Source organism: Eurytemora carolleeae, unplaced genomic scaffold (assembly GCF_000591075.1).
Source record: "Eurytemora carolleeae unplaced genomic scaffold, Eaff_2.0 scaffold106, whole genome shotgun sequence".
Lineage (NCBI taxonomy): Eukaryota > Metazoa > Arthropoda > Copepoda > Calanoida > Temoridae > Eurytemora > Eurytemora carolleeae.
This window is the reverse complement of record NW_019396089.1, coordinates 384,075-446,785: the sequence shown is the minus strand read 5'-3', so window position 1 is coordinate 446,785 and position 62,711 is coordinate 384,075. Positions and strand designations below refer to the sequence as shown.

At 31.5% G+C, this 62,711-nt stretch overlaps 3 protein-coding genes across 4 annotated transcripts in view; 1 reads left to right on the top strand and 2 right to left on the bottom strand.

The window, feature by feature from the left end:
• Nucleotides 1–2,201: 2,201 nt before the first annotated feature.
• Nucleotides 2,202–25,763, bottom strand: LOC111718380 (protein msta). Of its 2 annotated transcripts, none has more exons than XM_023493954.1 (21): nucleotides 25,661–25,763; nucleotides 24,052–24,105; nucleotides 22,245–22,291; nucleotides 21,749–21,834; nucleotides 21,148–21,239; nucleotides 20,536–20,578; nucleotides 20,296–20,354; nucleotides 18,652–18,696; nucleotides 17,139–17,187; nucleotides 16,607–16,660; nucleotides 14,932–14,990; nucleotides 12,584–12,653; nucleotides 11,860–11,930; nucleotides 10,500–10,615; nucleotides 9,423–9,533; nucleotides 8,801–8,902; nucleotides 7,202–7,271; nucleotides 4,552–4,654; nucleotides 4,114–4,204; nucleotides 3,239–3,337; nucleotides 2,202–2,437 (listed from the first exon to the last, which is right to left on the bottom strand). In XM_023493954.1, the coding sequence occupies exons 1-21, from the start codon at nucleotides 25,733–25,735 to the stop codon at nucleotides 2,389–2,391; spliced, it is 1,545 nt and encodes a 514-aa protein (XP_023349722.1). In that variant the 5' UTR covers nucleotides 25,736–25,763; the 3' UTR covers nucleotides 2,202–2,388. The 2 variants fall into 2 exon arrangements, with proteins under 2 accessions (XP_023349722.1, XP_023349723.1); XM_023493955.1 differs by having other exon boundaries at nucleotides 25,666–25,742.
• A 6,460-nt stretch (nucleotides 25,764–32,223) lies between these two features.
• Nucleotides 32,224–46,460, top strand: LOC111718376 (deoxynucleoside kinase). The gene is made up of 11 exons (XM_023493949.1): nucleotides 32,224–32,375; nucleotides 32,749–32,809; nucleotides 34,947–35,106; nucleotides 36,243–36,351; nucleotides 36,913–36,980; nucleotides 39,825–39,942; nucleotides 40,242–40,315; nucleotides 40,570–40,669; nucleotides 41,343–41,398; nucleotides 42,565–42,604; nucleotides 45,698–46,460. The coding sequence occupies exons 1-10, from the start codon at nucleotides 32,361–32,363 to the stop codon at nucleotides 42,569–42,571; spliced, it is 768 nt and encodes a 255-aa protein (XP_023349717.1). The 5' UTR covers nucleotides 32,224–32,360; the 3' UTR covers nucleotides 42,572–42,604; nucleotides 45,698–46,460.
• Nucleotides 46,461–56,832: 10,372 nt separating this feature from the next.
• LOC111718378 (uncharacterized) overlaps nucleotides 56,833–62,711 on the bottom strand; it is a 20,861-nt gene continuing 14,982 nt past the window's right edge. The window contains exons 14-19 of the mRNA XM_023493952.1: nucleotides 62,376–62,439; nucleotides 59,450–59,527; nucleotides 58,764–58,800; nucleotides 58,633–58,683; nucleotides 58,140–58,174; nucleotides 56,833–57,023 (exon numbers count right to left, since the gene is read on the bottom strand). Of these exons, the coding sequence (XP_023349720.1) occupies nucleotides 56,858–57,023; nucleotides 58,140–58,174; nucleotides 58,633–58,683; nucleotides 58,764–58,800; nucleotides 59,450–59,527; nucleotides 62,376–62,439 (431 nt within the window). The 3' untranslated portion in view covers nucleotides 56,833–56,857. The remainder of the gene's footprint in view (nucleotides 57,024–58,139; nucleotides 58,175–58,632; nucleotides 58,684–58,763; nucleotides 58,801–59,449; nucleotides 59,528–62,375; nucleotides 62,440–62,711) is intronic.

Here is a 62,711-nt window from a genome sequence, read left to right as displayed (position 1 = left end):
CTCCCCCCCCCCTACTTCCACACCTTACACAATGGAGCATCTAAAAAATGCATTTTTAGTTAACAACATTTCTGAGGCCTAAAGATCATAATAATTACAAAGGATATTGGATTGAAGGTAATTGTTTCACTTTATTGTTTTGGTTCACTTTAACAAAATAATGTTATATCCGTAAATATTATATATATATATAGATATATCTTTCTAGTTTAGACTTTAGTGGCTCTATAAAATTAGCTCCCCTTCAATTTCTCTTCTGTAATGGGGTAAACGAATGTGATATTGGCTTATTTAGATAATCCTGCCCCAATTCCAAACCATCCCCCCAGCCCCCTTAATACACACCCTGATCCCTTTTCCCCCCTGTAACCTCAAGATATTATCCTCCAAGCTAGCTTTCTAACTCTCCTTACTCTGCTCTCCTAATCCAGTGTTGCTGATACGGATATTTTAAATAAAATTGATAACTCTTTTAAACGAATATAATATGATAAACAACAATGATACGGACAGGGCTGTTAATCGATTTTGAAAACGATCGTTAAACGATCGTTTTTTGTTTTGTTTTTTAATCGCTTTGAACTTTTAGAAAACGAATAACGATCGTTTTTGAAAACGATCGTTTTTTACAAACGATTTGTGACCGTTTTTTATACGATTGTTTTTTTAAAAAACGAACGTTTTCGAACAAATTTTTATTGACAATTATGTTAACGATCGTTAACGATGGGTTGTCGTTAACGATCGTTAACGAAACGACGAACTTTATGAAAAAAGTCGTTTTTGGAAAAACGATCATTTTTGAAAAAATAATTACATGCAACTTTATTGAATGTCGTCTTACATGAAGTTAAAAAGTTGTGGGGGAGCTAAAACATCTTGATATTTTCTTAAAAACTACTCAATGATAAGTACAGTTTCCCTTCAGGTCGGTATCCTCTCTTCGTTCACGATCGGTAACGAAGGGTCGTAGTTAACGATCGTAAATGAAACGACCATTTAAAAAAAACGACCATTTTTAAAAAACGAAACTTTTGAAAAAACGATCGTTTCGCTTTCGATTTTTCATCGTCGTTTTCATAACGAAACGATCGTTTATCATAAAAAAAATAAAAACGTTAACATTCCTAGATACGGATATCATATCTTCTCAGGTTAATTTAATTCCACTTTAATATGCTGTGATAGTCATACTATGCAGAGGTAACTTTAATTAGCATTTAATCAGCGTTGGTTCTCAAATTTAAAAGTGCCAACATTAATATCGAGATCAAGAGTTAAATTCAAGATTTACGATCGATAGGCAATCATATTATCAAAGTAAGTATTTATTTAAGACAAACGAGATCTTGAAAAAACAGAAAACGACGTTTTTCTCCACATTTTTGATCAGATTAAGGTTTCAATGGTACCGTGGTGAATCGGGCTTTGCAATTTTTGCATGGAGGGTGACGTGGAATTCTGCTTTCAGTCTCTTTTACTACAAAAAATATTCTTTTAAACTATTTTTTGAATGTATCTTTCGACACCCTACTGTGATAATCAGAAAACAATGGATTAGGAAGACGACATTATAGCAATACTTAAGCGTAATTTATGTTGTTACAAAGCAAAAAGTTTATTCATCACTTATTTGTTAAATTGGTCTGTTTCCACTGCACTATTGCTGTGTCTCATGCTCATTGAAATTTTGAAATCATAATTTGAAATCTAAAAGTTGTCTTTCTATTTCAGAGTTTTCTGGTTATCACTGTATAAAAGCCTATAAGGCTTCTTCCCCTTTATATATAAGTGTTCTGAATAATGCTTGTGTCAACTTGAATACCATAGATATACATCTCACAAGGTCTCAAGGGAACCTCAGTATTGGAGGGGGAGGGGGGGGGGGCTTAGCTTAAGGAGGTTTTTTTAAGATTATATCTTCAATGAAAAACTAGAAAATTCAACAAAATAATTTTAAAAATATTTTTATGTCATTCAAATTAAATTTGAATTAAATATCAAGTTTGGCAGGGTTTCGCATATTTATTTTCTTTCTTCAATTTTGGTGTAAACTATAAGATATGAATACGAATTTGCAAGTTCTAAGGGGGGAGAGGTACAGCCAAGTTTTCCCTTTCCCCGAGATTTTCATGATTTACACTTATATCACCATAAACAATGAATATTGAATAAGATCAATAGCAAGAATGATTCCAAAATAAAAACTTCAAATTTATTTGACATCAATCTAAACAAAGTACAAAACATTTCCTATAAAACTAGAAATAAAGTTTATACAGTAAATTTACATATTAGATAATAGATTGTCTTATTCAAGTATGTTAACAACAAAAAATGTAAAATTAACAAAAAGCAAATTTTTTCCAAGAGATTTTTTGTGGCAATTCACATCATTTTAACAGTCTGAATATACTCTCCGAGTTCAATACGATTCCTAAATTATAACAATCAAGATCTAGCATTATTTAAAAATTGAACATTGTATTATTTCAGTAATTAAACATTGCGAACAACCTTTAGCGTTTTTGGTGTTTCTGTACAACATACGGTGTCGAAGGGGAGGAATGCCAGTCACAACAATTTCTCGTCCGAGCCACATTCACCTAATTTTCTCTTCCGAGCCACCTCGGAATCCTCGTCCTTCGTTTATTATGTGTTTTAAAGTTTTCAGTTCTCGAAGAAAAAAGTTTTTTTAATCTTGCCATGTTAGGGCATAAAATATGGATTATTGGAATCTTCAAACCCATGAGAATAATGTCAAACTTTATTTAGGTAAAACTTAAATCTCTTCTGCCTCCGTAACAGCTAACCTTTGCGATATAAAATAAATAACAAAATATTTGGCATACCTCTGCCTATCATTTTCACCATGGAACCACAAGAAAAAGTTCTATGGTTTTCACTATAATTAACAAAAAAAATTCTAAAAAGTTCTATAAACTCGAAATTATTTGCGGCATTCTACACCAGGAATATCTGAAACATTAAACTTGAACACTTTAATTCAATTGAATTTTTTTATGTACAATAATTTAATATTTCATTTTTGCACTAACTTGGCCGGCTTCTTATTCTTAAAAAAAAATAATTTTATCTGGGAGAATCAAACACTTAAAAATAATAATATTTGAAGGACGAGGATTTTGAGGTGCCTCCGACGGGAAATTTTTGTGGTTGACTTTCTTCCCCTCCGATGACCCCCTCCCTTCTCCAAACAAGAATACAGTAAAACAACCTTGAAATTGTAGAGGATAGATGTCCGTAAGGAGAGGTTGGAGGCTCAAGTTTCATAATCGTATCTGCCTCCGCCAGATATTTTTCCGCCTCCAGTAATCTAGAAATATATTTTGAAAACAATTGTTTAGAAATTGGAGAGGTTTTTATCTTTTCTGCAAAACTACCCCATGCTGTTCAAAATCTTAAAGTATTTAAAAATTGGCCTCTGAAAAATTTGTCACCGCTTAAGTAAGATTTAAGAAACATCAATAAAACATCTTCCTCCGACAAACTTTTTTCTTTCTTTATTAATCCTTCAGTATATTATGATCTGAAAAAAGCAAAAAATCACATCAAATATAAAATTACTTTTTCGACGGAAATTACAAAATATCAATGGTTCCCCTGCTGTAAAAATTCTCTCTCATAGAGAAACTAAAATCTAAAATGATCAAGGATATCTGTTCGCTCAGGTAAATAGTTACTGTCAGGTTGTGAATAAGGCAAGTAACCCTTAATCTAATGGGAGATAATCTAAAATAGAAGTTACAACGACAGTCCCATTAATGACCCCATCCCTCAATTGATATATATATATATAATGCAAAAATCTTAGTTTAATTAGTTTATAATTTATGTACCTCAAACATTTATACCACAACCTGTGCGAAAAACGAGTATTTCTCAAATATTAAATAATGAATCCATGCAATTACTTTTCTATTAGCTTAATGATGTAAATCAACTAAAGCCAAAAGATGGATAGAGTATAGTATATGATTGATGTTATTCTTATCATATATCATTTTTCTGAAAAATTTAATGTCTCTACCAAATAAAGTTATTAAAGTTATTAAAAAGAATTAAAGATCCCATTTATATAAGGAGAGTAACCTGATAAGAAGCTGGTTTGGGTTTTGTTTCTTCTCAAACTCCAGGTTAGAGAGGATAACTAGAGTAGTGTGCAGCTCAAACAGAAGCAATCCTTAGATGGAAAGAAACTGAGTTCTGATTTTATAATCCCTATTTCTTTGCAGTTTCCTAAATGTCAACTTTTCCAAGCGGCAACTTCCCAAATGTGCAACTTCCCCAGCGGCAACTTCCCAAATGTGCACTTCTTCCCAAGCTGCAACTTTCCAAATCTGTCCTATAGCTGCAGTGGTCCGGGCCTTACCTGTTCTAGCCGTAACGCTCGGCCCATCCCCTCTTGCAGCCTGTGCCGCCTCAGAAGGACTAACTTTACTTTTGTGAAGTTTCCGCTTTGGGAAAATTGCACATTTGGGAAGTTGCTACATGGGAAATATGGAAAAACTGTAAATTTACAAAATATACCTCTGCCGAGACTTAGTCCCGGGTCCACAATATCAAGGGCTCCCAGGACCTCATGGACCAACCTCAGTTTAAGTTTATGGTCTGCCTCATTCATATCCTCTACCTAGTACAGTATATATATATAGGACCTCATGAACAAACCTTAGTTTAAGTTTATGGTCGGCCTCATTCATATCCTCTACCTAGTACAATATATATATAGGACCTCATGAACCAACCTCAGTTTAAGTTTATGGTCTACCTCATTCATATCCTCTACCTAGTACAGTATATATATATAGGACCTCATGAACCAACCTCAGTTTAAGTTTATGGTCGGCCTCATTCATATCCTCTACCTAGTATACAGTATATATATAGGACCTCATGAACCAACCTTAGTTTAAGTTTATGGTCGGCCTCATTCATATCCTCTATCTAGTATACAATATATATAGGACCTCATGAACCAACCTTAGTTTAAGTTTATGGTCGGCCTCATTCATATCCTCTACCTAGTATACAGTATATATATAGGACCTCATGAACCAACCTTAGTTTAAGTTTATGGTCGGCCTCATTCATATCCTCTATCTAGTATACAGTATATATAAGACCTCATGAACCAACCTTAGTTTAAGTTTATGGTCGGCCTCATTCATATCCTCATACCTAGTACAGTATATATATATAGAACCTCATGAACCAACCTTAGTTTAAGTTTATGGTCGGCCTCATTCATATCCTCTACCTAGTACAGTATATATATATAGGACCTCATGAACCAACCTCAGTTTAAGTTTATGGTCGGCCTCATTCATATCCTCTACCTAGTATACAGTATATATATATAGGACCTCATGAACCAACCTCAGTTTAAGTTTATGGTCGGCCTCATTCATATCCTCTACCTAGTACAGTATATATATACTAGCTGAAGTGCACGGCGTTGCCCGTAAAATTATCCCCGGGATACCCCAAGGTTTCTTTAAAAATTATCAGCCAATTCGGTCCAGCCGTTTACGAATGCCTTGTTTCATTATATAGAATATATTTAGAACCTCATAGACCAACCTCAGTTGAAAGGGAGTGACCGGCAATGTATGGTAGTTGAACTGAGAATGCAGTATTTTTAAGGATTCATTTGAGACATCTAAAACTTTTAATGGTGTATAATCATTTATTTACTGTAAAATTTGTGTAACATTTCTTTTGTCATCGTTATTTAATAATTCTTAAAAATCCATTCTCTAACGAAACACCCCAAATTAATGATTTTGAAAGTCGACTTTGCGCTCAAACTCAGTAATTATACATTATTAAAACGTTTTATATGTCTCAAAAGAATCCCAAAAACTTTCTCCCCAATACTACATTCTTAGTTCAACTATACCATACATTTCCGGTCACTCCCTTTAAGTTTATGGTCGGTCTCATTCATTTCCTCTACCTATAGTACAGTATAATATATACAGGGTTTATCATATAGGACGAAACTTCAGAATCGACTGTACCAAAGTTTTACTATCTGTTTCCTTATATTCATTATCCCCTCCAACTGTAAAATTGTTTTTTCTTTAAAAAATCATTAAGTAAACCATTAAGGTAGATGACTTAATTTAACCTTGGACTCGTTCTTTTTTAAGAGTTTTACGTCGTCTTTACAGAGTTATCCTTTGTTGGTAACCCTCTATAAAACCTCATGGACCAAGTAAAGTGGAGTAAAGCGGACTAAAAGGAGTTTTTTTCCATTATTTTTCAGAATGTAAAGATACAGATTTAAAATTGCTGATTATTTTATTTCGCTTTTTACGGATTATTGTTGTATTTAGATATTTTTTATTGCGACTCTTTTGTTAACAATATTAAAAGGTATTTCTTCCTAAATCTGATAAAGTAAGACGACATTCAAAATGTTTCCAATATTAAATTTATAACAATACTATACTAGAATTTATCATGGATCTAGTAAAACACCTTTTTAAATAGTTTTGAGAAAATGGTGACTGAGTCTCGGATATTGTACAATGACAGACTTGTTTAAAGGATATTTTTAGAGTTAAATACTTTATAAATCTAGAAAATTGTGGTTTTAATATAAAAGTAACTTTATTGCTACAGACACGCGGTGTAAATCGTTAGCAGATGAAGCCTAATGGTACTCTTGTGAATATAGCATAGCCCTCTTTTCTATGGAGGATTATTTTAAATTACAATGACTGTATTTTGAAGAAAATATTGTTACACATTTTTAAGGAAAGAGTCTGAAGCTGACTCATTAACTTTTATAACTGTACACTGTAAACTGTACACTGTACACAGTGCACTGTACACAGTGCACTGTACACTGTACACTGTACACTGTACACTGTACACTGTACACTCTACACTCTACATTGTACACTGTACTGTACCCTCTACACTGTAAACTGTACGCTGTACACTGTACGCTGTACACTGAACACTGTACGCTGTACACTGTACACTGTACTGTACCCTCTACACTGTAAACTGTACGCTGTACACTGTACACTGAACACTGTACGCTGTACACTGTACACTGTACTGTACCCTCTACACTGTAAACTGTACACTGTACACTGTACACTGTACGCTGTACACTGTACAGATAACACAATACACAAATAATACACATCACAGTTGATAGTACCTGAAATCCAGGAAGACGACCATACCCAGAGATTAGCATTTGCTTCAGGTCAGCTAATAAACCATTTTGCCTGAATATTTGTAAAACATATTTAAATATTATTAGAAACTAGCTGAAGTGTCTGGCGAAGCTCGTGGATTAAAAAAGTTATTTTCCCTTTGTAACCCCGGTTTACCCCTAGGTTCCCTAAACATATACGAATATCTTGTTTTATAATGCAAATCTACAAATCTACAAATCTACGTAGATCGATAGATCATCTCTTTAAACATGGAAAGAACGTGAACACTCTTAAAATTCACAAAGGTTTAATCATAATATTAATATTTATATTTCAAAACAATAAACAACATGTTAATTTAATTCCGGGATTTCTTAAATATTATCTGTGGTTCTTTGTAGCTCCCCAATCAAAATTTGAGCTTGGTTAAAAAATCTCAAGTTGCGCCTGGGATTGCTTAATTTATCAAGAAAATTTAATTTCCAGACAAAGCTGGGTTCCAACTTCCAAAGACTGAGTCTCATTATTATACTTTGATGTATGAGTAACCCTGGAGATTATAGTTACAGAGTCTAAAACTAAAGAACGAAAAGTTTTTACTTAAATTTTAAGTTTATGGTTAAATGCCACTTCTGACTTAATTTAAACCTGAACTTTAACCGTGAGGTTAAATATTTAACCCTGTGGTTAAATATTTAACTCGCCGAAATCGACGAGTTAAAATTTAAACACAGGGTTAAAATCTTGAAATCCTGCATTTTCCCTATTTGTCTATTATTCAATCATCATTCAGCTGAGAAAGTGGCATTCAACTTTACGGTATATTTGACAGTGAAAACCTTGTTAAAGAAATTTCACGTTTTAGATTAATTAATTTTTGCATGTAAACCCAAAATACGGTTGTAACTCAAAATATGTTTTGTTTTTGGTTACATAATCAGCTGATTAGCGATGGTTATGTAATATTCTCCGTAAATCCTTTTCTCTGATTGGTTCAGATTTTCCCGGGAAATTCAAATTTAAAATTGAGAAAGTTTAATATTCAAGTAGCCATTCTTTATTTTACAGAACTTTTAACCTCGAACTTAAAATTCGCGCATTCTTTAGTTTTAGACTCTGGACTGCAAATTAAGAAGACGACATTTAATTTGTTCTTATCCATCAACATTATTCCTACCAAACCTTGACGCTGTTTCATGTTACTCAAGTTACCTATGTAATTTAGATTAGTATTTATTGTTGACGTTGTTTCATGTTACTCAAGTTACCTATGTAATTTAGATTCGTATTTATTGTTGATGTTGTTTCATGTTACTCAAGTTACCTATTCAATTTAGATTCGTATTTATTGTTGACGTTGTTTCATGTTACTCAAGTTACCTATGTAATTTAGATTCGTATTTATTGTTGATGTTGTTTCATGTGTTACCTATGTAATTTAGATTCGTATTTATTGTTGACGTTGTTTCATGTTACTCAAGTTACCTATGTAATTTAGATTCGTATTTATTCTTTGACGTTGTTTCATGTTACTCAAGTTACCTATGTAATTTAGATTAGTATTTATTGTTGACGTTTTTTCATGTTACTCAAGTTACCTATGTAATTTAGATTCATATTTATTGATCAGTCTTTTCAAATCCTTCATATTATTCTTATCCAGGCTCTCAGTGTCCCGACTCAAACATTTCAGGGTCTTCCTATGGAAAACAGAAATACTGAATAAAATATTTATAGAAACTCTTTTTTGGCAATATTTAAAGGTTTCCATCAATAATATTCAATGACAATGCATGTACATTGTACACAACTTATCGGCAGCATCAAGTGTTCTTGATATTTTGACCTATTATTCTGCACATGGAACATACATTTCCTGACAATGCAAAGGGTTTCTGACCTGATATTCTAAACATGGAACTTACATTTCCTGACAATGCAAAGGGTTTTTGACCTGATATTCTAAACATGGAACTTACATTTCCTGACAATATAAAGGGTTCCTGACCTATTATTCTGAACATGGAACATACATTTCCTGACAATGCAAAGGGTTTCTGACCTGATATTCTAAACATGGAACTTACATTTCCTGACAATATAATGGGTTTTTGACCTGATATTCTGAACATGGAACTTATATTTCCTGACAATATAAAGGGTTCCTGACCTAATATTCCGAACAGGAACTATTTCCTGACAATGTAAAGGGTCTCTCACCTGATATTCTGAACAGGAACTATTTCTTGACACTTGTCACATTTCCAATCTGATTGTTTATTCAAGGGATCGGTTGGTATCACGGATCCTTCACATTCTTCTTTTAAACATCTAATTATATATAATTCATGCAGATAAAGGTTGTTTAAAACATTTCACAATTTTTTCTCTGAGAGGCTTAATTTATACCCGACCATAATGAGATTAATATCACAATGTCTCTAGGGTGTTAGGGCTATATGAAAAAAATATTGGATTTAATCAACCCTGCTGTGAATAAATGCTCTTTAAGTCTGTTGAGGATGGAACTGATTACCCTACATTGGAGAGCCTTATCCAACCTTACTATGCTTCAGTTGACAGAGATCTTTTTTCATTTCTTCCTTGCAATCTTCTTTTTCATTGTTTAACTTCATGAACATTTTCAGATGTAAACCAAACTTTGATTTAAACCATTGCTAACGACGGAAGAGGCTGGCATGCCAGCCTTTCATGCTGTTTACAAGTTTGTTTTGCAAGCTGAGCCCAAAAAGACCAGGTTAGAGTTGATTTACACCAGGAGAAGTTTTAGGATAAAGTAAGTACATTCCTTCTTGAAATAAAATATGGTCCTATCAGCTAACAGCTATTATTAATATTAATTTTATTATGATCGGGTAAAAACTAGACCTCTGACAGAAAAAAGTGTGAAATTGTCTTTTTAAAAACGCTCATTTCTTCTTAGAATATTGAAAATAAAAAGTATTGAAAAAAAGCAATATTATTAAAAAATCATGATGAAATTAGAATGTTAGGAATGCGAAGTCAAAAAGTTTTCGTATTCGGTCAATCCTGCTCTGAATGATGGCTCTTCATCTTTATGGACTTGGAAATGGTATCCATAACTGTAGAAATCGACAAATTAGGGAAGTGCGCGTTTGGGTTTTTCAACATTCTTTAAGATCATTATCATACAGTTTGATTTACTTTTAGTCAATCAGTTTAAACTCTAGAAAAAAATCATGCATAATATATCCATATTTGTTTTTTGAAGATTTTTTATCTAAAGATTTATAATTGGATTGATGTAATATTCACCTGTGACCGGAGACGTAGGATCCTAGCTCCGTTGGATCCAGACACCTTTCGCAGGCGCAAGAGAAATATTTATTCTCTAGGAGCTCCTGCTGTCTCAGCCAGGTAGAGTCTAGACCCTGATATATAATATATATATATATATCAGGTTCAGGAGATATATTTATGCCCTAGGAGCTCCTGCTGTCTTATACACATTAGAAAGTCAAGACAATTTGGTTGTTTAATAAGGTTACTTACTCTCGATGGTCTCCCGTACATTGGAGCCCTTCGAGAGTAAGAAACCTTATTATAGAACCTTGACCTATACCTTGATATATATATAGAAGACCTAGAGCAGGTTCAGGAGAAATAATTATTTTCTAGGTGCCCGATCCAATTCCCTTGAATTGGTCTTTACAGTTATAGTACTTAAAGAGACCTATATAATATATATAATCAAGGCCTACTCCTAGTATTCTAAACCAACTCCTGGTATTCAAAATATACTCCTAGTACTCTAAACCTACTCATGGTAATCAAGACCTACGCCTAGTACTCTAAACCTACTCCTGGTACTCTAGACCTAATCCTGGTACTCCAGAACTACTGCTGGTACTCAAAACCTATTCCTGAAACTCAAGACCTACTCCTGGTACTCAAGACCTACTCATAGTACTCCAGACCTACTCCTGGACATTAGACCTACTTCTGGTACTCTATACCTACCTCTGGTACTCAAGACCTACTCCTGGAACTCCAGACCTACACATAGTACTCTAGACTTACTCTTAGTACTCCAAACCTACTCCTGGTACTCAGACATACTCCTGGTACTCAAAACCTACTCCTGGAACTCCAGACCTATACCTGGTACTCAAGACCTTCTAATGGAACTCCAGACCTACTGGTGAAACTCCAGACCTACTCCTAGTACTCTAGACCTACTCCTTGTACTCATGGGCCTACTCCTACTTACCTACTCCAGGTACTTAAGACTTACTCCTAGTACTCAAGACCTACTCCTGGAATTCTAGACCTACTCCCAGTACTCTAGACCTACTCTTGTTACTCAAGACCACTTCCTGGTACTTAAGACATTGTCCTGGTAATCAAGTCATTGTCCTGGTACTTAAGACATTGTCCTGGTACTCAAGACATTGTCCTGGTACTCAAAACATTTTCCTGGTACTCAAAACATTGTCCTGGTACTCAAGACATTGTCCTGGTATTTCCAATTTTCTCCTATTTACTCCTAGTACTACCGGGAAATACTTTAGTTTACTAGAAACTAGTTATCAAATAATGTGTTAAAAAAATACCGAATATTTTCCTTTCCATCCGATCCTGTGAATATCAGAATAATACCAAAAATAAAACTGACCTTTACATAATTGAATTTAATTGGTTTATTCTTCTTGATTGGTACACTCGCAGTTACAGTCATTTTACCACCTAAATTCAAGGGATTTTTCAGATTTTTTTAATAAACACTACGATAAGAATTATTAATTAAATATCAATTGTAACTTTAACGTATCGTTTGAAGATGGTTAATTCTTTTGCTGCATTTTTTGGCAAAGCTATTATAATTAGCATTTTAATAAAAAACAATTCTCCAAAAAAGATTTCTGTGCAAATATATTCGAATAAAATATAATGTAATTACAAAATCAGCAGCTTTACATTTCTTACATACAAAACGACTGAATAATCGAAAGTTAATCGAATGTTTATTAAATTTAATTTTTCCTTCACTAAAATCTTCCATTTACTCCCACCCCCTTCCCTCCATTCCCCCCCCCCCCCCTCCTCATTGTAGGTTTTAAGTCAATATGTATTGTTTTCAAACAACCTCCATTAATCATCCTTCCCATTGCTACCTAAATAACGTCCGGAAAAAAATTCTAAAATCCTAGTTGCATCGCTCGGCCCCCTAACCAATCCTAACTCTGTGGTGTAGATATTGTCTTAATACAAATATATTATTTTTTCACAAGGGGGGAGGGGGTCTAGAGAATCTCAGCTATTAACATAAGTTTCTCCTAATCTCAAAGATTTTTCATTTCATTCATTTTCATCAATTTTCTCTCAAATCTTAAGCTCACCTTTATCCAGAATTATCCTCGTGTTCCCAATACAATGATGGTTCATGAAACTAGATTCATAAAAGATTCCCTGGAAAACAATATTAAAACAGGATACGGATATATGTGGTGGGTGTAAAATGTATATTATGTAAAGAAAACTATATTAAAACAGGATACGAATATATGTGGTGGGTGAATTATGACGACTGTCGATGTAATTTCAATTCCTTTCAATCTTTGTGTGATGTTAATATCTTTTTCTGTCTAAAATTTAATATATGTTTTTTTTGGTTTTTGGTTTTTGGCGTCTATAAAGAGAAAATGGTTAAATACGACTCCTACCGAACAGCGTAGCGTCCATACAACTTCAAAAAGTTGCAATATTCGACTCGGATTGTAAAAAAAACTTAATTTCAAACAAATCATTCAGATGTTACAACGTATAATCATCGATTTTTTCGTATATAGTTGATATTTAATAATATTTTTTTTTGATCCGAGAGTTACTTTTGAAAACACTCATTCCTGTTTCAATGATTTTTGATTTTCATATTTTCCAGCGCCAACCGTGAAAACAAGTTGTAAGTGAAATTATAGGTTGTAATATCTGAATGATTTGTTAGGATTTAAATTGATTTTTTACGATCCGAGTCAAATATTGAAATTTTCTGATTTCGTATGGACGCTACGTTCATTGTTATGAATCGTTTTTAACAATTTTCTCCTTACATAGCCGCATCAAAAAGAGTAAGATTAATACCAATCACCATCGAATATTCTTCGACGTAATCCTATAACCCCTTTCATTTTTCGCGAACACTCCCTTTAAACGTGTTTCTGAGCACTTTTATAGAAAATCCACAAGAACAACATCCATTTTTAGACAGAACAAAAAGATATTAACATCCCACAAAAATTGAAAGGACACCCTTTAAATATAAACATTTGTTAATCAAGCACCCCACCCTTTAAAAGGGTCACTTTAAAATACGTCTGTAGTCCATTGAAAAATGAAAAAAAACTGGCAGATATTTAGTTGTTTGGATATAGAGGAATTAGTTGACGACATAGACCCAAACTTTCTAGTATCATAGTTTAACAATAAAAACTACTAGGAATTTCCAAAATGTCGTCTACCATTGTAACATCTTCAAAATTGATATTGAGAAAATTGTCCAGATTCCATCTTATTAAAGAAAACGTACAATTGTTGAATATCCTTACATTTTGAAAAGCTCATTAATCGTATTTTGGAGAAAAAAGTACAATAGTAAACATCAGTCATAGATCATATTCATTATTAGAAAATATTTTATGGTATTTAATATTAATAATTCTGAAAATTGACGATATCAATTGGAGGACTGATCGTTTAAACTTCAAAAGGTAAAAAATATTAAAAAATATCCATCTTGAGATTAATTGGAGACTGGGAAACTACTCTTCATCTTTACATCTTTTAAATACTCTGCGTCACTTACAGGGTTACCCATAAAGAGTTAGACTGAAAAGACGCCCTGAAATACTTTAAATAAGCTTCTACTGCCTTGAATAAAGTCGTTTAATGGCTTATTTGATGATTTGGCAAATAAAGAAATAAGTATTGTAGTAGCCGGCCCGGGAATCATCAATATAAATGAACAGACAGTATACGTTCTGTTAAATCGTCTCTGAAGTCTCATCCTTTGTGAGTATCATTAGAAAAAGATTATCCTTTAAATTGACAAGGTCGGCGTTATCAGATATAAAAAATGTCACATGTTGATATTTGTCGAAATTCTTCTGACGTACTTTTGCTATTTTGCTAAAGCCTCCCTAGCACCCAAACCACTGAAGTTAGAGAACTAACTTTATAAAAATGAGATGACCTACAGTGAGAACCAGAAAACTATAGAAAAGGACTTTCAGACTCAAGTAAGACTGAACATGAGAAACACCAATTTTGCATTTACATAATAAGTGATTTAATAAGTTAATAATTCAGTTTTGTTAGGATTTGTAAGGATTTGTGGACGTTATTTCAAGTGACCCGACATTAAAAACTTCAATGTCCGTTTTAAACCTATTTCTGAACCATTTTTGTTTGTCACAAACTCTGATTTTCTAATCCCTATAATCTCTTCAATCCAATTTCGTAGAATTTAGGTATTTAAAACTAAAAATTTATCTAGATCAAATGATTAAGTTTTAAATATCAGGTGTCATCAGGTTGCTAAGATACGGGGATTAGAAAATTCGAATTTGTGGTAATTTTTTTTTACCAAATATCCATCCCACTTGTAAGATTCCTTAAATTCATATATTCTACAAAAGTTAGCTGTGGGGTCTTCATGTTAATCTATTTCCAGTTTGTACTCAGTACTCACAATAAGAAGAGCTGAGGGAAGAACCACTTCGAATGTGTTGGTCAGGATAATCCCTAAAAATAATTTGAAGATTAAAAACTTTTCATTTTGTTATGAAAGGGGCTTGTGTGGGCATTACATTTAAAAGAAATAATTGGAAAACAAAAATAATTTTATCATGGAGGATATATTTTATATTAGCGTGGAGGATATATTTTATATTAGCGTGGAGGATATATTTTATATTAGCGTGGAGGATATACTTTATATTAGCGTGGAGGATATATTTTATATTAGAGTGGAGGATATATTTTATGATGATTTTTTTTAATGGCTGAGTATGACTAAACTTACGTTATTTTTAAGTAAAGGAACTGATTTTTTGCCACAAAATAATTTTTTCTAATCCTTTATATCTTTGCAACCTAAAGATGTAAACCTTTGTTAGTTCAAACTTAGACTTTTATATACTGTAAAATTCATAACTTTAAATATCAAAGGTCTACGACATCGGATTCTAAAGATATAGAGTTAAGAACATCTGAGTTTGAGGCAAAAACTCTGTTCCTTTTGCTAGATTGAAATCTAGCGTGTTTTCAATTGCAGCTCTTTAATGAGGAGATATTGAGAGAAGCAAAGCTGATTTGAATTTCAATAGTATGTAACCAAATATATTTGCTTTTGTGTAGAATCAAAACTAGTGGAGCTCCGAGGTCACAAAGCTGGTCCAATAAAGTCGCAGGACTTCTCCATCTGTGAATTAATTTGTTTTGATTATTTCTCTTCTTTCTAAACTATCTAAGAATGCCGCGCACCACTCACATTTTTCGAAATCCGTTAAAAAAAAATATTATAAAATATAAACTATATACAAATGTCGCGAAAGATAATCGATGACTATAGGTTGTAATATCTGAATGATTTGTTTAAAATTAAATTGATTTTTTTACAGTCTAAGTTGTAAGTTGCAATTTTCTCAATTTGTATGGGCGCTAAGTTATTCGGTATGAGATGTCTTTAACAATTTTCTCCTTTTAGACGCAACAGATAGAAGTAAGATTATTAGCGATCAAAAGCGCTTTTTTATCGCATTAAGCCTATACCCCCTTTCATTTTTCGCGGACACTCCCTTTAACATTGTAATTTTATAATATTAACATTGTCTATAATTTTATTAACATGATCATTTAATTTTATTAACATTGTAATTTTATAAAATTAAAATTGTCATTAATTTCCTTAACATGGTCATTTAATTTTTTTAACATTGCAATTTTATGATATTAACATGGTCATTTAATTTCATTAATATTGTCATTCATTTATTATAACTACAATCTATTGTAGGTTTGAAATATATGTATGTATGCACTATCTGCGTCCTGAGTAGAGGAGATTAGTCAAGAAGGTAGCGAGCCAATCAATCAATTAATCAACCACACTTACAGTCTATTATCATCGACGCCTTCATATTGTTTTATAAAATTGTTTATAAATAATCCCGGTAATATTATAGAAATGATACATCAGGGGGTGGGGACAGATTTTTAAGTATATTGTATTAAACAAAGTACAAAGGGGGTTTTAGTATCCTGTAATTCTTCAAAGTTTAAAGGGAGGATTTATTTTCTGTAAAAACCAAAGAATTAAGAAGGAAAGAGAGGGGGGATTTACTTTCTGTAAAAGCCAAAGAATATATTTTCTAAAGTATCTCTGTCTACGTCAGGAATACCCAAAGCCAAAATTGGATCTAAAAAGAAATTTTTTAAGTTCACCATTTTTCTCACATTAACGTTGGGGTTTTCAATGCGAAATTGGGCAATAATAGCGCAAAACCTTCTCCATAGATGACTAACTTATCTGTACAAATTTAAAATTCATATTTCTCGAAGGCTAGGTTATTGATAATTAACTTAAAATGTATTTGTTATTAGTATTAAAGGTAATTTAACAAATTTTGGTAATTTTAACAAATTTTCTCAATCTTTCCTGAAATTGAATAAAACATTATTGCGCATGGAAACCTTAATTGACGTCAAAGTTTTACTATCTGAATTCTGAATAAGTATTAATAAAGAACAAAAAATGCGTTTATGATTAAAACTCAGCCCACTACGTAATTGGGATAGGGATTTACCCCCCCCCCCCTTCATGCCTTCCCTCCCCTTCTCCTCCCTCTAGTTATCCCTCAACCCCTTCCACCCCATCTACACTTCTTTTATGTTTACCTACAACAGTTTCTTGCAAGCTCTTCCAATTCTTTCCTTTTACTATTTCCTAAAATATTAATTTCTTAATGAAAATTCTACAAAATTCTAGAATTAACAAATTACATTTCTGTTTAAATTTAAATTCAAGTTTCAAAAAGAAAAGTCAAAAAATTAGTTAACAAAATTTAAAATGTCTAATTAATGTTAAAATTTGGAAAACAAACATTATAATTTGAAAAGCGTTTCATTCGGACAATCGCCTTCAGGTCTGACTTCAGATTATATTTAATGTTATATTTAGATTAAATATTTGGCCTTTGAAGATTAATCAAATTATGAATTTTGGTAACATATCATATATAATAATTATATAATATAGAACTTTGAATTTACTTAGAGGGTTTTTAATCCATATTATTCTTTTTAAACAATCCACGATGTAGTATTTCTTAATTTATTTAAAGGTATTCTAAAAATGAATTAATTGAAGGTATTCTACAAATTGATTAATTAAAGGTATTCTACAAATAATCTATTAAAAGTATCCTACAATTAAATTAATTAAAAGTATCCTACAAATAATGTAATTATAGGTATTCCCCTAATAAATTAATTAAAGGTATTCTACAAATAATCTAATTAAAGGTATCCTACAACTACAACTAAATAATTAAAGGTATTCCCCTAATAAATTAGTTAAAGGGAATGTTCGCGAAAATGAAAGGGGTATAGGCTTTATGCGAAAAATAAGCGCTTTTGATCAGGAGAAAATTGTTAAAAGCGACTCATACCCAAGAACGTAGCGTCAATACAAAATCAGAAAGTTGCAATATACGACTCGGATCAGAAACAAATCAATGTAATTCCAAACAAATCATTCAGATATTACAAACAATAGTCATCGATAATTTTTCGATGCATTTGAATATTGTTGATATTTCATAATATTTCTTATTTTTCATGATCTGAGAGTTACTTTTGAAAACATTTATTCCTGTTTAAAAGATTTTTTATAATGAAGATAACAATTTCATATTTTCCAGGAATGTTCGAAAATTCAGTGCCATCGAAATATTATTTTAAAAAAATCAAGAATATTATGAAATATTAACTATATACGAATGCGTCGAAAAATAATCGATGACTATATTAATTGTAATATCTGAATGATTTGTTTGGAAATAGATTGATTGATTTACGATCCGAGTTGAATGTTGCAACTTTCCCAATTTGTATGGACCCTACGTTCTTTGGTAAAAGTCATTTTTAACAATAAAGAAAAAATGAATGAAGGATGAAAATGAAAAATATTAAAAGAAGCATAAAAGCAATAAAGAAAGGGATTTAAGGAAAAAAGATAAAATTTTTTTAAAAAAAGTTTGAAAAAATGTGTAGAAAAAGTAGGAAAAGATTGATATAAAAAAGATTAAAGGAAAACGGAAAAGCTGAGAAAACCCCAAAGAAGCCAAGATGAAAGGATTATATATGAATTAAGGAAAATGTCTGATCTAGAACTGTAGAACTATAATACCTGTTTATTAGACTCCATAGAGAGAATTTTTAAGAAGACTTCTGGCTGAAGAATTCATCTTGTTTATAATTTGTAAAAACATATTTAATTAACACTCAACAAAACACTTGAAGAATTCTTTTAAGATGTTTTTAATGAAGGTAAACTAATAAAGGGAATTAATTACAAAAGTGGAAATATTTCATCAGATCTAAACATAGAGAATAGAATATACTGCAGGTGTACTTCACATATTTATGCTATTTAACCTTTTGGGCCCTGGAATATCATTTTATAGAAAATCTAAAATTAATGTTAAAAGAAAACCAAATTATGAAATATGCTGGTTTCATAATTGACCAATGATCATTTCACAACTCTATGCCTTTCACTTCACAAACGATGATTTTCCGTTATAACTATAAATCAAATGATGGTTTTTATTCACCTAATTCATTATCAAGTTTAATTAACAGCTTTAAAAATTTCGAAATTGAAATGAATAGTCTAGGGAACATACTGTATTAATGTACTCTACTGCACGTAATTTGTGAACATTTACATAATTTGTACACTTTGAACAACTCCCTTTCAGGCTGAAAGGGACTGAAAAAATTCATACCGAGAGATTCTTTAAATTCCTCTCTAATATATATTCTATTTTCTATGGATCTAAACCTTCGCCTTCATCTTTAAGTGGAGTGACTGGCTAGACATGATAGTTTAGCTGAGAGTGCAGTATTCTAGAGACATTTTATGGATTAATTTTAGACCTTTTAGATGTTTATACAGAATGTACAATTGCTGAAAAAGAGCTGTATACTTTATGTTACATTTACATGATTCTCTAAATGTATCCTTCAAAATGGACAATCCGGATGTAAATCATAGATTCAGCAATTATACGTCGTAAACATATTTAGGTCTCCAAAAACCTAAATATATTTTCTACAATACTGCACTCTCAGCTCATCTATCATGCCTAGCCGGTCACTCCCTTTAAATTTCTAAATATTTTAGATACAGCATCGTTTCTTGATAAACAAATGAGTGGTTGGAAACCAGAGATAAGAGAGTTACAGAGATTATCAGCTTAAATATGCGATACTTTCCGCACATTATACATCTTTTAGAAATAACAGTGTTTCCAAACAAAAATGGGATTAAGAGACGACTTCGAGATCGTCTATCATAAGAAAGTTGTAATCCGTTTTGTCTGCTAAAGTTCCGAATTTCTTTGTTTTTATTTTGATTGCATAGTCGTTCTTGCTGTAAAGTGAGAAAAATCCTGTTTACAAATAAAGTACTGTTGCACGTTACACTTACGTACGACTGTGTTTTTGTCTCGAATCCAGAATAGCAAAACTTCTTTTTTTAAAAATATAAAAATTACTTTAGGAGACGTACATTTATTAAGTTATTATATCTTTAGATTAATTAGGCTTAGGCATTAAAATACTAATTCCAAAAGACGACCTTAAATTCATGGCTTAATTGCTATTTTTATACACTATATTTCGAATTAATGTACTCTTCATTCATACTTAGACCTTCGTCCCATCACCCTGCTATTTTAATTAAACCAGTCGAGTAGGTGGGCGTCTCTCATCGGGCGGAAAATCCATTTTATTCATTTCATTTACAACTTTTAAAATAGACGAATTCCTGTGTGTACTGTAAAGCAAGGATTCGGAATGGTAGCACAGTTTCCAAACCAAATATATCTGAACCAGAGAATCGTAAACAATTGTCACATAATTTTTTTGCTGAAAATCGACTAAGAGGAAGAAAACAATTAAAGTAAAAAACAAATGAACGGATAAGAAACAAGATATATCCAACTTTTAATTTTAGATGAAACAATTTGATCTTTTTTAAAGTCTATGATAATTTTGAGTACAATGCCTGCATCCTTCTTCTTATATTTATATATTACAGCACATTCCATCTAAAAATGTTGAATGTAAAAAGGGAGGGAAAATTTCAATGTATTTGTAATATTTTTAAAAAAGTATTCTAAATCTAAAAAGTTGTAATCTCTGTTTGTCTGTTTGAGTGTTTGTTTGTTTGTCCGATCATAACTCAGGAACCCCTGGACCGATTTGTCTCAAATTTCGATTGGGAAACTCGGGAGAGCCGATGGAATGTTCTTAGCCTGGTTTTTAAATATTAAGTGTAGTGGGCAGACTTTTATTGGGAAAAATAGCTAAAATCGTAATTTATGACAAGGGGCGGGTAAACGGTGGGACTAACGATGACTCCCCTGGTCCACGCTGGGTTCCCAAGCTAGTATATATGTATATACAGTAGTAATCTATGCTTGTCTGTCTCTCTTTTGGATGTTCGATCATAACTCATGACTGTACAGTGTACAGTGCACAGTAATTTCAGATGTACTGTAATGTCAGATGTACTGTGATGTCAGATGTACTGTGATGTCAGATGTACTGTAAAATATCTGTTAAACTGCGTACAATGTCTGTTGTACTGCACAATGTTTGTCGTACTGTTCTGTACCTGATGCACACTACTTGAGGTACACTTCACCCCACACACAGGAAGAGCACATTTGGGGCATTTTAACAGCTGTTTGTCCCCTCTGTGGCACCCTAAAATGAAGACGACATTGTTACACAATTGTATTTTAGAACTGTTACACAAAAAATAGAGACTGGAGAAGGTAATCTGTATATTTATTACATATATGGTTATCCACGAAATAATGAGACTGAATGGAATTCTTTTCTTACTTTTTTAGTTTCCAGCAACTGCAAACATATTCTTTCTTTGTCAAAACATGGAATTATAAGGAATTATGCATATATATGTATATATATATACATAAGGCCAAAGACGAAGTTCAAACTTTAAAACGTTAGATTTGAAGAGATTTTGATTGTAAAAAACGTTTATAAAAAGTCAATCGGACAATTTTTATTGCAGTAAATAAGAATTCATTCAGATTAAAACAAAAGTTATAGAGCCCAAATATAAATAATACATATTTATATTTAATATTTTATACTTTATACTTAAAATGTCAAAATGTATGATTTCCAACAGAAAAACAGTTTTTCTACAATTTTTAACAGTAATTATTTTTATTTGTTTTACGTACCTAGACAGCAAGGAACAGGCTGAGTGAGCCTAGGTCCGAGAACATCGGGATTTGAATCCATTATTTTCTCCCCAGCCCTGATATCTCTAAAGTAAATGTACGGTGTGCAGTGAGTTAACAAGAAAGGGATTAGTATCGACTCCTTCAAACATTTTCCCCCGTGAAATTATATGGTATTTTCCTGCACTGTGTCAGAATTTTGTCATTTTCTTTTGTAAATCTCCAGGCAAAAAAACCGCGAAACTATTTTATAACAAAATTAAATGGACACATTTGGAGATATTTTTATAATATCTCAACAATTTTATTGAAATTGGTAAAATTTATTGTTCAGTCGACCATTTCCTCCATTCTTTTGAAAGACCTTCTGACTTCTAAACCATGCCGGTACAACCCTAAAAAATGTTTTACCCTCTATGCCAGAGCAAAAAAAAGTATTCTTTATATAGATTTAATATTCGGATTAAGAATGAAAATGTTCGATTCTAGAACTAACCTGCTCGCTATAATGTGACGCCCGTGTTCCTCCACAGAGGTACCGATCTTAAACCATTGTGCATAATGTTAAAGATTTATTGTCAAATAATGCACAGAGGTACCGATCTTAAACCAATGTGCATAATGTTAAAGATTTATTGTAAAATAATACAAAAAGGTCCCGATCTTAAACTGCATATTGTGAATAATGTTAAAGATTTATTGTCAAATAATACACAGAGGTCCCGATCTTAAACCATTGTGCATAATGTTAAAGATTTATTGTCAAATAATGCACAGAGGTCCCGATCTTAAACCATTGTGCACAATGTTGAAGATTTATTGGCAAATAATACACAGAGGTCCCGATCTTAAACCATTGTGCATAATGTTTAAGATTTATTGTCAAAAAATGCACAGAGGTCCCGATCTTAAACCATTGTGCATAATTTTAAAGATTTATTGTCAAATAATACACTGAGCCCCATACTATAGACTTGAAAAGTAAATGGCCTAGATTAAATTGAATAACCACACATGTTTGCACACAAAACTATATTTACAGGTTAAATATATACAGTACAGTACATAGTACATACTATAGTTGATAGAATGATAAATTAGATCTTATTCAACACGACTGTCGCCTCCAACGGCGACTGTCGTGTCCATGGAACGGAGGCAGTGGCCAATCTGTATTACTCGGCAATGCCGCATCAAATTATATGACAGAGAGAGAGTCAGTTCTAGCCGTGGCGATCGGCCCCCTGGTCTGTCCTAGCCGCAGCGCTCGGCCCCCCTTGCCTGTCCTAGCCGCAGCGCGTAGCTCAGAAAGTGTCTAAACCTAACCTAATTCTAAAATAAATAATAATCTTCTTATAAAATAAATAAGTTTACCAGCATCTCAAAAATCATAAACTTATAACACATAAGTCTCCTGGGTCTCAGCGCAATTCCTGTGTTTCACTTTAACAGGACTATCTAGGGTTATAACTATATGAGTCTAACAGTCATCTTACTATTCCACAGTTTTATGGATCTCAATGAAATTATGATTCTTGAACCAGTTTGCATAATTGATTGTTATTCTAAATAATGCATGTAAATTTGTATCTTGAATCACTGTGCATCATTGATGGTAAATACGCATCGCGAACCAGTGTACATAATTGATTTTAATGTTTAATAATACATGTAAGTTTTATATTGAACCATTGTGCATAATTGATGGTAAAGTAAAAAAATACATATAAATATACATCTTGAACCAGAGTGCAAAATTAATTTTAATGTTTAATGATATGATAATAAATATGAATTTTAAAACACTGTTGAACTTTTGTATGCGGAAATTTGTCCAGAGATGTCAACACTACATCTACAACACTTGATCTCGATATCCACAATACACGATTAGTTTCCAGAAGTTTATTTTGGTTTAAGATAATCGATCATTTCTAATTATAAAAGAAATACAGGAGACGACAATTATTCCCCTTTTACATTTCTCCCCCAGCAGTAAAATATGAAATCTGAGATATTTGCAAGCATTGCAGCTTTATGACGTAATTAGAATATTTTGAATATCAAAATAATGAATTAAGAATTTGCATTCGCTTATATAACAAAATACATACGCCTGAAAACATAATCATCATTTAGGTTTAAAATATCTGAAATTTCTTTAATATTGGTCTCACTAATTAAAATCATGATCTTTAATGTACCCCTTGATCCTTATATGGTAAATTGATCATATATAAATCGTCTGACTAAAGTTTGATCATAAACCAAATTATTTAATTATTATAAAAACAATGGCATTCCTTGTAGTTTTTACATATTGGTTTATGTGTCTTCCAAACCTTCTTCTGACACTCCTAAATAACAGAAATATTAAAAACCAGCATCGGAAGAAAACAGATCTCCAATTATGAATTTAATCCAGATCGATTCATCTATTTTTACGTTTATTGGATGCAACACAAAATACAGTCACAAAAGCAGCGCCAGTGATACGCCTGTTTGAATTATAAAATATATAAACTGAAAATTTAGAGACATATACCCACCTGTGCACTGTCCTGCTAGATTTCAGGGTATATCACTTACTACAAATAATAAGACCCATTGAAACTATTCAAAAGCTATCATTTCGTAATTTTTATTTAAGAGAAATCATATACGATATTGTTGTGAGGTAAACATGTTTTCCGAGGAGCCGTTCCGCACAACGCCCTTCTAGGCTACAGGATGGGGAAAAAAAAAATTAAAATAGCAACTATAATTTTTTACTTCAGTTACAGATGAAAAGTTTACATTTTGAAAATTTTTACAACTTTCGACCTGTTTTTGTAATTTTTTTAAAATCTTCCAGGCCCCTGAACCATTAATGGTACGTAGGGATCTGTTTTTTAAACAGCTGGCATTGAAAAATTGGGCTCATAAACATGTATTTCAAATTCATACCTTTAATCTAAAACATTTTTAGGGAGTGTGGGGAGGGGAGTCATTATTAAGATTCAGACTCCTCAGCCTTTATTGGGTATAAATACAAATGTTTTGGGGAGGATGGGGGGGGGACTATTAGATAGAAGGTCGACGTATTTTATCTATTGAATACTTCATCGAAATTCTAAATTTTAAGACTTCTATAGAAATCCTTGATCAAACTTCTCAGTAAGCTTTCATTTCAGACTCTATCCTTAAGATGAATCAAAAAGAAAAACCACTAAAGATCTTTATAAGACTAAACTTTGCAGTATTATTTGCAATTCCTAGAAAGCTTTTTTTGACATATCAACATCAGAATATATATCCTTTCCTCAATCTTTAGACATGCAAATGTAAACAGTTATAAAACTGTATTCAGACAAGATTTTTGATACATTTTTGATCATATTCAATAAAAAATTCAAATGTTTCAAGTAAACATTGACATGATTTAGACTATATATTTCTTATCCTACTCATATATACTGTTAACCTTGTTTGAACACCACTTCTTGTCTGCTATTTTGTATCCCTGCTATTTTGTATCCAATAAACGTCAAAGCGGCTGATCCGATCAGACCCAACACACATCATCATTGGAAAAGTTTATTACCGGTCACAATTTATAAATCTTACAGTAAAAATTTAGATTTTTAAAATTTATTGAGATTCATCAATAAAAACAGAAAAGTTTGCGAAATTTTAGTTTCATATGATGTAGGAAAAAAAAGCAACTTGAAGAGTAACATAAAAAATAACAAACTTATATTAATAATAGAAATAAAGGCTAGTTTGCTCGTCTCTGTGATTACTTATTTTTCATTTGTTAAATAGAATGAACAATTAAGCATCACATTACATCATATTACCACACCTACCTTACCACAGCAGGACACATTACCACCCCTACCTTACCACAGTAGGACACATTACCATCCCTACCTTACCACAGTAGGACACATTACCACACCCTCCACAAGGAGCTGCAGGAGTGCTCCCACACACTGTACACACCATTATAAATATTTTCTGAAAAGTGTCTGTGAGGTTTGGGCTAGAAGACGATAAGTCCCCCCCCCCCTCTTCCTTCAACCAAAAAAAGAGTAAAAGATGAGATGAAACTGGAGAAAATGTAAAAGGGAGAAAGGGACTGTATACTCTAAGAAATCAAAATTTGTTAGAGCACCGGAGCCGAATTCAACTTAATAGCATTAATCGCAAGTTTTGTCAGATAAAATGTATCATTCATCAAAAGGAGTTTTTGCCACAAACTCTGATTTTTTAATCCCTGTATCTCTGCAACCCGTTCTTGTAGACCTTTGACATTTCAAACTAAGAATTCTGACAGATCGAATATTCTAAGTTTAAAATATTAAAGGTTTTCAGCATCCGGTTGCAAAGATAACGTGATTAGAAGATTGGAGTTTGTGGCAAAAACTTAACTCCTTTGAAGAATCGAAGGAGCTACTGAGTTGAAATTGGCTCCGACCTCGACACTTCAACTGTTAGATTGTAAGCGAAATTTCAATTCGATCCCTTCACGCAAATATTGCAATCAACGATTCACAATGGTTTCTAATGAATACTGCGTTTAATTCCAATAATGTTGTTTTCTTGTAATTAAAATTTAAAATAATCAACTTTTAAAATTATAAACAGTAATATCTTATTTATGTTTGATCAGACAAAGCTATCAAGGGTATCGTTTTGAATCGGACATTGCCATATTTGCATATACATCACATGTAATTACACTATAAAGTACTGACCCCCCTCCCTTGTTCTCCACCTTCCCAGATATATAGTAGAGAGAATATCGATGAAAAATTGATTAAAAAGTAAAAATGTATTCTTATTAGCGGATGACTGAATTAAAAAAATTTCTAAATAAATATCCGTTTTATTCACGTCACACTTGTAAATATAATCTTAATTCAGGATGTTTCACTTGATTGAAAAGTCAGAATATGACTGTAAGTAGATTAGTGTGCAGAGCGGTATTAACTATGCCAAGAGGGAGCTTTCTTCTTGCTGAGTAGGTCAACACACCCTCACAGATTCATGCACTCGTGAGCAGATGGCCAGATAGGTCGTTGTTTTTAAAAGGACTGCTCAGATATTTCCGGAGGGAAAACAAGTATTGATGCGATTATTTATAATTCGTCAAATTCTTATTATACATACTTTATGTAACTCTAGCTGCCCCGGCGATGCCTATGAAATTTAAAAAAAAAAAACTTTTTTTAACACTGTGTTACCCCCGGGCTATCCATGGGTTACCTAAAAAAATGTCAGCCAATTTGGTCCAGCCGTTTGGCCAGCTATACCTAACAAACAAATATACATAAAAATATACATATTTGAGCGAAGAGCTTTAGTATAAAGATACAAATTGCCTATTATTAAAATTCACACGAATAAAAGGCTCTTTATGAATTAGCTTTACATTAGAGGTATCCAGAAAGGATGAGAATTTAAAACTCTTTAGATAGAGCGATCTGAAAGTTTAGATAAGTTATCCTTAAATATAGCAATTCAATGGTGTATAATAACGTAATTTTCATAGAAAAAAAGTGTGCAGGTGTTTGTAACTATGAATATTTTAAAAATCTCTGCTCCTTTTGATGTAAATTAAAAAACTTCTTAATATATACCTTTTCAGGTGTAATTCATACTCCTTTTGATTTTACTTTAAATATATAAACTACTTCTTTTACATTTACCTTTACTTACATAAACTACTTCTTATGATTTACCTTTACATATATAAACTACTTCTTATGAGTTACCTTTACATATATAAACTACTTTTTATAATTTAACTTTACAAATATAAACCATTTCTTTCAGATTTACCTTTACATACATAAACTACTTCTTATGATTTTCCTTTACAAATATAAACTACTTATTATGATTTAACTTTACATACATAAACTACTTCTTATGATTTAACTTTACAAATATAAACCACTTCTTATGATTTAGCTTTACATACATAAACTACTTCTTATGATTTAACTTTACAAATATAAACTCCTTCTTATGATTTTACTTTACATATATAAACTACTTCTTTTGATTTTACTTTACATATATAAACTACTTCTTATGATTTTACTTTACATATATAAACTACTTTTTATGATTTAACTTTACATATATAACTACTTCTTATGATTTAACTTATAAACTACTTCTTATGATTTTACTTTACATATATAAACTACTTTTTATGATTTAACTTTACATACATAACTACTTCTTATGATTTATCTTTACTTATATAAACTACTTCTTATGATTTAACTTTACATTTATAAACTACTTCTTATGATTTTACTTTACATATGTAAGCTACTTCTTATGATTTACCTTTACATTTATAAACTACTTCTTAAGATTTAACTTTACATATATAAACTACTCCTTATGATTTAACTGTACATGGTTAAATTACTTCTTATCATTTAACTTTTATGCTTCTAATTATTAAACTTAAAGCTAAAGGTTTTAAAACTTACTAAAATTTTTCATATTTTAATTTTAGAAAATAAAATAAATTTAAGTTTTGTATTCTGTTTAGTTTGTAAAGCTCAAAGTTTGTCTGCATTTTTTATTTTTCTTTCCCAGTTTATACTGTAGTTGTGCTGCACTTGTAATGTGCCTGTCAGCAGTTAATATATGGAAAATTACAACTCTTCATTTGTATAAAATTTTTCAGAGACAATTTAACTTAGTTATTTGCTGAATCAAACCCATTAGCTTTTTTTCGAAGCTTCATGCAGCAGACTTAGAAAGGGACTGCACCCAGATTTAAAAAAACTCATTTAAAAATAGTGATTGAAGGGGGGTGGGACTGATATTGAGACGAGATCCAAGGGTTGCGTGCTTTCACGGAAAAATCGATAAAAATTTGCCTATTACTTCTAAATAACAAAAGCTAAAAACAAGTGCTATATAGTTTTAAAATTTACATATTTAAGACTAAACAATTAAAAGTGCGTGAGTTTGTGAAGTAAAATCATAGGCCAAGATATTTTAAGGGTAACTCATGTTTGTATATTGTAGACCGTGGAGATTTTAAAGATTAAAGTTCGAAGCCGATTTTAATACAAAGAGATAAAGCCAAAAAATTATCATAAAAAAGAATGATTTAGTAAATAATGAATACTTAACACGTCCTACATTTATGAAATAAATCTAAGAGCTTCCATTTATGGATTTATTTTGTAATCTTAGGTTCAGGATAAAACCTCATCTAAATTATTTAATAATATTTTTTCTTCGAGTTTATAATTGAATCCCCGGGGGTTTAAATTTCGATTAATTTTAATTTTTCTGGGAGTAAAATGCATTCCTTTGTAAAGAGTTGGTTTATAACTTTGATCCGAATAAATAATTTTCTAGATTATTGGGTGTTAATAACAAATTTTGAGTAACAGAAAAACAGCTTTTTTTAAAGGAATGCTAATTTTTTGCTAATTAAGCTTATCAAGAAAGATTTCCAAAGGAACTGAGTTTTTGCCACAAACTCGGAATTTCTAACTCCAATATCTTTGTAATTCAATGTCGGAGACCTTTGATATTTCAAGCTATGAATTCTTTTTGATCACATAATGATAGTTTGAAATATTGAAGGTTTACAGCATCAGGTTGCAAAGATATAGGTAATAGAAGATCAGAAAAACTCAGTTCCTTTGTGATTACTTTTGTTAATCTATAAAAGAGCTAAATATTACTTTAGGCTATACTAATAAAACTAGATTTACTTCCTTGAAAATATTGAACCAAGGAATGCAAATGTAAATTATTAATAATATGTAGATAAGACTGTAGGAAGTAGGACCAATACAACTGTGGATAGTAAAATGATGAACATAAAACACAGAAATCGTGAAGTGTACACAGACTAATTCTACTTAAAATTTGGGTTTCAAACTGCTGAAAAATTTATTTGCTTTTTTAATAATACCATTTAAATGTCGTCTTTCCATAGTTTTTTGAATCCCACTGTATATTTGCAAAATAAAAATGAATGAAGATATTTAGACTTATCTTCTAGGGTTTTAACGATATTTTAACAATGCATGCCTGCTGGAAAAAAATCTTTCCTTATTTCTTTTCTGAATTTTGTTGTTGTGCGTTCGGTAAATTCAGATAAAATTTTAGAAATATACTTTTATTTTCTAGAAAGGCTTTATGGATACTACTCTGGACTGAACAAAGCTAGATATGTTTGTTTAAATTGTATTTAATCAATCGCGTTTTCTACTTTTTTATTTATAACGTGTCCACCGACACAACATGTAACCTTGTAATCGAAAATGAAAAATCAGTGTAGTTTTATCTTTAAAATAAGTTAGAGAATATCTTGAAGATTAGGTCATTACATTTATAGAAAGCAGTCCCTTTATGCTTACACGATACAAATACAAGATATAAAGTTTAAACTGACAAGAAGGTGCTCTGCAGTTCAAACTTAACTAGTGTATAAACAGAACACGACTTAAATACTAAAACTTAAACCTTGTCTCATAAAACCCTTAGTTTTACAAGTCTTCCTCATGTAAAATCTTAAAATTAATGAACAGAGACGACTAATTGTTTTAACTCAAAGGGACAGTATGCGAAATTTGAGTGACTCTGCATGCGCAGATGGCAATGCTCGATTTACAACCGTACCCTTAACACCTTAATCTAATAAAAACTGTGGAAGATATCGTCCTTTCCTTGAAAAGTGTTTCTCCATTGCTTTTTATAAACAAGAAATGCGCAAGTCACTTTCGTAAAAAAATCCCATGTGAAAATAAACAGTTAACAGAAACTTAAACATTGATATCTTTTTTATTACTTGATCAGACAGAGCTTTCAAGGGTACCGTTGTAGGGTAGCTTGAAATTACGTTTACAGTCCCTTAAATTAACTTTAAATACCATGTTAAATATTTCCGACCTCAGCTTTCATTGTTAAATATTTCCGACCTCAGCTTTCATTGTTAAATATTTCCGACCTCAGCTATCATTGTTAAATATTTCCGACCTCAGCTATCATTGTCCGACCTCAGCTTTCATTGTTAAATATTTCCGACCTCAGCTATTATTGTTAAATATTTCCGACCTCAGCTTTCATTGTTAAATATTTCCGACCTCAGCTATCATTGTTAAATATTTCCGACCTCAGCTATCATTGTTAAATATTTCCAACCTCAGCTTTCATTGTTTAATATTTCCGACCTCAGCTTTCATTGTTAAATATTTCCAACCTCAGCTATCATTGTTAAATATTTCCGACCTTAGCTATCATTGATAAATATTTCCGACCATAGCTATCATTGTTAAATATTTCCGACCTCAGCTATCATTGTTAAATATTTCCGACCTCAGCTTTCATTGTTAAATATTTCCGACCTCAGCTTTCATTGTTAAATATTTCCGACCTCGGCTTTCATTGTTAAATATTTCCGACCTCAGCTATCATTGTTAAATATTTCCGACCTCAGCTATTATTGTTAAATATTTCCGACCTCAGCTATCATTGTTAAATATTTCCGACCACAGCTATCATTATTAAATATTTCCGACCTCAGCTATCATTGTTAAATATTTCCGACCTTAGCTATCATTGATAAATATTTCCGACCTCAGCTATCATTGTTAAATATTTTCGACCTCAGCTATCATTGTTAAATATTTCCGACCTCAGCTATCATTGTTAAATATTTTCTGACGTCAGAAACACCCCAGGTAAAAGGACTGCAGTAATTTCAAGTGACCTTCCATTTCAAGGGAGTTTTCCCGATTCACAAGGGTACCCTTTAAACCTTTTACTAATCAGGGATGTTTAATATATCTCTATTAACATATTGTTAAATTCTTTAAGCAAATTGTCTAACAAATCTAAAAAACATTTCTAAAAATGATCAGCATCGTTTCAAAAACTATAGGTTTTCCGTTTAAGATATTCATGAATATTACGCTGCCTTGGCTTCCCTCGACCTCTAATTGGGCCGCAAAGAAGCCTCCCTGTAATAAAGAGATAAATAGTTATTTAAATACCTACGCCTGACATCACCCGATAAAAACGATATATATATATTTTTTAAGGAGGAGGGGGGGGGGATCGACCATTAGTAACTTCTTGAGATTTATATGATAAGGGTAAAGAGCTAATCAAAATTGTAAATTATGCCTCATATGTATACTTTACATGTACCTAGACTCAGATACATCGATGTTCATAATCTAGACATTGGAAAGTTTTTACATTTCATATAAACAAAATTTAATTTTTAATGACCAAATGTAATGGCATTTCTAGAAAAATTAAAAGATAAAGAAATTATTTTAAAAGAATTAATTAAAATTTTTTTTCAAGTTTAATTTTTATAAGTTAATATATATTTTATATGTGTTCATGTATAGATATTTTCTCTCTTAGAATACTTTCTATTTAATGTTTTTATCTTTAATCAATACTATTTAATCAACAGAATTTCAACTTTCAGAATAGATTGAAATGATCTAATCCTACATATTCTAATCATTTCAATATTTTTGATATTTGAATGGAAGAGGGCAGATTGCTGTGAATACAAAGGAAAGTTTTAAACCACTGTGAAAACCTGAGAGTCCACTGTAAAATGTTGCTAATAAAGGTAAAGTTAAATTATTGCATTAAGTTCAAAAACAAACAAAAATATATTTTTATAAATTTTTAAGAAAATTTTGCTTAATATGTATCTGTAAACACTGATAGATTTCCAAAAAAAAACTAAAAAATTTTAGGGAAAACTTTTCACTTTTACCCTTTCAATAAACCTTCCATCGGGTCATATGAGTTGCTACAACAATTTTGGGCCCGATCGGTTCAGCCGTTTGACGTTTATTGGATACAAACAGACAGACAAAAAAGCTAAATTTATAAATAGATTAGTGGGATGTAAGTCTATAAATGTAAATGTTCAATTGCACCTTTGTGCTACCTCAACAAAATTCTTTACATTCTTTCTAATTTGACCAAATATTCAGATAATTTGTGTGGGTAGTCTGGTTGGAGGGTTGTTGGGGGCTCCAGAGCTCAAAATAATAGGTAAAGTTTTTACAGTATTTAGTTTTAAAAATATATGCTTCATTTTTTCAGTCTTGGTTTTATTTTAAGTTCATGAAAAAAAACACCCAAGAAATGATTACGATCAACATCATACTGGATTTCAAATTTGATGCTTAATGCTTTTACTTTTTAGAAAATAAATTTTTTTAAACTGCATTTTTTTATAGACTCTATTTTTACGGTTTAAAGTTATATTTAAATAGTCTGTATTTTTGTTTGAAAGTTCATTAAAAACGTCATCCAAGAAAAGTTTTAAAAGGATAAATTTTAAAATTGGAGTGCCTTTATCTAATTTTCGTCCGATTGTAAATTAAAAATTGGGAATAATTCTACCTAAAAGAATTTTCCCATTTCTAAACAAAACGGATTTTTTTTTTAAATATATCAATTTGGGTTTTTGTCATGACGTAATCACTAAACATTAATCACTAAGCAATCATTAAACTTTTAAACTATATTTTCAGTGCACTTAATAATGATAAATCTGTGGCCGAATTTAAAGAATTTGAGCGGCGGTTCAAATTTAAGCCGCGGTTTAAATATGGTTGGTTCTACTTAAAATTGTATCAAATGTTTCAAGATTTAAGCCAGCGCTGAATTTAGACCGGGGTTTGGTCAATTTAAACCGCGGCTCAAATTCTTTAAATTCCATTTCAGTTTTACTAGATATGCTAGATATTTCAAAAGCTTACGACAATACTTAATACAAGTAGGGCTGGTCAAAGTTCCGTTAACGGAATGGAGGTTTTCAAGTTCGCGAAACGGATTAGCCGTTGAAAAGAACAATTACGGTTGAAAACGAAAACGGAACGGATTAAAACAAATTTCGTTTTTTCTTCTTTAAATTGCATTAAACTTGTAAAAAAAGTGTTGTACACATTTTACTGTTTTTAATGTCGTCTTCTGTGATCACAATTTTATAGCCCTGAGAATAGGTTGCGTTACCTTTGTACTTGGAGTTTGACCAGAGGAGCCGTGAAAGAATCTGGGTTCTCCTTAGAATAGGAAAAATATTGTTGATTTGGATATCTAGATACTACTCAAGGATAAATAAAGTTCAACTGCTATATAGTGCCGTAAACGACTTGACAAACCGTTAACGCCCTTAATACTACAAAAGACCGCAGGGTTAAAAATTTCATAACCATTGACAATTTTTCTTCGGTGCTTCGTGCCATCAATATTTTAATAGACTGTTACAGTTAACTGCTGCGCCGTTAACAATTTGTTTCGCCACTTTGCGTCGTTTATACTAAAATAGACCGTTAATGGCTGCACCGTTAACGATGTCTTTAACCTATAACAAAATAACAAATTTTTTCCCCCTACTTTTGGCAGTTATTAATGTAATAGACCGTTAACGATTGGATCCGTTAATGATTGTTGAAAAGTTTCCATTAACGGTTATTTAAAAAAAACAGTAAATGCTGTTACCGAAACAAACGTTCCATTCGTGTCTTTAAAATTAACGGCTACCTGAAATTTTTATTTTTTAAGGGTTGGACATAACCGTTAACAAAACGGCTAGAAAAAGTTGAGTATGGTTCAATGTTTTATTTGTACAGTCTATGTATTTATAGTTGCAATGTATTCATGTTATAGATTTTTTGTGCAGTCTGTGTTTGATGGTTCAATGGCTTTTTGGTCCAGTCAATTAACAACAAAAATCCTTTGTATTTAATTAAAGTGCAAGAACTTTATTTTTGTCTATACTAAAGTATGTTTTTCTTTAATTGTTTTGATTAATTTGTTTGTTTATGACAGGGTGCACTTACAAAATTGATCTGGATCAAAATAGTTGAAATAACATTCTTCTCTATTGACGTAATACTTTACCTACTTAAAGGGACTGTAAGCGTAATCTCAAGTAACCCTAAATACAAAGATAGTGATGCCCGGTTTATTTACGGCAGCCTTATAGGCATTATAAACACTATCCAATAAAGAAAAACGACAAAATTTTTCACACTATTGATTAGGTAAAGGTTTCAAGAGTACCCTTTTGAATCGATCATTGCCATCTTTGTATTGAGGGTCACCTAACATGCTTTAAGGTGGAATCTAGGATACATTATTTAATCATTTCTAATATAATTCTTATAATATATTTCAATAGATTTGATGGATCAGAGTTTGTGGAGTTCTCTAGGGTACCCGGAGAAAAGTATCCTTGACACGTCCCGCCGGAATATCCAGGTTGATCCTCTCAGCGCTCAGCCGGGATTAGAACTTTGGAATCCTGAATACTTTCCTAGTGCAGATAATATCATTAACAGGTTGGGAGGCAATATTTATCCTACAGATAATATCATTAACAGGTTGGGAGGCAATATTTATCCTACAGATAATATCATTAACAGGTTGGGAGGCAATATTTATCCTCCAGATATTATATTCAAACATTTAACAGGACGGTGCAAACGTACTTTCAAAGATGAAAATGCACGATTCACAATGGTAGCCTTGAAAGGGAGTGACCGGCAATATGTGGTAGTTTAACTGAGAATGTAGTATTGTGGAATTTTTTAGGAATCATATGAGACGTTCTTACGGCGCATATTTGCGACGACGACGAAAAATGTGACGAAAACTCTATAGTCTGTACTCTAGGGTATCTGGTAGACAGTTTACAATATCTGTTGAGGGAAATGATATATCTGTATAATCTGTACTCTAGAGTATCTGGTAGACCGTTTACAATATCTGTTGAGGGAAATGATATATCTGTATAATCTGTACTCTATGGTATCTGGTAGACCGTTTACAATATCTGTTGAGGGAAATGATATATCTATATAATCTGTACTCTAGGGTATCTGGTAGACCGTTTACAATATCTGTTGAGGGAAATGATATCTGTATAATCTGTACTCTATGGTATCTGGTAGACCGTTTACAATATCTGTTGAGGGAAATAATATATCTGTATAATCTGTACTCTAGGGTATCTGGTAGACCGTTTACAATATTTGTTGAGGGAAATAATATATCTGTATAATCTGTACTCTAGAGTATCTGGTAGACAGTTTACAATATCTGATGAGGGAAATTATAAATCTGTATAATCTGTACTCTATGGTATCTGGTAGACCGTTTACAATATCTGTTGAGGGAAATGATATATCTGTATAATCTGTACTCTAGGGTATCTGGTAGACCGTTTACAATATCTGTTGAGAGAAATGATATATCTGTATAATCTGTACTCTAGAGTATCTGGTAGACCGTTTACAATATCTGTTGAGAGAAATGATATATCTGTATAATCTGTACTCTAAAGTATCTGGTAGACAGTTTACAATATCTGTTGAGAGAAATGATATATATGTATAATCTGTACTCTAGAGTATCTGGTAGACAGTTTACAATATCTATTGAGAGAAATGATATATCTGTATAATCTGTACTCTAGGGTATCTGGTAGACCGTTTACAATATCTGTTGAGGGGAATGTTGGATCTGGAAAATCAACTCTTCTGCAGTACTTTACTGATTACCCGGATATATCGGTGTACAAAGAGGTAGGGTTCTCACAAACAAACAGTTAAAAGGACTGTCGGCGTAATTTCAAATGACTTTTTATTTGAGAAAAAATACATGCACGATTCACAACGGTACACATTTAATTTTTGTGTGAGCAAGAAAATAAAGAGATTCATGTTTGATTATCTAAAATATTGATGATTTCTCTTTAAAAGATTACAACGACCACATAATTTGCACATGTAACATTTTAAATAAGAGTCACTAGAAATTACGATATCATTTTATGGCCTGGCACGGATTAGATGAAATGATACTCTATCTAAATTACATCGGCAGCTTCAGTCTACCGGATCTTTACGGAGTGATGACACTTAAAGCTATTAATTAATGGCATTCAAGAAAGAATGTAAAACAAATGTATTTAAATTTTTTTAAATTATGCCAATTATGCGGACATCTTTTCTCATATGACAAAAAAATTTAAAACCATACCATCGGTCTTAATTGCAAAGGATTATTAGGTATCGTTGTGAATGGCTTCTTAGAAAATATTTTAAAAAAGATATACGCTAACATAAATCTTGTATTTTGTTTAGCCTGTGGAAATGTGGACAAACCTGAACGGAACAGATTTTCTCGGTCTAGTTTATCAGGACTCTAAAAGGTATAAAGTCTAGTTTATCAGGACTCTAAAAGGTATAAAGCCTAGTTTATCAGGACTCTAAAAGGTATACAGACTAGTTTATCAGGACTCTAAAAGGTATAACGTCTAGTTTATCAGGACTCTAAACGGTATAAAGCCTAAATTTTCAGGACTCTAAAAGGTATAAAGTCTAGTATATCAGGACTCTAAAAGGTATAAAGTCTATTTTATTAGGACTATAAAAGGTATAAAGACGAGTTTATTAGGATTTTTAAAGGTATAACGTCTTGTTTACAGGACTCTAAAAGTTATTAAGTCTGTTTTATCAGGGCTCTAAAAGGTATACAGACTAGTTTATTAAGACTCTAAAAGGTAAAAAGTCTAGTTTATCAGGATTCTAAAAGGTATACAGACTAGTTTATCAGGACTCTAAAAGGTATAACGTCTAGTTTATCAGGACTCTAAAAGGTATAAAGCCTAAATTATCAGAATTCTAAAAGGTATAAAGTCTAGTTTATCAGGACTCTAAAAGGTATACAGACTAGTTTATCAGGACTCTAAAAGGTATAAAGCCTAGTTTATCAGGACTCTAAAAGGTTTAAAGTCTATTTTATTAGGACTATAAAAGGTATAAAGCCTAGTTTATCAGAACTCTAAAAGGTATAAAGTCTAAATTATCAGGATTCTAAATGGTATGAAGTCTAGTTTATCAGGACTCTAAAAGGTATACAGACTAGTTTATCAGGACTCTAAAAGGTATACAGACTAGTTTATTTTGACTCTAATTGGTATAACGTCTAGTTTATCAGGACTATAAAAGGTATAAAGCCTAGTTTATCAGGGCTCTAAAAGGTATACAGACTAGTTTATTTGGACTCTAAAAGGTATAACGTCTAGTTTATCAGAACTCTAAAAGGTATAAAGCCTAGTTTATCAGGACTCTAAAAGGTATAAAGTCTAAATTATCAGGATTCTAAAAGGTATAAAGTCTAGATTATTAGGACTTTAAAAGGTATAATGTCTAATTTATCAGGACTCTAAAAGGTATACAGACTAGTTTATCAGGACTCTAAAAGGTATAAAGTCTAAATTTTAAGGATTCTTAAAGGTATAAAGTCTAGTTTATCAGGACTCTAAAAGGTATAAAGTCTAGTTTATCAGGATTCTAAAAGGTATAAAGCCTAGTTTATCAGGACTCTAAAAGGTATAAAGCCTAGTTTATCAGGATTCTAAAAGGTATAAAGTCTAGTTTATCAGGACCATAAAAGGAATAAAGTCTAGTTTATCAGGACTATAAAAGGTATAAAGTTTATAGTTTATCAGGACTATAAAAGGTATAAAGTCTATTTTATCAGGACTCTAAAAGGAATAAAGTCTAGTATATATATCAGGACTCTAAAAGGTATAAAGTTTATAGTTTATCAGGACTCTAAAAGGTATAAAGTTTATAGTTTATCAGGACCATAAAAGGAATAAAGTCTAGTATATCAGGACTATAAAAGGAATAAGGTCTAGTATATCAGGACTATAAAAGGTATAAAGTTTATAGTTTATCAGGACTCTAAAAGGTATAAAGTTTATAGTTTATCAGGACTCTAAAAGGTATGGTCTAGTTTATCAGGACTATAAAAGGAGTAACGTCTAGTTTATTAGGACTATAAAAGGTATAAAGTCTAGTATATCAGGACTATAAAAGGTATAAAGTCTAGTATATCAGGACTATAAAAGGTATAAAGTCTAGTATATAAAAGGTATTAAAATTCTAAGTAGCTTATCAGAGACTGAATTCAATGAATAGGGAGAGGTAAACTAAGTTTTAAATCTTAAAACGTCATAGTCTAGTTTTTCATGAACTTATGAGATTAATATCTAATGGAAAAGAAGCTTGACTCTGCAGTCAGAATGAAGAATGAAGTTAAATGAAATTGAAAAAAGAAAATGATACTTTAACACTGTTCCTTATTGAAAAATGTAATAAATTGGAACCATCCTTTTGTTTATTTTTGTTATTCTTAAACCAAAGGCGTAATTTTCAATACATATCATTAATAGAGTGGGAAGTTAGATTTACAACGGTACTTTTGTCTGAACAAGATTCAATTTGATAATTATGTTTTAATCCTAGAAAATTGAATATCTTTGTTTCTGATTTCTTTTGAATTAATGGAAGACATTATCAGAAACGAAGATATCGCTCACATTTTTATCAAATACAGATTTGAAGTGAGCTGTTTTTAATTCAAACCATTAGTGACGAGAAGGTCAATTTTGACCGGGTGAGGTTTTAAAGTGCCTTTTTTCTTAAACTAAATGCTGTCTTGTCTTTTCCTGCGCTTTCCTTAGGATTTCCTGTTTTCAAAACATATTTTATATTTGACGTAACATCAAAATTGGGTTTTTTATTTTATTTTCAATTTTAAAAAAACCCAAAAAAACAAGATTTTGAATTCGGAAAAAACCCAAAAGAACACCCTGTAATTTAGTTTTGAATATATAAAATTGTCAATTTTTTGGCTAGAAAAAATTTAAAGATATTTTTGTAATTTTCTTTTAAAGATCTAAATAACTAAAACATGAAAAGTAAAGTTTTGAAGATAATTAAATAATTATGAATTCCAAAGTTTTTTAGATTTTCATGTTTTACAGGTCACCCTGTACAAAAAAAATCTAAAATTTAATTGAATATCATTTTTTCATGAGTACAATCAAGTTTTGTTTTGACAAGATCCTTCTAAAACAACTTTACTAATAGTTACTGGTCTCGTCACTAATGGGTTAAATTGAATTTCACTTGAAATTACAATGACAGGCCCTTGAAAAATAAATAGGAAAATATAATACAAATGCATTTATAATGTTTATAAGATGGGGGATGGCGTTTGAATCACTAGTCCAGCGTTCAATGCTTGATCATCATATCAGGGATAGAAGACAGAAGGGGAAACTAACTCCAGCAGTCAAGGTTATGGAACGGAGTCTGCAAGTAAGTGGGAATTGAGTAACAAACTTGAAATCACCTTTTTAAATGATTTTTAATTTAGTATAGTGATACTTAGTGAGAAAGTTGTAATCCATAGGATTTTCGTGTGCTATCGATTAAAGAATTTGTTTGTTTATGATTTGATTGCTTACGGTTGTATTCAGATTCAGAAACAAGAAAATTCCTCTTCACAAAATTTGTAAACTTTTAGTTGGATAGATTATGAGTCCTTATCTTAATATTTTTTTCAAATTCAAATTTGCAACATTCAAAATATTCACACTGTTTTTACCCTTTTTTAGAGTTGTCGCTATTGCTTTGTAGAACAGCTGAGGACAGTTCTTTCAATTGGAGAAGTGAATCTTCTAGACAGCTGGTAGGTAAACTAGACAGCTGGTAGGTATACTAGACATCTGGTAGGCAAACTAGACAGCTGGTAGGTAAACTAGACAGCTGGTAGGTAAACTAGAGAGCTGACGTATATTAGACAGCTGAAAGGTACTCTAGACAGCTGGTAGGTACAATAGACATCATGTAGGTATACTAGAAAACTGGTAGGTATACTAGACAGCTGTTAAGTATACTAGACAGCTGGTAGGTATACTAGAAAACTGTTACGTAACATTTCAGGCACCAGCTGATGAAAAACAATATAGAGTTTGATATTGATGTTGATGTTATTATCTACCTGAAAACATCACCTGAAGTTGCATTCCAACGAGTCAGAAAGGAACTTAGATAAACTAATTATATTACCCTGGGTTCTGTAGCTAATTTTAGGGGCTTCTACCCTTGACCGTGTGGTGACTGAAGGGTGATGATTATTTAAGCACACCATTATATTACTATATAACTAACAGAATGTAATTGTCTCTTAAGATACATTTTTGAATCCTTACTTTTACTTTAATTATTATATTAATCCATACAAATTACACAAAGCTGGCCAGATCCGGGTTTGAGTTGAATGCCTCTCTTGAGTTAAATTGCACTCGAATGAGTCGAATTCTTCCCTTGAGTTTAATCCCTCTCTTCAACTCTTGAGTTGAATCCTTCTCTTGAGTTAAATCCTTTTTTTGAGTTTATAACCTCTCTCAATTTAAATCCTTCTCTTGAATTCAATCCTTTTCTTGAGTTTAATTCCTTTATCAAGTTAAATCCCTTTGTTGAGTCTTTTACCATAATTTTCTCAATTTAAATTCCTTTCTCTAGAGTTGAATCCCACTCTTGAGTTTAATTCCTCTCTTGAGTTGAATCCCACTCTTGAGTTGAATCCCACTCTTGAGTTGAATTCCTCTCATGAGTTGAATCCCACTCTTGAGTTGAACCCCTCTCTTAAGTTAAATCCCTTTCTGATTTTAATCCTTTTCTTGATTTGAATCCCTAAGTTTATTTATGAATAGAGGAATAGACAACAGGAGATGTCTCTCCCTTTGGATTATTTTGACCAGATGCATAGGTAGGAACTCATTAGAANAAAGTTGTAGATATTAGAAAAATAACGTTACATTTCCACAAAACGCTAACGTTGGGGGTGTGTTCCTCTAACGTTAACGTTTAACGTTAACGTTAGGTATGAGCTACTATAACGTTAACGTTTAACGTTCACGTTATATAGAATATATCCAAACGTTACACATTATTGTAACGTAACGTACAAAAACGTACATTTCACGTTACGTTACACTATCGTTGACATCTCTAGTAAATATGGTTGGGATAGAAACATCAATTTAACTAGATATCCACAAAGGATGAGACTGTAAATACGACTTGAAATTCGTCAAATATGAAAATACCAGGGCTAAATTATATGCCTTACACATTTAATAAAGTCCAAAGTATCATTCTATGTGGGTAGCCCTGTATCTTAGAAATAAAGGTGCAGCGGCGTTCATCGACTTGAACCACCAGGAGAAGAGAATTAGAATACAATGTTTTTTCCCTTTAAACTTTATTTGTATTTTAACATCAGAACCTGAAGTGAACACTTCAAATTTAAGAAATACAGGGGAAATTAGTTCCAAAATTAATACTTGGCCCATTATTACACTGAGGTTTAGAAATGGGCGAAATCTGTATAGTTATCTTTTTCAACCATATATATCTTTAAATCCCAGCCAATTTGAACATAACTACACCATACATTTTTCAATAATGGCTAAAATTCTTTATTAAAACAAAAAATGTCGACTTTAAACAATAATAAGGTATGAGAATTAGTTTTTGATGATTTTTGTTTTTATTTTCGAACATATCCCTATTTTGAAACAATTACCGCATTACAGCTCATGTGGCGTTTTTGAAATTTTGAGACAATAACTAGAATTCCTATCAATGTCAATTTTTAAGCATTTACCCACTTTGACGTGACAAAAAAGATTCTTTGAGAAGATAAACTATAAACAAAATAAAAAAACCATTTACAATTCACTGTTATTTTGGGTCGCAGTGTTATAAAGTTTTTGAACAGAAATTTTCTCTATATTCAAGCCTTTGTTTTAATAGTGTCCCGAGCTATAGCGAGGAACAAAATTAAATTTTAATATTTCAATATTTTAAAGTTTAATAATAAAATGCATTTAATATCAAATTTCATTTGAAAATATGTGCTGAATTTTTCAGATGCTAACAGTGATTTATCCACGCTCAGTAAAACTTACAGGTTAATGTTTATCTTTTGTATTGCTATCTGAATTATCTTTTATTTGGTACACAGGGTCCAAGAAACCTGGGAAACCAGAAGATGATGTTTGACTCGACTTATGATTTTAAATATATTCCAACAAACATGAAACGCGGCAATTGTGCAGTGTTGTGGATCTATTTTGCTTAATAACATGGTTTTAAAGCCACTGGTAAAGCTAATTTATAGTAAAATCAAATAAATTTAGAATTAATTAAAGGGACTGCAAAGGAAAACTGAAAGGGGGTATAGGATAAAACCTGAGAATCTCAGGCGTTGAACGATACATATAAGACAAGTATCTGATATAAAAGTGTGTCAAAATTATACCAAAATCTATATTTATATATGAAATTTTGTATAAAAGTATTAGGTTTAAACAGATTATATTCAGCAAATACGCAAACAATCTGAAAACGATTATATCCCACAGAAACCTGAGCATCTCAGGTTTGCTCCCATTATGATTTTTAAATTTTCATTTAGTATTTTTGATAGGTATAATTAATAATATTATTTAAAAGACCGTATTACGTCACAAGAACTTCCACTAATAAGAGTGCAGTTTACTGGTCACGTGATACAGACTGAAATCAGGCGACCATTATACTGCACTGCAATTTCCTGAACTTATGGTGACGTAATACGGACTATATTTATTAATATTATCAATTATATCTATTAAAATGCAAAATACAAATTAAATGAATATAACATGAGCAAATCTGAGATTCTTCGGTTTCTGTGGGATGACGATATTCAGATTGGTTTCGTATTTGTGGAATATGATCTGTTTTATTTTACAACTTTTATACAAAATTGCATAAATATATATATATGAATTTTCGTACAAAGGAATTGAGTCTTTGTAACAGACTCTGATTTTCTAATACCTATATTCGTTCCACCTGATGGTGTAAACCTTTGATTTTTCAAACGTAGGATTTTTCATTTAACAGAATTCATAGTTTGAAATATCTAAGGTCTACGGCATTGGATTACAAAGATACAGAGATTAGAAATTTATAGTTTGTGACAAAGACTCAATTCCTTTGATACAGTTTTATATCAATTTCTCGAGACAAGAACATCAGATAGATGTCTTATAGTTATCTTTTCGAATGAGATTCTCAGGTTTTATCCTATACCCCCTTTCATTTTTCCTTTAAATGTTGTCTTCTTACAGTTTCAATGTGTTTGTAAGAAAAATGGTTTTATTTACACATTCAGTAAATATTGGTAATTGTTTTTATGTTTGAAAAAATTAACTTGACAGGACCAAAGATTATACAAGATAAAACAAGACTTTTGAGTGGGAGTGGAAAATTAACTTGACAGGACCAAAGATTATACAAAATAACACAAGACTTTTTAGAGGGAGTGGAAAATTAACTTGACAGGACCAAAGATTATGCAAGATAAAACAAGACTTTTGTGAGGGAGTGGAAAATTAACTTGACAGGACCAAAGATTATAAAAGATAACACAAGACTTTTGAGAGGGAGTGGAAAATTAGCTCGACAGGACCAAAGATTATAAAAGATAAAACAAGACTTTTGAGAGGGAATGGAAAATTAACTTGACAGGACCAAAGATTATGCAAGATAAAGCAAGACTTTTGAGAGGGAGTGGAAAATTAACTTGACAGGACCAAAGGTTATACAAGATTAAACAAGAATTTTGTGAGGGAGTGGAAAATTATAAGTAATAAGTTCAAAACAAAATGTAAGGGGACATTTGACGTCCTCATCTAGATTTTTTGCCCTAGCACTCTATACTATCAACTTTTATTTGTTTTACTTTAAAGCAATAGTGATTAAAAGGATGTTTATTCTACTCACGCCTGCTAACAAGCAAAACCAGAGATTTTTAATAAAATTTTGCTGCGAAAAGGTTTCTCTAAGGACTTAAAAAAAAAATATAGTATCAAAAAATACTTGGTTAAATCTTTTTTTTTGACTGATACTTCATGCTGTTTTTCATGAAGATTTTTGTATACGTTTATTAAAACTCAGAGTAAACAAGTTTCAACAACTTTGTCTAAACTTGAGGAAAAACAAACATTAATTATTGAACTTTATGAAGAAAAAAATAAAAGATTTACCATTAACTTTTCTTTCTTGCTCTTTATAATTTCTAATTTTTTTGTGCGATTTGATAAAGATTTCCGCCTAGATTGTAGTTCCTCTTGGCTTCTTTAAAAAAAATAACATTTTTAGCAGCATAATGCGTTTAACTTCAGTTAAAAAATGGAATTTAATTTATTATTAAACTAAAAATATTAAAAATAAAATTTGCGAAGTTAATTACATGGAGTTGTAAATCGTTTATGTCACATGATGATTAAAGGGCCATGAAAAAATACCAAGCTGTAAACACCGGTTTAGTTCAAGTACCAGACCGACTTTTAACCAGTTAGAGCAAGCTGAGTACATTACAGTTCAAGTACCAGGCCGACTTTTAACCAGTTAGAGCAAGCTGAGTACATTACAGTTCAAGTACCAGACCGACTTTTAACCAGTTAGAGCTAGCTGAGTACATTACAGTTCAAGTACCAGGCCGACTTTTAACCAGTTAGAGCAAGCTGAGTATAATACAGTTCAAGTACCAGGCCGACTTTTAACCAGTTAGAGGTAGCTGAGTACAATATAGTTCAAGTACCAGACCGACTTTTAACCAGTTAGAGCTAGCTAAGTACAATACAGTTCAAGTACCAGACCAACTTTTAACCAGTTAGAGCTAGCTGAGTACAATACAGTTCAAGTACCATGCCGACTTTTAACCAGTTAGAGCTAGCTGAGTACAATACATTTCCAGTACCAGGCCAATTTTTAACCAGTTAGAGCACGCTGAGTACAATTACAGACCGCTTCAACCCGGGACAGTACGCTAAATGAATGATCACTTTCTAGTGAAAGGAATTCAATGTTGCCACAAACTCTGATTTTCCAATCCCTATACCTATTTTATCTACATATATATATTATATCAGATTACAAAGTTATAAGGATTACGAAATATTAGTTTGTGGCAACGTGAATAGTCAGAATTAAACGTGATTTCATATTTTAGAAAGCTTGCCAAGGATATCTACCAGAGTATACCCAATAAGTTGAGAACAGAACAGTTTTATAATTGAAAATGAATGGAAGCTGAAAGAAGATAGATTTAAAGAATATAATACCATCAAAAATATTTTGCATTCAGTTTGTCAGTATTTGTATAATGTATATTCATATTTTTTCATGTTTTCTACAGTGGTCGACGACCATACCATTGAAGACGATTTTTTATTAATAATGCTTTGAACGATAACAAGCATTTTTCAAATTGCAAGTTTAGAAGTAAACAAAAAAGTCTGTTAATTCACAACTTTTTGATTTGATTTGTTTCTGCGGTTTCACAGCTTTGTAGAAATCAAAATTGAAAAAGAAAATAGTGTTCATTGTATTGATAAATACGACGACAAATAAATGTAACCCTTTTAACACTGAGGTATAAGACATGCATGTTGTTGTCCACAAATACAGGAAAGTCATTTTTTACTTTTCACCTTCTGTATTGAAACACAAAAATTTGATTTGTCTAGAGCCTGTTCTAGTTCTATAGACTAAAGACATATATTTTGATTACATTTTTTTTAAAATCTTGGTCAAACAATTGCGGATCTTAAAGATTTTCTGTTATTTATCTTCTCAAGAATCTCTCGGCTTCCCAGGCTAAAGCCAACAATGACCCCTTAGTGCAAAAGGGTTAAACCGAATTAAAATTAAAATTAGAATTTCAGTGAAGTTTCGTACTTATATATTTTTCAAATCTAACAATCAAAAAAAAAATTAAGATTAAAAGTCTACCAAGATACTTGGCATCATATTTCAACATTTCTATCTATATTACGTTTTAGTAAACAAAATAACACTTAACAATATCTGTTACTTCTAGCTATCAGGGTTATTTAATATTAAACCCAAACTGTAAAAATATTTTTCAATCATTTTTTATAGTTTATACGAAATTAAATAAGAAAACTTATTTATCAAAATTTACTTTATAGTAAATTTGTATTTATGTAAGATTAATAATAATAAATTTTTGACATGCATTGTATTTTCTCTTCAAATTTTGACTGAAGATTATGAAAAGCAGTTTCGAGGGTGTTTATGAAAATTAGATTATTTTTGGACGGTAAAACTTATAGAAAAGTGTTTTCGTTCGTTTTTTAACATTAATGTTCATTAGGGTTTTTGGTTTTCACATTTTTAGAAAGTCTCCTGAAAGCCAAAGATGGTTAAAAACGGATAAAAAACAATTTTTAACTTTAGACTAATGTAGTTTGTTACAAAACTCTATTTGAAAATTTCAAAAACGTTCAGTCTTAGAGCTTGGATGACAGCACAGAAAACTATAAGTAAATACCTATTTAAGAGATAATGCTTAGTTTTATCGACTAAAAGGGACTGTAAAAGAAAAATGAAAGGGGGTATAGACTGAAAGCTAATCACTTTAGCTCTCGATCGCGACCCATGAAAGTTATATCTGATGTTCCTGTCTCGAGAAACTGATTTACAACGCAACAACTAGATATTAAAGAGGAACATTTCAAATTAATCCGTAGGTTTACAAAAAATACGGAGATCAGTGATTATTCACAACACAAATGTTCTGACTTCTGGATTTACAAGATATAATGTTTGCCTAAGTTTAAATTTAATATACAGGGTGTCCCACGAAACATGACAGTAGCAAGACGATTTGAAAGTTGTCTTTAACGTTTAATGAATTTAAAACATGTATACCTCCGGTAATGCTGAAAGTACATAAAAGGCAGACCACAATTAGGAAATGCCAAGACTAGGGGAATTTTTTAATTATTAACTTCTAAAATTAGGCTTACGAATAAATGCCGCAAGTTTTTTCGAAGATTAAAGACGACCTTCAAATCGTCTTTCTACTGTCATGTTTCGTGGAACACCCTATAATTCTTTTCTCGTTTAGTTAAACGAGAATTCTACATATTTTCTTTCAATGTTCTAAATGAATTCAATATCTAAACCATTAAACTTTTTCAATTAGATTCTAGGTGTTAAAACTCTACTAAATGTTTTATGATGGGAAAGTAGAAATTAACAACTCTAGAAATAGTTCAAACATAAGGCACAAAGTTACTGTGGGATGAATGTCGTTATTATTCCTTTTACTTAATTGATACATACATTACCCACGTTATACTTGCATGCTCTATCTGATGCATACCCACGTTATACTTGCATGCCCTCGTTTATGCATGCCCTAACTCCATGCATACCCACGTTATACTTGCATGCCCTCGTTTAGGCATGCCCTAACTCATGCATACCCATTTACTTGCAGGCCCTCGTTTAGGCATGCCCTAACTCACGAATACCCACGTACTTGCATGCCCTCGTTTAGGCATACCCTAACTCATGCATACCCACGTACTTGCAGGCCCTCGTTTAGGCATGCCCTAACTCATGCATACCCACGTACGTGTAGGCCCTCTTTGAGGCATGCCCTATCTCATGCATACCCACGTTATACTTGCATGCCCTCGTTTAGGCATGCCCTAACTCATGCATACCCGTTGCTCAATTGTTCATGCATTCGAGATTCGACCAATATAAGAAACCTGATAATAATATTAGTTTGATTTTAAAGATTAATTTTCAGAGGATTCGAGATGCAATGATTATTATGAAGGAAAAGCTGGGTTCTTAAGCTAGTTTGATTGTACAATGTTAACAGATTGAAATAGATAGAAAAATTTAACAATTAATTTTTTCCCCTCGCTTGTTCCATTGCATAAATATTCGGTTTTGTAATCATCAGTAATGGCGATTTGTTTGAGATTTATATTAATGATAGCTATTGTCCATTTAACCTTTATCAAGGAAATAATAAAGATATCTTCTTGTGTATCTATTATCTTTATATTATCCCTCAGAAAAAAGTTCTTAAGTAAGCCTAACAAAACAAATTAGCATTTATAATTTTAGTACCACAAAAGTTTCGCTTTTTTAGAAAAAAATGATACAGTGAAACCCTTAACCCTATTCCCGCTGGGGGGGGGGGTCAATTTGACCCCCCCCTGTAGTTTTTTCTACATAACTCAAAAAGTATTGGTCTGAGGCTGTTGAAATTTTCTGACTTTTCTTACATACCCAAAGCCCTCCCTTTAGGCCTAAAACCGGGCTTTAATACTAACTGCCTGAGTCCTCAGGCACACTGCCTGAATGACTGCTTTTGCCTGTAACAAACTAAATCTTTGTTTTGACCCACTTTCACTTGTCAGATTTTGATAAAATTTAGCTTTTTGGAAAGCCTATGACATAAGGAAACGGATTGCACAAGTTTTGCGAAAAAAAAATTGCAAATTTTTTGCAAAAAACCTGTCAAAGGAAATTTGCACATTTTTAGTTTTTCTTGATTAAAAATCAGGTTATTTAAAATTTTGCAAAAATTTTTGCATATTTGAAATGGCATGGTCAAGGGCTTTTCAAAAATGTATAATTTGTCATTTTTTGGACAAATTTTTTTTTGCAAACATTTTTACTATAAAACTGGATTTTGCGATAAAAAATTCAATTTTCGCAAATTTGCAAATTTTTTTGCAGATTCTAAAAGTAGAGCACAAGAGCTTTCTAATGATGTATCATTTGTCATATTTGGACATAAAACATGGGATTTAGAGGGGGGGGTCAAATTGACCCCCCCCCAGCGTATCCTGGTTTTCAAGTACCCCAGCGGGGATAGGGTTAATAACGAATACATCGGAAGAATTTATCAAATGTCGTCTTGACAATTTTTCAATGAGTTTTTACTATATTACGTAAATTTTAGTATTTGAGAAAATAAATAAATAGCCATGAATTTGCGGGAACAGTTTTAAAGAGTTCCATATAATCATTTAATTAAAAAAACTGAATATTTGCAACATTCCATTATCAGAAAGTGAAGAATACGACATTTGATGAATTCTTCCGATTATTAAGGATTATTAAGGATTCCGATTATTAAGGGTTTCACTGTAGAATGAAGACATTTTAAGATTTCAACCTTTAATCCAATCCTTATTTAAAATATTTTTTTTCTTATTAGAACAATCAAAAAGTAAATAAAATCTAAAATTATACAGGGTGAAAACTCCAGGGGGGATGATAGTTCTCTACATGTGTGCTCAGTTAGCTGTACTGTACACTTACAACTGTCTACTAATATTGATATACTATATGGTTAGGCCAGAATCTCCTTATAATAAACAAATATGCAGTCCACTCTCGGTATAGTTTATGGCCTATACAATTGTAAAGGATTAGTGTACATCATCACTCAATACACTATAACCTCGTTGGAAAAAAACACATACAAAAGTTTGCAGGGATCATTTCTTAGGTGAAAATATATTGAAAGAAAGTTAGCTCAATGCAAACATACTTTTTGTTACGTTGAATAAATAAGAAAAAGTAGCTTTTTTGGTGAAACATCATGTTTTCTTCAGAAACCGATTTTAAGAAAATGTTTATTCTTTTTTAGTCCAAAATTTCCTAAAAATTTATTGATAAATAAAAGAGTTATCACAAAAAAGCTGCTCAAAATCTTACAAAATCCTACAAAGATTGCGGAACTTTCTATTCAACCAATTTGTTATGAAAACTGTAAATCATTATAAGGTGAATTTGTACAGTACAGTGAATATATTTTTGATATTTTATTTTCCAATTTACAATTTCCAGGAAACAAATTTTGTTAAACAAAAAGATTGTTTTTCTGGGTTTCTTTTTCAGTGAACAAAAAGTTATTTTGCATCCAAATAGATATATTATAATTAATTTTGCATCCAAATAGATATATTATAATTAATTTAGCATTCAAATAGATACATTATAATTAATTTAGGTTTACAACGTTAACCCTACACAAATATTTAATATTTAGTAAAACAACACTAAACCCAATTTTTACAATAAAATTGTCAAAAATTTTAAAATTTTTATTTTTTATTCAGTGGTTAGCCTATTTACCGATATAATACAGACGACATGAAAGTGCAGCTATGCTTTCTATCCAGAGGCCGTTCCTTCCTTCCATAAACTACATTGATCGACAACTTAAAGTCTCCTATATTGGTCGTGAAATGTACGGAGAAATATCTATCTTATCAGATAAGAATTTAGCATGAGACATCTAGTGGCCAACATATCGTTCCCCTACAGTACGTGAACTACACGACCACCTTCTATGGAGAGAACGGGCTCTGCTTAAATGTAAACAGCAGGAAGCTAGCTGTGCGCTTGACTGGCAAATAATCTTTGCTACGAAAATAATATTCTTTAAGATTGATTGGTTTTTACATGTACTGAAACATTAAAATTAACTGTTTATTTTCCTAAATAAATTGTGCAGGTTATATATACCCCGAATTTAAACACGATGGATAAGAAGTACACATGTAGTACACTTGTTATTAAAGTGCGTACTGCATATTTTATCCAGCTGTGCCATATCAGGTTTAAACACGATGGATAAGAAGTACACATGTAGTACACTTGTTATTAAAGTGCGTACTGCATATTTTATCCAGCTGTGCCATATCAGGGTTAAATATTCAAAAAAAACTAAACTGAGAAATAAGCCTAAATTTCTTTATTACACATTTAAAGTAATGCTATAAAACATGAAATGCCAAAAAACAATGATATATTTAAGATAAAAAATATATTTCCCCTTTTTACAGATATTTAAAACAAGAAAGAGGGTTAAAAAGCACAATTATGAATTATTTTGATACACATTACTCATCAGAAAATGCTCAGAATATATATACTATAGAATAACAGGTGGCACCTGTATTGGTATGACATTGTAAACATGCATTGGTATGTTATTGTGTACATGTAGTACACTGTTCTTGGGGGTATTAGTTTTGATCAGTTACATGATTTCTCAGCAATTTCTCAGTATAAACAAGCATGAGATATTGTTCGGTGTTAAATTGTAACACGGATCAAACATATAAGATAAGATTTCATTATTTTCCTAAAGATGAAGATCTATAAAAAAACGTTGAGTAACTTCACAGAAAGGCCAGGTTTGTGGACTCCGGGAAAATTTAGTGCATGTTGTCTGTGCAAAACATTTTGATAACAAATACGTTTCCGGACGAAAGTTAAGTTATAACGCTGTTCCCAGTCTCCATCCTCCCCACCATCCACATCAACAGGAACAGCTAGATAATGGAGAGGGTGAGTCTTGACTTATTTACAGGGGCGGACACTGGATTTAAGTGAGGGGGGTGCTAGATTTATTTCGAAACAAAAACATTCAGATTTAAAAACAGAAGTTTTTTTAAGATAGATGTTTTTCCTGTTTTGCGCTAGGTTTTCCTTCTCTTAAGTGCTATTGAGGAGCTATTCTTAAATCTCAGGAGGGGGGGATACGCACCCTCCCTGAATCCCTTAGGGGGGTGCGAAGGTCCTGCCGCCCCCCCCCTGTATCTGCCCCTGCTTATTTCGTTAATATTGTTCTAATGAATAATTTAAGATAAATGTAATTTCATTCAACCCTATGAAATCTGGCTGCTTTAAATTTATGAAGGGTCTATTTGGGGGCGACCCGCCCTACCCCCCCCCCTTTAAAAGGCCTGAAATATGTTGAAAATGACTTTTTTGTTGTTGTTGACAAATAAAAACATGTGACAACTGATTTTATATTTACTTATCAATGACTTTTCCGAAATGTAACTTTTATATTCAGTGATAACCAGAAAACAATGAAATAGGAAGACGACATTATATCAATACTAAAGTGTATTTGATCGTGTTACAAAGCAAATAGCTTTACCAGACACTGGAACAATTACCTTTTTTGTGAAATGGGTCTGTTTACATTGCACAATTGCTATGTTTCATGGTTACTGGACTTTAAAAGTTAAAACTTGATCCTCAAAATCGGCTTACTAATCCTGAATTTTCTGGTCAATTAGACCCCCCCCCCGTAGTTTTTTTTACAGAACTAAAAAGTATTGATCTGAGGCTGTTGAAATTTTCTGACTTATCCTAAATACCCAATTCTATTTGAAACAGTTTTGAAAATGCATGTTTGATTAATCAAAGTAAAGATAATAAGATAACAAGAGAAAGTTTGGAAAGTGAATCTTCAAAATCCCCCCCAAGATTACTGAACATCTGGACATGTATGTATTGTACTGCATAACCTCCACAGTCCAACACTTCCCAAACCAAATGCTGCCACCTGTTATTCTATAGTATATACTGGGTGTCCCACATCAAATTAGACCGCGTCAATGGGTCTAAATTACAATTTGTGGGATAAATCAGAAAATTTAAGAAGAATGAATCATTTAAAAAAATTTATTTAGGCTAATAGAATTTTTTTTTTTTGCAGAAAATACTAGATTTTTTGAGTATTATGTGCGTATTTTGGCGTTAAAGATTGGAGATAATCTAATATGATATGGGACGCTCTGTACATTCTGTGGAAAAATGCAAGCAATAACTTGTGGCTAATTTTATTTACACAAGCAAGTCTGCGTCTTACATTTTTGAAAATTATTTAGCTCAGAAAATTACAAAATTGTGCTCGATTGTCATAAATGTTTTGATATTTTAATAGATAGATACTTTGACATTGATATTTTTAGTAAAACATTTATAAATTACAGAAAAGATATTTAGAGAACAAATACATAAGAAATGCTAAAGGTTTATCTATTTTTACAATGAACAATAACATAAGTACACTTGACAATTAGGACATTTTTAAAATTTTTAATAATTTTTATTTGACTTTTTAAACAAATTTCGTTTAGATCACATTATCGACATTTGCTAGGTGTTTTTATGCATAAATATTAGACAGTTGTTTAGAAGAACTGTTATGTAAAATGACCTGGGAAAATTTTTAATGTTTTCTTGTGTCATCAACATTGGAGTACTATAANCCCCCCCTTCAACGGAGACCCCATGACTGTCTCATCAAAGACCCCCATATTTTCATCAGAGACCCCAATCTTTTCATTGGAGACCCCAGGATTTTTATTGGAGATCCCCAGGTTTTCGTTGGAGACCATAATTCATTCATAGGAGACCCAATCTTTTCATTGGAGACCCCAAGATTTTCATCATATCATAGACCATTAAATTTTCATCTGAGATCCCAGATTTTCATTGGAGACCACAAACTTTTCGTCGGAGACCACCAATTTTCATTGGAGATCTGGGGGCTCCAGTGTAAATCTGTGAAAATTTGGAATTAAAAGAAAAGTTAGAGGTCTCCATTGAACTACTTGATAGTTTCTCCACTAAAAATCTGGGATCTCAGATGAAAAGATTGGGTCCTAGAACTCTCTTGGGATAGATAGATAGTCATTGATGTCAGCCACGTCCAGACCTTCCCCGTACCGTATCGACCTTTCATTCTTGTGCGCGCCTCGTTGCAATAACTTATTGACTATCTTGGGGTGATTTCATTTAGTGTACCGTCCCGTCTGTACATATACTGTACAATATGCTCTAGCTGTCTGGAGATCGCACCGGTACTTTAAATGAATCGAATTGTCTACGTACATTGGCACCGACATTATATATAAATTTCAGTACGGTACTTCTGTGTCTGGTCAAAAAAAGGATGAGTACGGTTACGGTACACTTTTTTAATATACATGCTTTAATTATGCTTGGCAATAAATGCTAGTTTGCAGTTCTGAAAACATTTTTACAAGGTTTTAAAATGGGCTTTAGACGTAATTTCAAGTAACCTCCATTTTGATTCACATCGGTATTTTTTAACCTTTCTCTGATTCATAATTTTTGAAGATATTGTTATTTTCTAGCTTGAAAGGGTAAATTTTCACGATTTTCTGTACTTTTTATGTAGCATTAATCCGCAAGTGCCTTAAATAGAGAAAACACAATTGAAACTTAATTTTAAAGTGAAAACATGGAAATCGCATGTACATTTTCAGGGTAGAGTTGTACATCAGACATACCAGAGGGTCGTCTAAATTTGAATTTATATTTTCTTTCGTTTGGTTTTAATTCTATTAGAAAAGAAATCATTGATTCATACGGCTGGTTCATATATGTTTAAACTAGCAACCTTTATAATACTAATCTATTATCTAATTTAATTTAATTTAAGCATATATTAAACCCATTCCCTCAGATTGCTCAATAGTCTATACCTTGAATAAATTACTTCTATATAAATTTAAAAACGTTACAACTTGAGCAACTTCGCTCATTTATTCATACAGCCGGTTCTAAATGTTTAAATAAGCTAGCTGCATAATAATAATAATCTATTATTTCATTTAAAAACTCATTTGGTCCACAACATTGAATTTACAAAGATAAAGGATTAGAACATCAGAGTTTGTCGCAAAGACTCGTTCTTTTAGACTTCATTACAACTCCAGCTTCTTCGCTTAAATTGATTAAACTTCAAACAAAAAAAATTAATAATTCATACGGCTGGTTTATATGTGTTTAATTAAGCAACCTCCATAATATTGATCTATTATTTAATGGTTATAAAGTATATATTAGATCCTTTCCTTCAGATTGCTATATACCTTGAATACAATGCTTCTAAATTTAAAAATGACAAAAAGACAATTATTTATTTATATGTTCAATTAATTTGTGAGTTTGATCATGTGTTTATTTAATTTCATGGAAATTATTTAACAATTATCATAGATCCTGACTTTTAGATTAGACTTTATATTATGAATACAATATTTAGAATTGTTATAACTGTAGAAAGTTAGTTTAAATTAGTTTCAATTCTATGAAAACCCAATCATAAATTCTTATGGCAGGGTGTATAATAATAAATTATTTTATGGGAATTGAGCAAATATTTCACAATTATTAGATCCTTTCCTTCAGATTGCAATATAAGATAAATATAATAATATAATACATCTATAAGATGAATATAATACTTCAATTCTAACAAAAACAATAATTTATTTATACGGCCACCGTTCGATATTTTTAATTAAGCTTGATAATGTAGTATTTTATGAAGATTGAACAAATATTTAAAAATTCTTAGATTCTTTTTATAAATCAAAGCAACCCGTATTTTATACATAAAGCAGATCGAGTGTCAAACTATACAGGTGTGTATCAAGTATACTGTTGTCACCATGTTTAAGATTCGGGTTTTCAAAACTAATCTAATCACGTTTTGGTCAATAATGGAACTATTTAAAAATGTACAGCGTTGTCTTTTTTATGTTTACATTTAAAACTCATCCGCTGACAAAAAAGTATAAAACAGAAAAGCAAAAAATATATGATTGCTTGGTCAAATTGTGCTTGAAAATCACAGCTTGGTGGGAAAAGGACCGAATTTTTAAATCTACGTAACACCGTAATACAATTATAGATTTGTACCAAAGAAGGGTAACATGACATTTATAAACATCTCTTAATTATTCAAGACAGTGTATGTATTTGATTTAACCTTCAGATCGTCATGTTTAAAGGGAATGTAAAGGAAAAATGAAAGGGGGTATAGACTGAAAGCTAATCACTTTAGCTCTCGATCCCGACCCATGAAAGTTATATCTGATGTTCCTGTCTCGAGAAACTGATTTACAACTTTGTCAACTTTATAGGAAAATTAATATATATACAATTTTGCATAAAAGTGGTGGGTTTAAAAAGATCAAATTCAGCAAATATGCAACCAATCTGAAAACGATGATATCCCAGAGAAAGCTAATTGTAACTTAAGTTTACTCCAATTCTAATTTTATATTTGTTATTTCTATTTTTTATAGATTTAATTCATAATATTATTTATACGTCCGTATTGCTTGACCAGAAATTGCACCAATGGCAGTGCAGTAAAGTGGTCACGTGATACAGGCGGAGACACGTGACCAGTATACTGCTCTGCCATTGGTGATAGTTCTGGTCAAATGATTTAAGTTTAAGATTTTCTAAATTTTACATATATGATCTTTCGTATAATTTTAACACAGTTTTATATCAATTTCTCGAGACAGGAACATCAGATAAAACTTTCATGGTTCGTGATCAAGAGCTAAAGTGATTAGCTTTCAGCCTATACCCCCTTTCATTTTTCCTTTACAGTCCCTTTAAAAAGTTTTAGGTCGTCATTAACGTATCATCTTTTTTGGATAACCTTGTATCTTCTTTATCATTAAGATATATTATTTCACCAAGGGTTGCCTAGTGGAGGAGGGTTAGGACAAGCAGGATTATCAAATATAAGTTTACAGGACTCTTTAACAGCTTTAAATAGTTTATCACTCCATCTATGAGTTGAAGTATCAATTACAGAAGGATTTTCTTTACAGGCAAACCCACCAAACTCACAAATCCTGAAATAAAGCTGGTCAAATTTTATATTGTTTCAGGTAAAATATCAGAGGTGTCACTTGAAATATTCTATTCTAGAAAAACAGTTGTTTATCTTTTGAGTAAAGAAATGGAAAGGAATTGAGTCTTAACCCCCTACTCAAATTTTCTAATCCCTATATCTTTGGAACCTGATGGTTTAAACTTTGATTAGTTGATCCAATATAATTCATGGTAAAGATATAGGGATACGAAAATCAAAATTAATTGCAAACCTTTTAAACTGTTATTTAGGCAAATTAAAAACTTTAAAATATAATTTCATATACAGCATTACCCACAAAGGATGAGACTGTAAAGACGACCAAAAACTCTTAAAATGTGACGATCCCAAGGTTAAATTAAGTATTCGGCCTTATGTACAGTAATCCAATGGCGTATATAATGATTTGGCAAAGAAAGAAACAAGTTTACGTTGAAGGGAAAAGTGAATATAAGGAAACAGACAGTATAAATTCCCTACAATCGTCTCTGAAGTCTCATCCTTTGTGGGTAACCCTGTACAAACGGTTAAATTAGCTATTGATAACATAAAAAGATGAAAATTTGTGAATGAGAGAGAGAGAGATGTAGTTTAACTAGGCAAGGGCTAGTTCAACTAATACAAAATCAGCTATCTCATGCATGTTAATTGAAATAGAGCCTTAGTAATGGAAGGTTTGAAATTACGTTTTAAATCCCTTACAGGAAAAATTTAAACAGCGTGGAGCTATAGTATATGGATCTATATAGTATATGGACCTATATAGTATATTGACCTATATAGTATATGGACCTATATAGTATATGGACCTATATAGTATATGGACCTATATAGTATATGGACCTATATAGTATATGGACCTATATAGTATATGGACCTATATAGTATATTGACCTATATAGTATATGGACCTATATAGTATATGGACCTATATAGTATATGGACCTATTTTTAGTATGTTGACCTATATATGGACCTATATAGTATATGGACCTATGTTCCAATTGCCCCAAATTCATAAATTTCAGCTGGTGGTTTATAGTTTTTGCTGCTTAAATAGGTAGCTTACTCACACTAGTATTTAGTATTTACTAACCTGTAGTGATGAGATAATCCAAATTCTTCTTTAACCTAAACCAGGGTCATTTATTAATGATAAAGAAAAATGTTCTTATTTAAATGGAGGAAATCACGTATGGACACTTAACTTCACATAAAGTAGACAGAAGGAACAGGTCAGAGGAATTTAGGCTTTGTCACAAACTCTGATTTTTTATCCCTATTTCTTCGCACTTCGATGTCGTAGACCTTTGAAATTGCAAACTTTGAATTCTGCTAGATTGAATAATCTATATTTGAAAAATTAATGGTTTACAAATTACAATATTAGATTGGAACGATAAAGAAATTAGAAAATTTGAGTTTGTGACAAAGACTCAATTTCTTTTACGTACAAGCATAAGAAAATAATTGTTTGGTAACACTAACATGCATGCTCTTCAATAAGAGTAGTTAGCATTAAAAACATGTCTTTACGTTTTTACGACTTTATTATAAACCTATATTATGATTCTCTAGTTGTAAAATACCTTGAGTGCACTCCTCCCAGGAATATGTTGCCAAATATTATGGTTTCCAACCTGTGCAAAAATATATTAATGGTCCAGGTGAAATAAAAAGCAATAAATTTAAAACAATTCTTAGAATTTATCTATTCTACCTCTATAACATCATCCGCTTTTACTACATATTTGCTTCTAAAAATATATAAAATTCAATATATCTCAATGTAAATCCTATTCTCAACCCTCAAAGTAAATTTAATCCTAAAAAAAGGATGTTTTTGGTTTCCAGATCTTGTTGGCAATTGATCCACCTACTATTTGTTGATTCATCTACAAGGATTTAGTATATTTTGAAAAATATTAATGACAATTAACATTTTGCAGACTTCCAATGTTTTCATAAGTGGATTATCGAAATTTGAAAAACTGTACGTAAAATTTAAACTCTGACTTGAACTCCTTGCACAACGGGGTGTCTAGCGAAACATAACAATTAGTGAATTGTTTAAATGTCTTCTTCCATAATTTGTTAAGTTGTTTGATACCAAAGAGAATGATAAAAAATATTGTATGAGAGCCATCTTACAGTAAATTTGATTTCAAAGTAAAATATATTTGAGTAAAAGATTTTTTAAATAAAATAAACTGCAAAAAGTATTTAACATCTAATACGGTGTATGGAAGAAGACACTCGAAACTATTCACCAACTGTCATGTTTCGAGGGACAACCTGTTTCAGAAATAAATCCCTGATCGGTTTGGTCTTTTTGAAATCAAACAAACAAATACCAATACAGGCTATGTATATATATATATATGATACAAATTAAAATAGCTGAACCTGACTCCGTAGTTGTGTAGTTTTACTATCCTTCTTGTTTTAAACATTGTGATAAGGTATTTAGAATCCTCTTCCGGCCTAGACATTTTTCAACATTGATAAATAAATACTAATCGTACAACATTTTATCAATCCATCATTTATTGTTGACCACATTCTTTTAATAAAGCACACATTGGATACCACATTATTTCAATCACACACCCATTAGAAACCACATTATTTTAATCACACTTCCATTGGAGACCACATTCTTTCAATCACACACACATAGGAGTCCACAATCTATGAATCACACACTTATTGGAGATTAAACTCTTTCAATCAAACGGCCATTGGAGACAACATTCTTTTAATCACACACCCATGGGAGACAACATTATTTTAATCACACACCATTGGAGATCACATTCTTTTAATCACACACCCAATGGAGACCACATTCTGTTAATTACAAACCCATTGGGACCACATTATTTTAATCAAACACACATTGGAGACCACATTCTTTCAATCACACACACATTAAGTCCAAAATCTATAAATCACACACTTATTGGATACACATCGAATACCACATTTTTTCACTCACACACCCATTGGAAGCCACATTATTTTAATCATACCCCCACTGGAGGCCACATTCTGTTAATCACTAACCCATTGGAGACCACATTCTTTTAATCACAAACACATTGAATACCACATTTTTTCACTCACAAATCCATTGGAAGCCACATTATTCTAATAAAACACCCTTCTTCTAATTCTTCTAATCATACCCACAGGATACCACATTCTTTTAATCACACACCCATTTAATACCTTTGATACCAAATTCTTCTAATCACACACCCATTATATCAATAAAATAATTATCAGAGACACAATATATCAATCAAACAATTATCAGAGACACGTTATAACAATAAAATAATTATCAGAGACACATTATATCAATCAAACAATTATCAGAGACACGTTATAACAATAAAACAATTATCAGAGACACATAATATCAATCAAACAATTATCCGAGACACATTATGCCAATAAAACAATCATCAGATACACATTGTATAAATGAGAAAATTACCAGAGCCACATTGTATCAAATAAACATTGATGAGATACACATTGTATTAATCACATTAAAGCGATCAAAAAAGTACCAAAGACATATTATTCAAATTAAACAATTATCAGAGACACATTATATCAATCAAACAATTATCAGAGACACATTATATCAATCAAACAATGAGACACGTTATAACAATAAAATAATTATCAGAGACACATTATATCAATCAAACAATTATCAGAGACACATTATATCAATCAAACAATTATCAGAGACACATTATATCAATCAAACAATGATCAGAGACGCATTATATCAATCAAACAATCATCAGAGACACATTATTTCAATCAAACAATTATCAGAGACACATTATATCAATCAAACAATTACCAGAGCCACATTATATCAATCAAACAATTATCAGAGACACAATATGTCAATCAAACAATCATCAGATACACATTATATCAATCAAACAATTATTAGAGACACATTATACCAATCAAACAATTATCAGAGAGACATTATATCAATCAAACAATTATCAGAGACACATTATGTCAATCAAAAAATCATCAGATACACATTGTATAAATGAAACAATTATCAGAGCCACATTGTATCAAATAAACAATGATCAGATACACATTGTATTAATCACCCAATCATTAGACACATTAAAGCGATCAAAAAAGTACCAAAGACATATTATTTAAATTAAACAATTATCAGAGACACATTATATCAATCAAACAATTATCAGAGACACATTATATCAATCAAAAAATCATCAGAGAAACACGATATCAATCAAACTATTATTAGAGACACATGTTATATCAATCAAACAAAGTTTATTGGTGTTTGATTAAAATTTCTGACTATTTAATAATAATCCATCATTGATATGGATACAATGATAACAGTATAGTAAGAACCAAAGAGCTGGGTAATAAGGCCTTGAGACCAGACGCCTCAATTGGTTTAATTAAAAAGCCACAGAATGTCGTCTTTTCTATAACTTAAAAAGATTTTAGGTCTTGTGAAGCATATCTCTTTTTTACGTAATTTGCGGTTAGAAATGCATAACTTTAATATCTTTGAAGATAGACTTTATCTTAAAACAGATTGTAATGTTTGGTTTAGATTTTTTGGCCACTTAAAATCAAGATTTTTTAAATTCTGCTTTAGACTAATTGAAAACTATTAAATACATTGGCATTTTTCGTACAAATGAGATGCGTAAAAAAATGAAAATTTAGCTTTTTAAGCAGTAGAGCACTTAATCCTATTAACGAATAAACAAACTTAGAAGTTTATAACCGTGCCGTTGATTTACGACCATTTTTATCACCTACAAATGATTAATTTACAAGGGTGTAGTGGAGGTTAAGCCTTGGAAGGTTGAATTTTTGGCGCGTTTTTTTGGTTGACCAGTCCCCTATTACGGTCGTTGTTCACCCTCCAAAAAACCGGTATTATTATTATTAAAATAAAGGCACGTGTTTTNGGGGGGGGGGGTTCTAAAAAACGACTAATATTGAAACTTCTTTACTTTTTAATGTGATAAATGTGAACAAATTTTGCTTAAAAAAAATGTATGCATATTGGTGGGTGGAAGTCAGTCAAACGGCGGGTAGGTGTTTCAAAAAAATCAGAAATGATTTTTTTTTTTATTAATTAAGCTTTAGGGCTTACATTTATATATTAGAAAAGCCCAAGAAAAATGGATGTATAATAATTTGTCTCACGTGTTAATATTTGTCAAAAGTGAAAATATTTATTTTACATACATACATCTCATACATATCGCAGTATTTTATTATAGAATAAACTTGCCTGACTAATGATGTATCATTTTCCCAATATAGATAAAAGAAGGCATTTCTAAAGATGAATGAACCTAAAAATGTATTCTTGAAATACGTGTTTCATAAAATAGCAAGAACTAGAAAATGAACACCTGGGCCTGTTCATTTTTCAAGGGAGGCACACAAACCACGGTTTCTATCAAAATTGATATGACATTGATATGACATTCCTTGAATTCATGGTATTAAGTCGTTTTTCTCAACCCCAGGAAAACTATAATCTATATGTATATATATATATATATATATATATATATACATATATCAATATAAAACTTTTATGCAAATACGCATATTTAAAAAG

Coding starts and splice junctions, on each gene's coding strand:
- LOC111718380 (XM_023493954.1), bottom strand. CDS start 25,735: ATGGTGTGTACAGTGTGTGGGAGCACTCCTGCAGCTCCTTGTGGAGGG. Junction 14,991..16,606: donor CAGAGATACTTTAGAAAATA/TATTCTTTGGCT, acceptor TCTTCAAATTAT/TTTTAGGGATTATCCTGACC. Junction 8,903..9,422: donor GTTCCTGTTCAGAATATCAG/GTGAGAGACCCT, acceptor TGTTTTCCATAG/GAAGACCCTGAAATGTTTGA.
- LOC111718376 (XM_023493949.1), top strand. Junction 36,352..36,912: donor ATATATCGGTGTACAAAGAG/GTAGGGTTCTCA, acceptor TATTTTGTTTAG/CCTGTGGAAATGTGGACAAA. Junction 39,943..40,241: donor TTATGGAACGGAGTCTGCAA/GTAAGTGGGAAT, acceptor ACCCTTTTTTAG/AGTTGTCGCTATTGCTTTGT.